Raw genomic sequence first — 72,089 nt, 5'->3', positions numbered from 1 at the left:
TCAAGTTATTGTGAGGAAAAAATGAAATAATGTTATGAAGTGTTTTGCAAATCTTAAACAGCTATAGAAACCTAAGCTGTTATTATTGACTATTATCATCTTTGTGACACTCTCATGGATCTCATGGATCTCTTCTTGGAATAATGTTTTTATGCATTTAAAAACATTATTCCAAGAAGAGATATGCATAGGATTATAAAAGAAACCACTTATATCAAATTAATTATCAAGACATTTTTAAAAAGTAAGTTTACAGGCCTCAGGTTAAGAGCCCCTGATCAGAAGGAATATCGGAAAAGCTCCAGGAGAACACTGGGATATGATATTGTCCCACACAAAGCAATGCCAGATAAATCTGCTAATAGGGCTTTTAGATCACCCATACCAGTGGGGTTTGTTAATGAAGTTGGGAACAAGTCAGCCAGTCAGCAATTTTTCATTGACTGGTTCCAGTGTCTGGAGCTCTGTACTGTAGGAGGCTGTCTATGTCAATATTGAGATCAATACCTTCAAGGGGCCTCCACACTAATTGGACAGCTAGGGAATAAGCAGCTGTTCTGACAAAATGATGATTTCACTGAGGTTTGAAACAAGTACCAAAAAGACCCAGCATTACTCATCAATGACTGGTAGATTGCAGAGTTTTGAGAAGTGATTTGAACTAAAGCAGACTTAAGGAAAACACATGATGGTATTAATCCTACTGAGGAGTCACTACTTGAAGCACCATAGAATGGAATGAGTTTGTCATGGAAGACACAGGTGCCATGATAAGTCATAAGTTAATGTACCTTCGAAACAAGACAAAGGGAAACCCCCTGGGATTTGGAGCAGAGGCAGGAGTGATTCCCAGCTGCATGTTGTTGGGGAAAGACATAAATTAGAATAGACAGGTTGTTCAAGTTTCAACTTGTGCAATCACTGGCAAAAGTCTGAATCACAGAGATACCAGGCTAAACTTCATGAAGCCATTAGAGTTAACCAAGGTCCTGGCTACTGATAAGGCTTATGCTAAAGGAAGCTCTATGAGGGAATTTCTCATCACTTTTTGGCACAGAGGAACATAAGACTCAATTCCTTTCTCTTTGATATAAAGAATGGGCCCTTATATTACTCAACCACAAGTAGAACAGGCTTAATAACATGTTATAAGTATAGAAAGGCTTAAAAATAGAAGATGTTGTTTATATCCACTAATATGGAAATAAAATTTAAATGCTTCAATAGATGACAATTAAACTATTCTTTCTGATCTTTTTTCAGTCCTAGGCTTGTCAGTTTCTTGCATTGAACAGAAACAGGTCGTAAATTTCACCTAGCATGCGGTCTAATAGTACAATACTAAGGGCAAAGTTTATGTCCTATGAGACATATATGTTGATATCAGCCATAGTGCTTTAGAGTAGTGGATATAGAGTTGAGTCAAAAAGACTCAGGTTAAAGTCTTGCTTCTAACACTCTGGGCAAGCTATTTAATCTCTCGATGTCCCAAGTGACTTTTTAGAACTATAAATTTCAGAGTAGGTGCTGACCTGTATTGGTACAGAGAATTTCCTCATTGGGAGCCCCTTACTACAGTGAAGTCAAAGATTTAATTTCTGCTGCCTTTCAATAAAACAAAAAGAGGGAACTTTTTGTTGTCACTGTTACAATCTGGGCTTCTAATTTAATTGGAGTGAGAACACTGAAATTCAGGAACTTCCTCTGCCAAAGTGGGTTAGCAATTAAGCTGTAATTTGCAGTCCTTGAGTTGCCTGGGACATGGAGAGAGGTTGTGCTAGATTCAATCTGAGCAGCTTCCAGGAAAGTTAAGTAAGTTGTCCATAGTCACATAAGTTAGGATGTTTCTGAGGTAGGTATTGAACCCAAATCTTCCTGACTCAGGTATATAAGTATATAGTTTTCCTTCCTGGTAAAGCCTCTATAAGTTTGGAGGCAAAAAAATAAAAATCATACCCTCTTCATTTTAAGGCCTAATTCAGATATAATGACCTTAATTAAGGGAGCTGCCTGCCACCCTTTAAAGATCAAATCCTTTTTAAGTGTATTCACTTGTATTTACAGATTTACTTTCTGCAGCAACAAATTCATTTTAGAATGGACAACTGGAATCCATATACTTCCAGTCTGCCCGTTGGTATGGGACTGTCTCCATATTGTTGGAGATTAGTGCCCTATCCATGTGCGAGGGGCAAGCCGGAGTTGGCAAGAACTTGAGAAAAGAGAGTTCTCATCTCTTCAGTTTAATTTGGGCTCTTCACTGTCTGGAGTCTCTTCAGGCTCTTTGGGTTCTACATTCACTTGGGGTGCCTCTGCTTCCAACTTCAAAGACTTGGTTTACACTTATATTCCTATAATCTGACCCATTAAAAAGTAAGCTCCTTGAGGGCAGGAAATCTTTCACTTTTGGTTGGTTTTTGCTTTTCATTCCCAGACCTTAGCACTTTGCCTGACACATACTAAATATTTAATTAATGCTTGCTTCCTTGATTCCTACATCCAAATCCAAAGCTCTATTCACTTTTCCATGGTGCCTTTCTAATTGCAACCATACGTAAAAATAAATTAGAATAAATGGGCAAAGGAAGAGTCCTGATGGTGACTTATAGGGAGTGGCTAAAAAATGAGGACATCACAGTGCCCTGAAATTCATTTAAAAGTAAATAGTTGCAGAACAAGTTGAGTTGGTTCAATGTTTATTTTATAATGGATAATTTAAAATTTAATGATAAAAATTGGACATATTTTTTCCTTGTTGTCCCCTAACTTCAGGAGGATAATTCCCTGTCCTTATTTGTGCCATACTCAGAGGAGGTAGAATTCTAAGACTACACCTTTGTTTTGCTTTATCATAATAGCAAACAACAATACATGAGCCTATCTTGCAATCAAAACAATCTTAGCAACTGGGCAAAGTCATTTCACCACAGCTTCTGATGTGTTCTTTGATCCAGGATTCATCTGTAAAAACAAGAGTTATTTAGTACTATCCTGGGCAAAAAGCCTTTAAAAAAAGATCCAAATCTATGATTTCATCTGTAAAGGAGACTATGTTTCCAAGGCTCCACCAATGCCTCAATTACTGACAAATTTAATAGATTGTAAAACTGAGATACCAAACAGGGAAATGATGAACCACTGGCACTTGGGATGGAATTCAGCATATCATTGATCATTTAGAGTCTCTGGTGGTATGGTGTCTACTGATGGCTAACTCAGGTCCATTTCTTTTGCCTTCTTACCACCACCACCACCCTCCACCCCAAATAGTACATATGCTTACCTTCTTTGCTTTGCATTGCTGGGTTTTATTCAGTGATAAGGAAAAACACCCTGCTCAGCCAAGCATCTGGAAGGCCAATTTCTTTTTAAAATTTAATATTTTATTTTTCCCCAATTATACACACACACAAAAATTTTTAACATTCATTGTTTTTTTAAAAAGTTAGTTCCAAATTCTTTCCCTCACTCCTTGTCCTCCTGGACATTGAGAAGGCGAACAATTTGATGTAGATTATTTATGTGCGGTCATGGAAAACATATTTCCATGTTAGTCATGTTGTGAAAGAAAAGACAAACAAAAAAAATAAAGAAAAAGTATACTTCAATTTGCATTCAGACTCCATCAGGTCTTTCAGAATCGTCTTGGATCATTGTATTGCTGAGAATAGCCAAGTCTTTCATAGTTGACCATCATACAATATTGCTGTTACTGTATATAGTGTTCTCCCCATTCTGCTCATTTCACTTTGCATCAATTTATATAAATCTTTCCAGGTTTTTCAGAGAACATCCTGCTTGTCATTTCTTGTTTTTGTTTTTGTTTTTGCTTGAGGGGGGAAGGCAGGGCAATTGAGGTTAAGTGACAGCATGTCATTTCTCATAGCCCAATAGTACTCCATCTCAATCATATATACAACTTGTTCAGCCATCCCCTCAGTGGGGATATTCCCTCAATTTCCAATTCTTTGGCACCATTAAAAGAGCTATTATAAATATTTTTGTACATATAAATCCTTTTCCTTTCTTTTTCATCTCTTTAGGACACAGACCTAGTAATGGTATTGCTTGTCAAGGGCTCACAGATAGTTTAATAGCCCTTTTGGCATAGTTCCAAATTGCTCTATAGAATGGTTGAATCAATATACTACTTCACCAACAATGCATTAATTTCCCAATTTTTTCACATCCCCTGACACATTTGTCATTTTCCCTTTTCTGTCTCTTTAGACACTCTGATAGCTGTGGGGTATTATCTCAGAGTTGTTTTAATTTGCATTTCTCTAATTAATAGTGATTTAGAGCATTTTTTTCATATGATTATGGATAGATCTGATTATGCTGTCTGAAAATTGCCTGTTTGTATCCTTTGACTATTTATCAAATGAGAAATGGCTCTTATTATTATAAATTTGACTCAGTGCTCTATATATTTGAGAAATGAAGTTTTAGAGAAACTTGCTGTAAATTTTTTTTTCACAATCATAATTACTATGTATTTCTCTCTATCCTATTTCCCCGTTTCTCTTACTCTCTCTCCTTTCACCCTATCCATTTCTCGAAAGTGTTTTGAGTCTTACTTTCACTGCATCCAATCCATTTTCCCTTCTATAAGCCCCACCCCCTTGCTCTTATTCTATTCCTTTCCTACTTTACTGTATGTTATTCTTCTTTGAGCCAGTTCCTATGAGAGTAAGGTTCACACATTCCCTTCCACATCCTGCATCTTCCCCTTCACTGTAAAAACTCTTTTGCACCTCTTTTATGTCAGATAATTTACCCTATTCTACCTCTCCATTTCCCTTTCTCCCAGTGAATTCCTTTTTCTCACCTTTTAATTTTTTTTTTTTAGATAATCATTCCATCATATTCAACTCACACTTTTGCCCTCTGTCTATATACACTCCTTCTAAATGCCCTAATAATGAGAACATTTTAGGACTTGCCTTTCTATGTAGGAATGTAAACAGTGTAACCTTATCAAATCCCTTATGATTTCTCTTTCCTGTTTGCCTTTTATGCTTCTCTTGACTTTTGTATTTGAAAGTCAAATTTTCTATTCAGCTCTGGTCTTTTCATCAGGAATGTTTGAAATTTCTCTATTTCACTGAATGTCCATTTTTCCCCATGAAAGATTATACTCAGTTTTGTTGGGTAGGTGATTCTTGGTTGTAATCTTAGCTCCTTTGCCCTCTAATATCACATTCCAAGCCCTCTAATGCTTTCATGTAGAAACTGCTAAATATTGTGTTATCCTGACTGTGGCTCCACAACATTTTGACATCTGAAAGCAGGAGGTGATCAGTGGATTCTTTCAATTTCTATTTTGCCCTCTGGTTCTAGGATATCAGGACAGTTTTCCTTGATAATTTCTTGAAATATGATATTTAGGCTCTCTCTCTCTCTCTCTCTCTCTCCCTCCTTCTCTCTCTCATCATGGCTTTCACATATTTCGATAATTCTTAAATTATCTTTCCTTGGTCTGTTTTACAGGCAGTTATTTTTCCAATGAGATATCTCACATTTTTTTATATTTTTTCATCCTTTTGATTTATTTTATTGTTTCTTGATATCTCATAAAGTCATTAGCTTCCACTTGCCCAATTCTATTTTTTAAGGAATTATTTTCTTCATTGAGCTTTTGTACCTACTTTTCCATTTGGCCAACTCTACTTTTTAAGGAATTCTTTTCTTCAGTGAATTTTTTGTACCTCTTTCTCCATTTGGCCAATTCTGCTTTTTAAGAAGTTCTTCTCTTCAGTGAATTTTTCCATATCTTTTTCTATTTTGGCCAATTCTGCTTTTCAAAGTATTCTCCTCTTCATTGGATTTTTGTTCACCTTTTACCATTTGACCTATTCTGTTTTTTAAGATGTTATTTTCTTCAGTATTTTTTTGGTGCCTCCTTTACCAAGCTGTCGACTCTTTTTTCATGATTTTCTTGCATCACTCTCAATTCTTCTCTCAATTTTTTCCTCTGCATCTCTTACTTGATTTATAAAATCCTTTTTGAACTTTTCCATTGCCTGAGACCAATTCATATTTTTCTTTGAGGATTTGGATGTAGGAGTTTTGAGTTTCTTGTCTTTTTTTGAGTTTGTGTTTTGATCTTCCCTGTCACCATAGTAACTTGCTATGGTCAGGATCTTTTTCTGCTGTTTGCTCATTTGTGCAGCCTATTTCCTAACATTTAACTTTATGCTGAAGAGGGACTTTGCTTCCAGAGTAGAAGAGACAGTGTCCCAGGCTTCAGGGTTGTTGTGCAGGTATTTTCAGAGATAATTATGAGGACCTGTAAGTTTTTGCTTCTAGGGAGAGTTGTGATCTAGGCAGAGGTGTGTCTACTACTCTCCTGGCCTGTGCACTGGTCTGTGAGTGACCACAAGCACTCTTTTTCACCCTAGAACTGTGACCAGGGTCCCAGCTCCCATGTAGCTGCAAGCTCTGATGTGCTAGTGCTACTCCTCACCCTGGGACTGTGACCCAGATCCATGTATGGGCAATGTAACAGAGTCCTGCTCTCAGTGCCAGCAAAGGGAACCCTGTAATCTCTTTCTGACCAGTTTTCTACTCCTCCCCCACCATCTGTGGACTGAGAGGTCTGGAAGGTATCACTGTTGCCATTTACTCAGTCACCCCCAAGGCTTGCTTCTGGTTTGCTGGGGTGTAGCCTACTCTGGACTGTGCCCTACACTGGACTGTGTCCCATTCTCACCCTGGTGCAATGAACCTTTCTTGCTGACCATCTAAGTTGTCTTGGGCTGGAAAATTGTTTCTGTGGGTTCTGTAACTCCAGAATTTGTTTTGAGGCATTATTTAAAGTTGTTTGGAGGGGTTTGGGGAGAGCTCAGGCAAGTCCCTGCCTTTTCTCTGCCCTCTTGGCTTCACCCTCCCTACCCCTCCACCCACCCCAGGAAGGGCAGGTTCAAGAACAACTCTCTCCCCCTCCCTCCCCCCTACTACAATCTTCTCCTCACGGGGCCAGAGGTGGTTTTAAGCCCAGAAACCCAGCTTTTGAGTCAAACAGTAAGATGGGGAGAAGCAATGGGCAGAAGGCTGAAGGGTAAGACTTAGTAATAGAAGCATAGAAAGGGTTTTCCCTTATATTGCTTAGCATAAAAGCAAAGTCATCACTTGATTGCCACATACGCCAATTATTATGTAGTGCTGGTCTGGCAATGAAAATGCAAATAAAGCATGAGATGCCCTTGCATATTCATGAGGAGTGGCTCATGGACCCTCTTTTGTGCTAGCTCTGGGGAAGAGACAGCTGCTCATCTGCAGCCCCTCATTCTAAGAGTTCTCACCCCCATCTCTGCACATGGCCTTAATAGTAGAATCTTTATATTGATGAAGGTGTTGAAGTTCTTGCCAGGATGGTTAGGCCTTTCTTGGCTTCATGATCTGTTCATGGTATTTATCACCTAGCTCTTTTTGACTTACTTGGTTCAGGAAGTAGATGTGTGGTCACCCTTTGTTGGAGAAAGAGAGAGCTGTCATAAGGCCAAAAAAAATGAAGAGTAGCAGAAGTAGCAAAGGGTACATACCCTTCAGGAACAATATCACTTCTGCAAACAGAGGTTCCTCCCAAGGGTGGAAAGAGGAAGGACGTACCAAGAATAATACAAGACACCATTCTTAATTTAGGTTTACTGTGAGGTCCTGTACTGACCAAAATACAGTGTAAAAGTCAGGGAGTAGTTTTGTTGTTGCTGGCAGAAAAACTTAATAAAGATTAAAATGTGGACCAGGAGAAGGGAAGGCAATGGATTTGCCCCTATGCTTTTGTCCCATGCTCAACTTCATTTGTATGTCAAAGAGAATCCTGGGAACAATATGGGGCCTTACAACCACAGCCTTCACATAATTCCTGTGGGGTTCTATTCTTTTCTCTACATTTCTTTTCTTGGCAAAGATTCTGAAATGGTTTGGGGGTAGGACCCCCCCATTGCAAAGGCTAACCTCTATTGGGGTTAAACAGGAATTACAAGGAATTTTCAAACCATAATTCATAGAATTGTCTAGTACCATGGACTTTGAATCCTGCCAAGGCAGTCGAAAATATTATTATTGATTTTAGCTAATTGGGGTAGCTCATAGACTAGTCTAAATATGAAACTAAAAGTTGATATCTTGATCTTTCAGGGAAAGACTCTCTATTCACTGTACTTTAGTAAATAAAGACCAAGAGTATAGGAGATCTCAGAAGGTGATAGAAGAGGGAAGCTTGGTGAGCAATGGAAAATAGCAGAGACATGTACCATAAGGGAGCAGAAGTTCAATTCACAGGAGGGAACATTGGCAACCTTATAGTGTTGGAAGTGAGAGTTTCACTGGCCACTGATGCATACCCTCCACACCTGTGCTCTAAACCATACAGGTTTCTGTCATATACCCTTACCTATGCCTTCTAAATGTTGTTCTTTTCTTGGGTGTTCCCTGGTCATTCTTGTTAATCTTTTTATTGCTGTTGGCCATGGAGGAGTGTAGTCATGTGAGTATGGGGGGGATCTTTTCTTGTCATTGTATTTGCCATGGTAATGAAATGTCTTTTGTTTTGAACTGATGCATTCTCTCACTGGCTGGTAAAAGTACAGATATCAGTGAGGATTTAATGTAAGTTATGGTTTTGGGTAGGTGCTAACTCTCTCCTCCTCTCCTCCACCCCCACCCACACCAAGTACCTAAAACCTGGAATAGTTTTTCTAGGGGCACACAACAGTAGAAGATTGTACCCCAGGTCTTACATTAATATGAACTTTAAGAAATGCCCTCCCTTCTCCTAGTCCACATTCCAACCTTTATTATTTTGGTCCAACCAGTTTGTACAAATATAAACCTCTCTTTAATATAAACTATAGGAGTTCCCAGTGAGGAATTTTCTGTCTGCATATAGATTGGCAACTGCTGGGCAACAATCTTAGAATGTTACCAGGGGGCGCCAAAAAATTAAATCGCTTGTCAATGATGTATCTATTACTTCTCAGAAGCAGGAGTTAAACCCAGATCAAGTGTGATAAATTTCTTTTGTATATATAATGAAAGACAGAGGCAAAGAGAAGGAGGAGACAGAGAGAAAGAGAAGGAAGGGAGGAGGAGGAGGAGGAGGAAGAGAGAGAGAGAGAGAGAGAAGAAGAAGAAGAAGAAGGAGGAGGAGGAGGAGGAGGAGGGAGAGAGGGAGGGAGGGGTCCAGTGTTTCTGGATCATTATAGTATGTGAAGGATAGTAAAGTGAAGTAAAAGAAGAAACCACATTGTGAAGGTCTTTAAAAGCCAAACACTCCTGTTAGTTGATAAATTGTCAAAGGACAGTTTTTAGAGGAAACTTATCAATGGGCATATGAAAAGAATGCTCTAAATCATTAATAATTACAGAAATTCAAATTATAATAACTCTGAGGTACCACCTCACATCTGTCAGATTGGCTGACATGACAGGAAAGGAAAATGACAAAACTGGAGGACGTGTGGAAAGATTGGTACACTAATGCACCACTTGGTAAAGCTGCAAACTAGTCCAAATACTTTGGAGAACAATTTAAAACCATGCCCAAAGGACTACACAACTGTGCCTACACTTTGACCTAGCATTGCCACTCCTAGGTCTATACCCCAAGGAGAACACAGGAAGAGGGCCTATATGCATAAAAACATTTACAGCAACACTTTTTTGTCATGGCAAACAATTGGAAACAGAGGGGATGCCCAGTAGGCATGCCCAGATTAGAGAATAATTGCACAAGGTGTGGTATATGAATGTGATAGAATACTATTGTGCTGTAAGAAATAATGAAGGGGATGGTTTCAGAAAAACCTGAACTGATACAAAGTGAAATGAGAAGAACCAGGAGAACAAGGTAAGTAGTAACAGCAATATTGTAAAGATAATCAACTGTAAAAGACTTAATAATTGATCAATACAGTGTTCTACCACAACTCTAAAGGACTCATGATATGAAATGCTATTCACCTCCAGATAGAGAATTGAGTGTAGAAGGAATCATACTTTTCCCTTTATTTCTCTTGCTTTTTTTTTTGAAACATGGTTAATTCAGAAATATTTCGTGTGACTTCATATGTCTAATGGATATCGTATTTCTTGTCTTCTCAATGGTTAGGGAAGGGGGCTGGAGGGAGGGAAAGAATTTGGAACTGAAAGATTTTTTTTAAAAAAATCAGAAGATTTTATATTTGATCCTAGAGGTAATAGGGAACCACTGGATCTTATTGGGTAGGGGGATGAGAGTGGGGGTGGCATGTGTGTCCCATGGTCAGACCTGCACTTTAAGATCATTTTGGCAGCAAAGTAGAAAATAGGAAGAGATTTGAGACAGAGAGAACAAACAACAGCCTATTGCAACAGTCCAGGTGTGAGGTGATAAGGGGCTATACCAGCGTAGCAGCTGGGTGAATGGAGCAATGTTGTAAAGGTAGAAATGACAAAATGTAAGTAGACTATATAGACATAGATATAAATACATACAGAGATACAGATTCAGACAGATATTTCCAACTCAGTGTCTATAGCCATCACCCAAGGAAGCAGCTACCAAGAAGCAGCCTACTATCCCTGCCACCACCAACAGCAACTGCTAACCAATTGCCAGGAATAGGCAGGCTCACTAAGCAAGCAAGGTGAGGGAGAGTCAGGAGGCAATGCATACTAGGTGGATCCACACACTAGCTACTACCTTAACCACCAGCTCCCCTGAGACTCAGGTAGAGGTAGCCCAGCACCCTGGGCCCAAAAGCCCTTTGAAGATCAATGTCTCCCCAGTCCAAGGCAACTTTTTTTTGACAACAATATGTGTCTAAAATAAAGATTACAGTAATTCTTTCCACATCATGACTTTCCCCATCATGGTTTTAATACATTGCAGATTGGCATAAGAAATTAAATGGGAATTTTTTGGCAGGTTTGCAGAAGCCACAGATGATATGTGAAGGCCAGCAGACAACACAGAAAAAGTTTAGAAACTCAGAAATGCATAAAGTATATGTGTAGTATTGTATAATATTTACATATTTTATCTTTTAATACCATAATAATTCAGACTTCTTCTCTGGTATGAAGGGTGATAAGATTGGATAAGTGCCTCTGTAGGTACTGTAACCCCTGCCTCTTTTGCAACCACAACCAAGAAGAATCAGAAAACAAAGTTCTCATGAGCAAAGTCCTTGGCACCATCAGATGGTTCAACAGTTGTGGTTTTAGGAATGGAAATGCCACTAATGAAGACACATTACCATCTGTTTTCCCTAAGGACCACTGAGCTCTTCTGTTTGACTTGAAAATGAAACCTCCTACATGTTATTTCCACCATTGGAAAGTGAGGGTCTTCTCTTCCAGAGCAGGATCTCTCTTGCTTTTGTACTTGTTTCCTCAGGGTTTAGCAGAGTACTTAATATAATATATTTAGTATGTTTATTTATTTTATATTTAATTTATACTTAAATATATTATATATAATTTAGTTAGTATTTAGTATATTTATTATTTAATATTGTACATAATATTTAGTATATTTAGTATGCTTTTGAAAAATTCATTCATATGACATAGATATATAGTAATATAAAATACATAAATACGTAAAAACAAAATATATAATATAAAATACATAAATATAAAATACATAAGTAAATATATAGTAACATAAAATACACAAATATCTATATAGAATGCATTGAAAAATAATGTCTCTGACACATTCTAACTTTGTGATCTCAATCTAGTCACTTGCCTTCCCTGGGACTCAGTTTCTTCACCTATAAAATAAAGAGGCTAGACTCCATTGCCTCTGAAATCCCTTCTGGCTCTGCATTTGGGATCCTATGATTCTGTGGTTCTAGACTGCATGCAGTTTTTATACATCATATTTGGTGACAGGGATGGCAAGTGAATAGTGCAACCTATACTTTGAAAATATTTCTTTTTTTTTTGTTTTATTTTTGCTTGGAAATAATTTATTACTCTGTGCCTATAGAGAACAGGACAGCTAGGTGGTACAGTGGATAGAACAAGGGCCTCGAGTCAGGAGGGCCTGAGTTATAATCTGGCCTCAGACAGTTGCTAGCTGTGTGACCCTGGGCAAGTCACTTAGTCCTGTTTTTGCCTTAGTTTCCTCATCTGTAAAATGAGCTGGAGAAGGAAATGGCAAACCCCTCCAGTATCGTTGTGAAGGAAACCCCAAATGGGGTCATGAAGAGTCAGATATGACTAAACAATTTTTTTATAGAGCACAAATGGGTTCACTATGGGTCCAAAGTTGCCCATTTTGATATTCCCTTCCCACTTCAGGGATCATTTAACAATCTATCCTCTTTAAATAAGCCTCTCTGAATATGACTCAACTCTTCTGAAGTCTCTCTCATTCTTCAAAGATCCTCACACTTCTACTGGTCTCAGCACCAACCAAACTCCTTTTCTCCAAGTGTCATAGGCTGTGTGATTCCCCTCAGAGAACCCTCCCTGAGTTCCATTTTGTTCTTCAAAGGTCATTTTGATCTTTTCACATCTCCATTATACCTATGACCTGATGGTACATATTCCCACTGTAGAATTCCCTTTTCCTATGTGTGTGTGGGAGGAGCGGGAGTGGTCCTAAAGATTAAGGGGTGATGAACAGGACCAGAGAAAATAAACATGCCTAGAGGAAAATCCATCCAAAAGAGCAGCAGAGAATGGGCTAGGTCCTGGCACCAAGTCCCCAAAAAAGAACTAAAGTTGAAGAAATGAATAAATCAAACATAGACTAATATAAAACAAATTATTGGAAATCTAGAGATTCCCCAAAAGAAGGAGTAACTGTAACAACTGCAAGCAGAGACTTGAAAAGGATAAACAGATTTTTTTTTTCCACAAAGGTGACATGACTATCTAGAAGAAATGATACAAGAGATAAAATGAAACAAAAACTCTGAAAGAAAGAATTTCAAGAATAGTTTAGAAAGTAGGAAGCATTAACAAAGAAATGAACACCCTGAAAACTAGAATAGATCAAATAGACTAAAGAGAAATTTAAAAAACAAAGACACTCTCTGGCACAGCAAGAACTATTAGAATAAAATTTTTAAAATTGGGGGGAAAAATAGAAGAAAAATCTAAGCTATATGATACCAAAAACAACTAGCCCAGAAAACAGTTCAAGGAGAGATAATTTAAGAATGTTAGACTCTTTGAAAACATGATTTAAAAAAAAAAAAGCCCAGGCACTTTTACACAAACATCAAATGCAATGTTCTAGAAACTTTGTTGTTCAAGCACTTAAAATAGGATCCCTTCCTTGAGCACATTCACTATGCAACTTCCTCTTTGAAACTTAGCATTCCTATTTCTCTAAATAAAAAATAAAATGGATACCATTCAAAATCTCTTTAGGAAATGCTAGATAAATATAGGGACCATGTAAGGCTGAGTGGAGGTATAAATTCCAGAAGAGAGGGAAAAGTGTAGAATGACTGCTATAAAATAGCTCTTGTAGGGAGGGTGATTGTTAACAAGATGGGTAAAAGGTTGCTATGTAGAAGTGAAGGTCGAATTAAGGTCAGAGAACATGAAATGTAGTAGGCTTGGCTTTCTTTGTTTTTCAACTTCCTCCTACAGCATTCTGTGGAAAGTGGAAGGAAGGGGAGAGGCAGGTGGTGGGAGGTGACTCCAGGTTGTGGAATAGAGGGACTTCCAACGCTGGAAGACTAAGGTTCAAGGGTGGAGAACTTTGTTTTGTTGGTTAACTACCAAACCCAGATGGTTGGAAGGAAACCAAGTGAGATAAGAATGGCTGGAGAAAGTGAGAGAATAGAGAGGGATTTAGGGACTGGGGATAATAGTGAGGACAATGAGCAGGTTTAACAGAAGCAAGACCATGGGGAGGTAGCAGGAAAGGAATTAGGGATCAGAAAGCAGATTTCAGAGTTCAGGATCTTGAAACTGGAAGAGTTTGGGGATGGTGGTGAAGTACACCCTGTGGTGGCTGATAGATCCAACTATGGAGGTTGAGGAAGGTTTTGAACTGGGAGTTGGGGGTGTTGGTAGGATCACTGACATCCTGGATGAAATCACCCCAGATGAATTAAGAGGTTGGGATGAAGAGGAAGAAGCTATGGGAGTCAAAGAGAGTGCTAAAGATATGGATGATGTGAGAAAAGTTGGTTGGCGTAAACTTTAGCAGAGAGCTTGTTGAGGAATGGCCATAGAAAGGTGGCCTGGAAGTGGGAGGAAAGAGCAAAGACTATGCCAACTCCTCCTGTGGGCTCCTCAGGGGGCATGAGAGATGAGGACATACTTGGAGAGGGTGACAAGAGGTAAGGTACCTTCAAAAGAAAGTCAGGTTTCCATCAACACAAAAGGATAGAAGGCATATGGGATGAAGAAATTATAGATGAGGGGCAATTTAATGGCAAAGTAGGGCCTCTAGATAACACAATAGAAGGGAAGACAAAGGGCTATGGAGAGGTAGATATGAGCTGGGTAGGGATAGAATGAGGAAAGAGATAGCAGGCAAAAGGAGAAAGGGGATCATACTATTCCTCATACCTGTAATATAGCTCTAATCTCCACCTGTTGAGGTCCGTCACCTCAGGACCTAATTCAGATGCCATATCTTACAGGAAGCCTTCTCTGACATTCCTTTCCCTCAATCCTAATCCCACCAAATGATCTCCCCTTCAAATTACCATGGTACTTTACAGGTTTGGTTCTTCCTCCTGAGATTGTCTCTATCCTATCTATCTATCTATCTACCTACCTATCTATCATATCATATCATATCATATCACATCGTATCGTATCATATCATATCATATCATATCATATCATATCATATCATATCATATCATATCATATCATATCATATCATATCTATCATATCTATTTATCTATCTACACACATATATACATATGTACGATATTTTAAAAGCCCGGATACACACACATATATAATATATATGTATGTATGTGTGTGTGTCTGGGCTTTTTTTTGGGGGGGGGGTCTCTTTTGGGGTCTCCCAGGTTTCTGCATTGTTACTCTGTCCAGTCCCCTCCTACCTTCACTCCATCCCTCTTCCATCTTTGAGTTTCAGGGTGTTGGATCTTCAGGGCCCCCTTTAGTGTCTCAGGACAGAGTGTTTAGTACCTCAAAAGGCCCTGGGCTTGGGATGTTCCAGTCAGAGTGATGGAGCACTGTGGTAGTCTTTATCTGCTGTCACTTCTTCCAAGGTCTCCACTCTGGGGTTCTTCCAGGATAGTCCGCTGCTCTTGCTGCTTACAGTCATAGAGCCTTGCAGGTTTGCAATGTCTCTGGTTCATCTCTGCTTGTGATAAGAAACTACTCTGCCTTGGTACTGGCTCTGCTGGTTGCTCCCTTTCTTATTGCTCTCAGGCTTCAGGCTGATCTTTCTTTCATTTTAAGGGTGGAAGATGTCACTTACTGTAGCTTCTCTTTGTATTTCTTGATCATTATTTGGTCCAGAAGAAACTTTAGGATTTTGCTGGAAAAGGTACGTGAGATCTGTGTAGCCTGCCTTCTGTTCAAACAGTTCTCTTGTCTAGAAGTTGAAAGAATGGATTGTTGATTCTTTTCCAATGAGTGTCAAAAGTGTAGGCATTGTACGCTCTTTATAAAGACATGTTTTAGTCAGAGCATAAAAGGCCACTTGATTGAAGAAGCCATAACTTCAGTCCTTTATTATAGCTGGCTTCATTTCCCATAAACAATAGTGTTTTAAAAGACCTGATACGTAAGTTTTATGTTGACCCTTCCCTACAATTTAGGAACCAAGATCCGCCAAATCCTAAGAACACATCTAGGTACATGGTATGTAGAGGCAGCAGTAATAATAATAGTTAACACATAGCAGTCTAAGGTTGGCAAAGCACTGTACGTATACATACATATGTAGGTGTATATATATGCATGTTTATTTGTTGTTTGGTAATTTTTCTGCCACATCTGACTTTTTGTGGCCTTTTTTGGGGGTGTTCTTGGCAAAGATACTGGAGTGGTTTTCCATTTCCTTCTCCAGTTCATTTTACAGATAGTGAAACTGAGGCAAACAGGCTTAAGTGACTTGCCCAGGGATACACAGCTAGTTAGTATCTAAGTCCATATTTAAACTCAGAAAGATGAATCTTGCTGACTCCAGGCCTGGCTCTCTATCTACTGTGCCACCTAGTGCCCCTCCCCCATATATATATATATATATATATACACACACACACGCACACACACACACACACACACACACACACACATATACACATACGTGTATGTATATATATGCATATCTAGGTATACACACACACACAATCTCATTTTCCCATTTGATATAACAATCTTACAAGTGTAGGTGCTATCATTATCCCCATTTTATAGATCATGAAATGGAGATTGAAAAGAAGTTAAAGAATTTATCCAGCATCACACAGCTCCTAAATGTCAGAGACAAAATTTAAAGTTAGAGGCAACTAGGCCTCAGGCACTTACTTGCTATGTAACTCTGGGCAAGTCAGTTAACTCTGTTTGCCTCAGCTTCCTCATGTGTAAAAGGAGCTGGAGAAGGAAATGGCAAATCATTCCAGCATCTTTGCCAAGAAAAGCCCAGATGGGGTCATAAAGAATCGAATATGACTGAACAACAAAAACAACTTGCTGACTTCAAGTTCAGTGCTATATCTACTTCACCATTTCACTATTATAAAACCTGACTTTCATCATAGGTAAAAAAAAAGAAGAACCACTCACTACTGCTAGGTCAGCTACGCTATTTTGATATTCATTTGCTCTTCAATTTCTTTTTGAAGTTCTCTTAATTTTGCCCTTTAAAGAAATACAAAGATGCATTGTAACAACATTTCAAGTATCTTTTTCCAAAGAATTTTATCAGTACTTTTCATTTTTACTTTTTTCATTTTCATTTTTACTTTATTCATTTTCATTTTTACTTTATATTCATTTTTAACATATCTCTCTATCTTCCTCTATCCAACAAGTCATTTGTTGTTTAAAAGATTATTTTAAAGAGGAAAAAATAAAAGCAGTTTAGCAAAACCAACTAATACATGACTGTGTTTGGTAGTATAGTCAATATTCACATATCCATAGTCCCCCACCTCTGTAATAAAGGATGAAGGCATATTTACTCATTTTTACACCAACACTTATAATTTCATCAAGTATTCCTTAAATATTTAGGAATATACTATTTTAATTTGAAAGGTGATTGGAAGGAAAATTTTTTGTCATTCAGTGCTCCATTTTCTTTTGATGTTGAAAGAGCAAAAGTAACATTCAAATGGAACTTATTGAAATTTGTTGTAATAGTGCTACAAGTATAACAAAGCTAGTGTTCCATATTTTTATTCTTGTCATTTTATTGAAATGTGCATATTTGTAGCAAGAATCTTAGCAATGTTCGCTAGTACATAACTTTATGAGTAATTATTTTCCCTCTTGAAGTCTATTAAAACTTTGCATAGGGCAAGATTAACAAGTGAGCATTTATCATCTGTGCTAAAAACCGCATTATCACAAAACTTTATACCTGATATTAACAAAAAATTTTGGCAAAATATGCCAAATTTCTAACAAACAGTGTTAAATTAATTTTGAATCTTCTTGTAGTGATTTGTGTCATAATTATTTTTAATCTATTCAATATTAAAACACAATATTGTACGTTTCTTTTCATCTTAGGTGGTGCTGTGGATAGAATGCCAGGCCTAGAATCAGGAAGACTTGGGTTCAAATACAGCCTCAGATACTTACTAGCTGTGTGACCCTGGGCAAGTCACTTAACCCTGTTTACCTCAGTTTCCTCATCTGTAAAATAAGCTGGAGGAGGAAATGGCAAAAATGCCCAAAAAAGGGTCACAAAAAGTCATAACTGAATGACTATTTATACTTGATTTGTATGTATGTATGCAATAAATATTTGTAAATACACATAAATATTGAAAATAAATTGTCAAATTCATAATGTCTATTTTTATATATTAATTGTATCTAATTACTTTCTGATTTTAATATATTGGTGTGTTAATAGAAAAAGAAATATGCAAACATGGGTGATTTTCTAAGTCAATATGTGACCCACAGGGTTCCTTATATATGGTTTAGTGGCCCCTTGCATTATACACTATCTCTGCATTCTTAGGATGGCATTTGTCTACAGGAATCTTCAAAGATTAATCACTAGTGGGAAGATGTTCTATTGACAAACTAAGATTCAGAAATCAATTTTGGAGTAGAGGTAATACTAAACTCTAGCATCCAATAAGGACTTATGACTGAGCTGATTAATGGTTTGTGCCAAAATAGAACCAGAATACTGACACTTGAAATCATTCATTTCATAAACCATACATAGTTGGTTACCAAAATTGTTAACAACCTAGAGAAGCCAACAGAACTGAGAAGTCTGCAGGAAAGAAGCAGAGTGGAAACAGAAGCTAATAATAGCTGTTTTGATGTGAGTCAAGCTGAGACCAGACAAGAGAGAAGGGCCTTGCTGCTTATGCAAGGAGCTGATCGGACTGACGGAAGCTGTGATATCTGCTTGGAGAAAGCAGAAACCTGTTGTTTGAAGAGCTGAGTAGGGAAAAGCTACCTTGCTCTCTGTTTCCATCTACTGTTTTGAGAGGGGAAGACCTCTCAAAGCAAGGGAAAAGAGTACTTGACAGATCTCAGGCTTAAGGTTGTTTGTCTTTCATTCTTGAAGAGAACCATGTCATCAGGGAGGTGATGCCACAACATGCAAGTGAATCGGAATTAAGTGAGTGAGGGCTGTGCAAAGTCACTAGCTTCACTTTCTCCTCCAGAGCCATACGGGTCCAGTGGCTAGATATAGATCGAGACAACTGGAGATGGCCCAGGATGCAGCAGGGGACTTTAGCCTTTTCAAAGATCTTAAGCTTAAGGAAATTGCTTTTCGATGAAGAATAGGACAAACTAGCTAAGGTTCTCAGAGACTAGAATTGACAGGGTCTCTCCCACTATCTAGGCAGCCTTGAAAGAGGTTGCCTACTTCAGACACTTGAGCAAATGGGTGTTTACTTGGGTTGTCCGTACTACAGTGTCTGTCAATGTTCAAAAGGTTTAATCTGTGAAAAGATTTTTGTCTCCTGGGATCTGCAGGTAGGGAAAAGATTTGTTTCTGTTAATTTTTTAGATACCCTTAGCTATTTGTCACCAAGGCAATATACTTCATGTCCCTCAAGCCAACTGGTGCATTTGGGCAGCCCAAGAACTTCAGGGCCAAGGTCCAGTTCAGATTTAGGACAAACGGCCCCAGTTAGAATTAGTCATGAGGAAGCATTTGGGGAAGTTTAAAGAAGTGTTGTAAGTTCATTTATTTGTTTGGTTTTGTTTGTAATGACTGTGGTTTTCTAATGGTTTTCTAAGACTCTGAGTGAAGACTGAGAGGGTCTTTTAACCTAGGTTGTCTTCCTTCTGTTTGGCCTGACATACATCATTTGAATCTTCCCTGGTATAGGCAAGACAAACCCAACTGGCAGACATTTTAATGATAAGGTGGATTTAGAGTTATTTTAGCCCTTCCCAATTACTTCCTCTGGAGCAAGAAAGTAGTCTGGTTGGCCCTCAAGTGTGGCTGATCTTGCCAGCCTCTAACAATTAAGGAATGTAAATTGCTTTATTGGCCTCAGCTGCCTCTAGTAATCTTGGCCAGAAAATCAGAACCATTCTAATCAGGATCCCCCGCCCCTTAGCCTTCCCCTTGGAAACCAAATCACCTCTAACTTTAAGCAAGTAGAAACAAGGGGAGGGGCCCAGTCCAAGCTGTTTTTTTCTTCATCTGTAAACAAAGCAAGGGTCCTACTTTAGACTGGTTAGCTAGTGAATAACCTGTGGGCTAGGAGCAATCACATTATTCAGTCATGTCTTTAGTTCAGACTGGGAGAGACTCTTTTGAGCTATACTGAGAAATGGAATTTGACAAAATGGGATATAGGATGGATTACATAGTAATACTGATTATTCAATAATACAACATAATATTAATTTCCCTTAATTCCTTATGATTAGGTATTGTTTCATTCATTGTATTTTTACTTGCAACACCTGGTACAATGCTTGGCACATAGTAAACATAATAAGTATGTCTTGATTGATGGATTAAAATAAATATAGAATATAAAGAGAATATTGTTCCCACTGAGGTAATAGCCAATTTGTAAAGATTGACCTCAGCTATGCTGTATGACAAGTTTACAACTTGCCAATTCTACATTCCTAAAAATGAGGACTTCTGATATAACTGGAACCGGCTAATGAGAACCCAGACCTTATGAGAACATGCAATCCCCCTCATGGATTTCAGAGTCTATGCAGATATTCTGTGATTATTTCCTTTACTTACTGAATAATGAAGAAAGAGCTAATTTGATTGGCTGCTGAATTGGAGCTGAACATGACTATAAAAGACACTGAGGAAGGCAATCCAGACATCACTTTTCTTGTACTATTCAAGGGGAGGTGTATTGTAAGCCTCTGGATGTTGAGACAGGCCTCAGGAGGCCCTCCCTCTCAAACCAACATGTAGTCCATGAATACATGGCACTTCTGTTCTTTGCTTTTTGTATTTGTTAATTCCTTCTTTTAGGTTAAGGAGTACTGAAGATGACTGTGACCTTGTGAGCTTCAAAGGGCTAGAGGAGCAGATGTACAGTGACAGGAAGGAGTCCATTCCAGAATTTGCCACCAGATTAAGCTAAGCAAAGCACAAGTGTAGATAGGCCACAACTAATGTGTGTAAATGTCTGTAGCCATCATTTTAAAAGTGTAAGTTTAGTCTACCCAAGGACCAAGGTGGTAGAGGGGAAGAGTACATCCCCAATGAAGAGAAATACTTTATAATCCATTTTCTTGCTCTATTTTCTTATAAAAGGTAATTGGTGGAAATCAGTTAAATGATCCCAAAGAGATAATTTCTGGGTCAATCAGTGCTCTAAAGGAGATGCTAACTGCTAGTGACGACTGACTGATGTGGAGGATAACACACCTGAAAATGACTGTGAACCAAGGTACCCATAGATTCCTGAGGAGGGGATGTAGCAATCTTGTTTCCATTCATCAGTGAATGGAATTTGGGATAAGGATCCCAAGAAACTATGTGGGTTACATAGAAAATCATCAATCATAAAGGCACTGAGCTACAAACCCAGTTTACTCCTCCTTTACTCCTCACTCTGCGCTTGAGAGGACCCTAAGTTCCCCTTAGGTGGACCAGTGGATGGAGTGCTGAGCCTGGAGTCAGAAGACTTGAGTTCAAATCTGGCCTCAGATATTTACTAGCTGTGTGATCCTGAGTAAATCACTTAACCTCTGTCTGCCTTAGTTTCCTCAACTGTAACAATGAGAATAATAATAGCACCTACCACATATGTATCAATCGGGACATAGGTTTATGAGGATCAAGCGAGATAATAATTATAAAGCATTTAACACAATGCCTGACACATAGTAGGTGCTATATAAATGTTTATTCCCCTCTCTTCCTCCTATCTTACTCCCTATCCTTAATACTTCCTATTCCTACCCCTAAACTCTTTCTGGGTTATGCTGTACTGCTGCTTCCCCACACTTACTCATAACTACATACAACTCTTGGGGAGAAATAGGAGAACAAAGCACAGTTCTGGAATTAGGAACTCTGATTTTAATGAAACATGTACCTGAGAGAAAGAAGTGGGGCAGGATGGATTTTGTGGACTGGGCTGGACTAGTCTAAGCTGAAATGTATGAGGGTAGTCTAGATTAGGCTGAGTTATGGTGGAACTGAGTAGGGATTGTTGGCTGCTCTTTATCTGCAGAGTTAATGTAATTTTCTGTAGTGCAGGGCATGCTGAAGAATTCAGGAAAAGGAAAGATAAAGGCTGGATTTTGGAGCCAGAGTGGAAGTGGGCAGATGATGCTCTGAAGGGACAAGGGACAAAAGGTAAAAGAGTATTCACATGGTAGGACTGTCCCAGCCAGTACAGCCCAATGTCTTCTAGTGGGTATCCTCCAGAGCAGCTTTCTAGGACCATCACAGCTCACCAGAGATCCTAATAAAAACCTCTGGAGCCATTGCTTCAATGACTTGTCAAGTTTCTATTTGAAATTCTCATGCAACCTGCCCAGTGTCTTGGTGGTAAAGAGATTACCCTCCTCTGGGGGGCAGTAATAAGATGTCTGAGTAATTTTTTTTGTCCCTGATGGGAGTTCCCAAGTCTTCATCACTTCCACTCATTCTCCTGTCTCATAGTTCCAGTCTCAGTAGGATGCAGTAGAACCGGAAGTTCTGGGCCAGGGACTATGTGGTGGGTTCTGCCCCAACAAGGAAAGACCCCTTTGCTGTTGTAATCACCAGCTCCATTAGTTGCCCTCCACCCTTCATTATTCAGTTCTTAAAATCTAAGAGCTCCATCTCTGTTTGATGAATGCACTGGGCTAATTCACTTTCAGTGTGTTACTATGTTGGCAATATATCTTCTACAGGATAATCAACAATGACCAAATGATGGACCAGAACTTGGTAGCTTTCTTTATCCTCTTGGGCAACCTCCTATACATCTACTGAGTGATTCACTCAGGGTGAGCAGGAGCCTACTCCAGAGGACTCCTCATGCTCCATCGGGAGGGCTCATGCCACTGTACCTTATCTAGCCATCCTTCAATCACTCCAGCCTCCAGATTTGAATCACTCTCCCCATACTTCAACCACAAAGTGAGCCATAAGGCTATCTTATCTTGTGCCAATTACTATGCCAAATGTTAGGAATGGGTCTGACATTAGCCCCTAGTTAGTTCAGGTTTGATATTGAAATGAAATGAGGAACTTGTAAGTCATTGAACAGTTTACAAAATAAGGTTTATTTAGCCATAGCAGAGCACTGACATGCAATAAGGACACAGTGGAAACTTAACTTCTATAGATTCATCTCCCCTGTCTCTATATGGAAATGTGTCTTGTCATCAGGGCAAGGTGTGGTGATCCATGTGGTCTTTAGACATCTATAAAATCAGAGATTTGTGTCTTATGAAATTTTATGTCCCTAGGTGACCAGGAAATGAAATCAGCCCAGCCAGAGGTCACTGGGAAATTGTTTTGAAGGAGACACATTTGAATCTTTTCCCAACCCTAGTGCCAGTCAAATCTTGGCTTTGTCACCTTTTTTGTAACACATGCTGAAGGGATGGGGGGAAGAGGAAGTAAAGGAACACTGGCAGACATTGATCCTATTACAGAGATTATAAAAGAGTATTGAGCAGACAATCTTCTTGCCAGAGGTCTTCATCAGACTTGTCTGATGTTATCTGCCTCCTCAGGGCTCTACACTTTACCTTGGAATGTCAATATTCCTCATCCTTACCTACACTGATATGTAGACCGTTAAGGATGAGATCACCACTAGGGGCACCTCAATCTCCATTCTTCCCCCAACCCCTTCCCTAGACTATGGGTATCTTAGAAGCCAACTGCAATAACTTAAGGGAAGTACATCTCCACCAGATGATACCTTCCTCCTTTTTTCTCCCTTGCTTGGGATACTTAAGTATTGACAGGTTTGAACAAAATGGAAATCCACAACTCCATTCCTTCTGATGAGATAAAGGTTCATCAGGTCTTACTATTCACCCTACTCTGATCCAGTACTGTGGTCTTAATTACTTAAATAATATAAGGACCTCTAAGCCTTGTCATCTGCCTCACTGCTTAGGTGACCCTTAGGACTTCCAGGCTTTTCTTTCTGGCCCGCAGCTGAATTTTAGTATTTATGTTGTCTTTTACAATTAGAGTGTAAACTCCTTGAGATAAGAACTATCTACCTTTTAAAATTTATAACTTAACATAGTTTTTGGAATATAGTAAGTACTTAATGTTTGTCATTCATTCATGCTAGGATACCTTTTTTGCAGTCTCTCCAATGATGAAGCTCTGTGCGTGGACACTTATCACAAGGTCAATTTCATAATCAAAATGCCAATGTAGCAAAGCGGTGTGAGCTTCCCTTGAGTAAAATATATCTGTGTATGCCTGATACATAGAGCTAAGGAGCTCTGAACTGGATCTGATTACAAGGTAGGGGTAGTGTTGGCTGTAGTCTTCCTACTGGACCCTGAGCCTTCCAATACAACAAATTCTGTGTGGCACATGCAGTTTCAATCATCTATACCCCAAGAACCACAGGCAATGTAAGGAGATAGTAAAAATCAGAATCACAGTTTTTTGATGTTGCTTCAGATGTATTTGCATTGGGTTTTACAGATCAGTAGTCTAGAATAAAGGGAAGGTCCATCTATTACCTCAATAACAATGAGAAAGACAATGAGAACAATAATAATACAGCTGACATTTACATAAGAATTTAACATTGTGTGTAATGTGCTTTATATACATTATCTCAACTGAACTTCCCAATAATATAATCACTGCAGGCATTATCCCTTTGAGAGATGAGGAAACCAAAGTTCAGAGAAGTTAAGCATGCATGATTTAGACATAAAGGGTGATATAAGCAAATTAGAGGAGTGTGGGGGGAAAATTACTTGTTAGATCTATGGAGAGGGGAATAGTTCATGATGAAAGAAGAGACAGAGAGGATCATGGGAAGTGAAATGGGTAATTTTGATTACATGAAATTAAAAAGGTTTTACACAAAACCAATGCAGCCAAAATTAGAAGGAAAGCAGGAAATGGGGGGGGGGGGAATTTACAGCAAGTTTCTCTGTTAAAAGTCTCATTTCTCAGATAAACAAGGAAATGATTCAAATTCATAAAAATAAGAGCCATGTCTCAATTTACAAATGATTAAACAATACAGACAGTTTTCAGAGGAAGAAATCAAAACTATCAATTGTTATATAAAAATGCTTTAAATCACTAATAATTAGAGAAATTCAAATTAACTCTAAAGTACCACCTTACACTCATCAGTTTAGCTAAGATGACAGGAAAAGAAAATGACAAATGCTGTAGGGGATGTAGGAAAATAAGTACACTGATGCACTATTGGCAGAGATCCAACTAATCTGAAGAACTATTTTCAGCTATGCCCAAAAAGCTATAAAACTGAGCATACCCTTTTACTCAACATTACCTCTACTTAGGTCTATACCCCCAAAAAGATAAAAAATAAAAAGGGAAAGGGAAAGGACCCATATGTACAAAAATATTTATAGCAACTTTTTGTGATGGCAAAGAATTGGAAAATGAGAGGAGGCCCCATCAATTAGGTCATAGCTGCACATGTTTTATGGCATGTGATTGTAATGGAATACTATTATGGTATAAGAAATGATGGAGGAGATGGTTTCAAAAAAATCTGGTAAGACTTATATGAACTGAAGTAAAGTGAAGTGAGCTGAACTGGGAGAACAATGTACACAGTAATAGCAAGACTAATGATAATCAATTATGAAAGACTTAACAACTTTGATCAATACAATGATCTAAGACAATTCCAAAGGATTTGTGGCAAAAAAAAAAATTACGTCCACCTCTAGATAAAGAACCGATGGATTTTGAGTGCAAATTGAAGCATATTTTTTTTTTTTACTTTTTTCTTGCTTTTTTTCCCTTAACATGGCTAATGTGAAAATGTTTCCATGACTTCATATGTATGATGAGTATTATGTGGGTCAAAAGACCACTGACTCAAGTTAAAAAAAAAAAGAGGTGTCTTGGTTTCTCAAGGCAGAAAAAAAAACCAGAAGCTTTATTTGATCAAGTCTCGTGAGAATTGGGCATCTCTCACTACCAGGGCAGAGATAGCAGTGAAGAGAGGCTAGAGAGAGAAGGCAAGCATATACCCTTATACAAACAATTCTAAGAAATCCCACCCCAGATGCTGGACCCCCATCCCTATTTGCAGAGACGAGTGGCCTCACAATCTAACCAGGAATAAGTTTTTACCCAATACAAGCACAGAAACTACAGAATTATCTTATAGGGAAACTTCAATGCTGAGACGGCCGTTTGTTAAGTAGGCTAGGGGAAGGGGAGAGGGGAATATCATCTGGTTTCCCCAAAATCATATGATTTACAGAAAAATGAAACTTAGGCCTGGTGAGGTTCACGTCCTAACTAAATTTGTACTATCTCTATTTGAATATTGCCTTGCCTGAGTTATTCACAGGGAAGCTTTCACAATCTTGTATTCCACTCACAGCTGAGGTAACATCTGTAAATGTAAAGAAGGAGGGGGAGAAAGACATTCCTAAAAGCTAAATAATCAGATTCCCACAGACTCAAATTTATCCCATTTCCCTTTTCTCTAAATATTGATTCTCAAACATTTTAGATATAAATACAAATATATACATATTCCCTGTGAAGCCTTCACACTTTATTCTCTCACAACCTCACACAGTATCATATTTCATGTTTTCTCAGTGGGTGGGTAGGGAGTAGAAGGAGAGGGAATTTAGAAACTGGAAATTCAAAGTTAAAATTTTTTAAAAGGGGGAGAGGATTCTGTGAAGATGGCAGAGTAAGTCAGAAAATTTTCAACTCTCCAAATTTTCTCCACAAAAAAAGACCTCAGAGCAGCAGAAATAAACATGGAGGAAAGAATTGTCCTTCTAAGACAATTTGGGAAGACCTCAGGAAAGACTCAACCTCCAGGGGAGGAGATTTGGCCTGAATGAAGTGCAAACACCTCCAGGTCGACTCTGCAGAATTAACAAACAACAAGCCCTGGGGGCAACTGGGTTGAGAGGCAGCCTCAGTCTTAGAAACTTTCATCTCACAGATGGGGGTAGGGGGTCCTGATGGATGGCTAAGAGAAGATTGAAAGACCTTCCACTATGCCAAGCACAGCTTTCTGACCAGATGCATCCCAGGCTATGGCTGCAGGAATAAAAAGCTAGCACATACCTGGTAAGTGCAGTAGTGAGAGGCAGGGACCCTGTTGGCTGTGGGCACTTACAGGAGAACAGAGTCCCTAGTTTCAGTTCGGGGGCAGAGGGGACAGCTGTAGTTTACAGCCACTGGAGGAACTCCAGGCAGCAAGATCATTTGTGGGACAGTGTGGCTGGGGGCACTAGCTGTGGCTTAGGATTGTAAAGGAGAGCCCAAAGTTGGGCCTCAAGACAGACCTCAGAAAATAACATCAAGAAGGAGCACCTGAGGCTTGGAGTATCATTCCACATACTTCAGGACTACAACTTGATTAAACTAATAGCTGCTAAAAAAAAATAAATAAAACAATAAATACATGAATGGATAAATAAATAAAAATGAATAAGCAAAGGAGAAACTACACAACCATAGATGGTTACCATGGAGTTAGAGAAGAACTGGGTTCATATTCAGAGGAAGATAATGGAACTAAAAAAAAAGCTGCTCCTTTTTTAATGAGAAACATCAAATGGTCCCAAGCACAAAAGGAGTTCTTGGAAGAAGGTAAGAAGAACTTTAAAAATCAAATAAGAGAGATCAAGGAAAAATTTGAAAAACAAATAAGAGCAATCCAAGAAAATCAAGAAAACTATGAAAAGAAAGTCAACAAACCTTAAATAGAAAATCAAAAACTTGAGGAAGAAAATATTTCCTTAAAAATAAGAATTGGGCAAAGGGAAGCTAATGACATTTTGAGACACCAAAAAATCACAAAACAAAATCAAAAGAATGAAAAAATAGAAGAGGAAGTGAAACATCTTATCAGAAAAATAACCATTGTGGAGAACAAATTGAAGAGAAATAATATAAAAATAGTCTAACTACCTGAAAATTATGATTAAAAAAGAATTTTGATATAATATCACAAGAAATTACCAGGGAAAGTTGCCCTGAAGTTCTAGAACAAGAAGATAAAGTAGAAATAGAAAAAAATCCACTATCACCACCTGAAAGATGTCTCAGGAGGAAGACTTACAGGAATTTCATAGCGAAATTTCCAAGCTCTCAGATTAAGGAGAAAATATTGGGAGCGACAAGAAAAAAATTAATATCATGGAACTACAATAAGGATTACCCAAGACCTAGCAGCTACTATATTGAAGGACTATAGGTCTTGGAATACTATATCCCATAGAGCAAAAGAGCTGGGGTTACATTCAACAGTAAGGTAATTTACCCTGCAAAATTAAGTATGATCCTAAATGAAGAAAATGAACATTTAATAAACTCAAAGACTTTCAGGTTTTTGTGATAAAAACCCCAGAACTTAAGGGAAACTTCAACATATAACATTCAGAAGAAATATAAGATAAACATTAAACACCAATTATAAGGGACTCAAAAAGGTCAGATTGTTTTCTTCATATATGTGAAAATATTAGCAGTAATCATGATTATTATTAATTATTATTATTAATCATGTAATTATCTCAAGCAAATGAGACATAAAAGGAAAAACTGATACAGAAAAAGATAAAAGGGGGGAGGGTGGATAATGCTGGAACCTTACTCTCATCAGGAATGGGTTAAAAAGGAAACAACATTTTATATATACACCCCCACACAGATATGTATGTATATATATGCATATATATATATATATGCATATATATACATATATCTATCTATCTATGTGTGTATGTATAGAACTCTTCTAAATTCAGAAAGAAACAACAGGACAAGTGGGTGGGGGGTAGAGGATAAGGGAGGGATTCTTAGAGGGGTCAGCAGGTTAAGGAATAGGAGGGCAAGCTATCAGGTAGAAGTAAAACAGAGGAGTGAGGAGGGATAGGGTAAATAGGGTGAGAAAGATAGTGAGGAAAAACAGGAAGGAGGAAAATACACAACAACTAATCATAGCTTAGAATGTGAATGGGACAAATTTACTCATAAAACAGAAACAGCAGATTAAAAATTTGAATTCAACAATATGTTGCTTTCAGGAAACAAAAATGAGAGATACACACAAAGATAAAATAAAGGGCAGGAGTAGAATTTAGTATATTAAAAAAAGTAGAGAGAGTAATCATGATTTCACACAAAGTTGAAGTTAAAATAGATTTAATCAAAAATGAAAAATGGAGAAACTATACTATCAACAATATTATTCTGTATTGTTTTATTTAGACTATTTAAAATACCTAGGCACCTGAGTGTATACCTGCCAAAAAAGGCACAGGAACTATATGATCATAAACATAAAAAACTTTTTATAAAAATAAATTCAGATCTAAATAATTGAAGTAATATTTATTGTTCAAGGGTAGGTAAAGTCAATATAGTTTTTTTTTTGAGGGGGGAAGGCAGGGCAGTTGGGGTTAAGTGACTTGCCCAGGTCACACAGCTAGTAAGTGTGTCACGTGTCTGAGGTATGATTTGAACTCAGGTCCTCTACTCACTGCACCACCTAGATGTCCCAATATAATTTTTAAAATGACAGTTTTACCTAACTAATCTATTTATTCAATGTCATCCCAATTAAGTGATTAAAAATTATTTTACAGAGTTAGAAAAAATAATAATAAAGTTCATTTGGAAGAACAAAAGGTCAGGAACTTCAAAGAAACCAAGGGAAAAAAAGATGTAAAGGAAGTAGATTCATCAGTATCAGACCTTAAAGTATATTTTAAGGTGGGGACATTGTTGAAATGTAAAAAGAATAATTTCAATTTCTTTAAATTAAAATTTTCTTGTATAAATGAAACCTACATAGCCAAGAATAGAAGGAATACAGAAAAATGGAAGGAAAACTTTCATAGACAATCTCTCAGATAGGATGTGATTGGGTTGAAATATTGCTGTGGTATAGGAAACGATGAGCTAGGTGGTTTGGAAAAACATGGAAAGACTTGGGCTTATGAAGGAAGATGCTATCGTACCTTCAGAGAAACAGATGATAGGAGGAACTAAGCATGGTACAATCTTACATATATGTGTGTGAGTGTCTATGTGTATATGTGTGTATGTTTGTAGATATCTATATACATACATATAAAGTTTATATACCCACATTTAACGGTAGCCTTCTTTAGGGTAGTGGGGGGAGGGAGGGGAAAAATAAAGTAAAAAAATGTACAACGAAGAACAAAAGAAAACCAACAAGAAAGGAAAGAAAAGCTGAGTGACTTTGAAAACAATGTGTAGTATTTATTATAAAGGTTTTCTTGAAACGGAAATTTATTGTTTTATATTGACTCCCCTCTTAACGTCTGCTGTGTACATAGCAATATTTGTCTTTTTCCTTTCTCACTTTATATTTAAGTTTAAAATTTAAAAATTTACAAAAAAAATTTTTAAAAAGAAGTTGAGCATCACAGGAATCAAGGTAACAGCTAGTTGGAAGGAGGACTTGATCCCAAGTCCTCTTGGTTCTATGAGTGCTAATTTGCAGTGTGTCCCTGTACTAATTAGAATCACCCTCCTGTTGGGCTAACAGAAAGTCAGTGGAAGTGTCCAAGGCCTCAGAATCAATTTGGTCAGTACTGAAAGTGGTCAGGAAATATTAGTTTGACCAAGTAGAGCAGGTGGCCAGTCAGACAGTAAATAGAGTGGGGTTGAGGGGCAAGGATGAACTCTACTTCATGCCACTTCACCATTTCCCTGAAGATCCCAGGCAGTACAGATCATCTAAATAAGCCCTGGTTTCTCATAGTATAGGCTCAGCACTCCATCCTTTCTTCCCTCTCACAACTCCCAAAGTCATCTCTTCCATTCCATGAAGGTTATTTGGAGTTAGGTCTCAATGAGTAGTACTCATTGAGTAGTCAATGAATAGTGCTCATTGAGTACTCAATAAGTAGTGCTCATTGAGTATTCATTGAGTAGTGGACTTAATGAGTCCAACACAAAAAAAAACTCCTAGTAGTTTGAGTTTGTGAAATAAGTAAGCGAGGTTCCTTTGGAGTGGAAGTAAAAGCATCTCTGTACATGTATTAGTGATATGTTAGATAATATGTTGGATAATCCCCTCAAAGGATGTTGTCACTTCTACCCAAACTCACAATTGGTAGGCAGTTTATTTATCAAAATTCAACCTGGAACTTGTTTTTCCCAAGTCACAACCAGCAGCAGAGCCACCATGAGTACAAAGCAAATGGTACTTTATTCTAGAGTGCTAATGTCAAGGAGGTATAGACTTCAGCCCTGGACAGCAACTACCTCACAGCTCTCTGTTGACTATATGGGGTCACAATTCTCATGGTCCCATGGCTAAGATTTCCCTTTCCCAGGGTCCCTTTTCTTCTCTCCCAATTCTCTGATAGTCAAGGATTCGGCTTTTTGAAAACTAAGCTGTCCCTTCTACAAACTTGATAGCAAGGTAGTTAGACAGTGTCTCCATAGCCCTCCTATTTTCCATATCATTTCCTCCTATATCTTCTTCTGGACTCTCTGCTAGTGACCCATGACTATGTTTTAGCCTTTGATTAGACATTCCCCTAAATAGCTTTGAACCATGACCCCTTTTTCATTCCCTCCTCCTACTCAAATGTTTTTGCCCCAAGGTAAAAGATGTTCCAGGGCAGCTAGCTGGCTTAGTGCATAGAGTGTTGGGCGTTGAGTAAGAAAAAACTGAATTCAAATCTGGCTCCAGACACCTATGGACTGTGTGACCCTGGGCAAGTCACTTAACTTCTGTTTGCCTTAACTCACTGAAGAAGGAAATGGCAAAGCACTCCAGTATTTTTGCTAAGAAACAAAAAACAAAAAACCCATGGACAGTATTGGTGTGCTTCCAATTCTTCCACATGGTCACAAAGAGTCACTGAACAACTGAACCACTGAACAACAACAACAAAAAGATGTCTAGTTACAATTCTGTGCATCACATCTAGAGATTGGCATTGTCCTGTGCACCCATTTGCAAAATGGTGATTATAATCATAATTCCTACTTCACAGGGTTATGAAGATTCTATGACTGTGGTAAATTGGAAAGAATGGATTCTAATGGGGTCAGAGGGCCTGGATTCATGTTCTGATTTTCACTATATATGTGAACTTGGGCAAATCGCTAAACCTCTCTAGGCCCCGGTTCTTCACATGTCAAATGAAGGGATTACATTATGTAATATCTCTGAGTATCCTTCTAACTAGACAGATCCAAGATCCATTATCCTGCACATAAAGGTCTCTGTAATGAAACTGTGGTACAAATAACAGCTGTTACTCTCTTCAGACATGTGTAGTAGTGCCCTAAGAAAACATTCAACACCAACTAAGAGGATCACAATTGACGTCAGGATCAGCATAACCCAGCAATGAACACACATCACTAACTATGATATCAGAAAATTCCAAGATGAAAGCCTATTTTTGCGGTTCCAGGGATAATTGCACCTAAGGTAAAAGGCCATCCAGTTCATTTGTGTTGCCTGTAAATTTATTGGGAGCATTTAATGGATTGCTCTAAGGTTTGGGCTCCTGGCCCACATGCTGCCATAGGCAGTGAGCTTTCTTCCTTAACTTCTCTACTTGCAACCAGAGGCTAGCATTCTCTAGCCTAAACTGCTTCATCTGTAGCTGAAATGCAAGAATATAGCTTTATTTGCAGGTCAGAAGTTGGTAGCAAATCCCCTGCAGAGTGCAATTATTCCTTGGTTGTGGCAAGAAAAAGCAGTTCATTGGAAGGGAAGAGGGGGCAGGTGAGTGGGAATGAGTGAATCTTGCTCCCATTGGTTTTGACTTGAGGAAGGAATAACATACACACTCAAATGGGTATCTTACCCCACAGGAAAGAATGAGGAAGGAGATAAAAAAGGGGGGACAATAGAGGGGAGGGCAAATGGGGGAGGAGGTAGCCAAAAGGAAACACTTTCTAAAAGGGACAAGGTCAAGGGAGAAAATTGAATAAAGGGGGACAGGATAGAAGGGAGCAAAATATAGTTAGTCTTTTACAACATGAGTATTGTGGAAGGGTTTTGCATAATGATGCACATGTGGCCTATGTTGAATTGCTTGCCTTCTTAGGGAGGGTGGGTGGGGAGGGGAGAGGGTAGAGAATTTGGAACTCAAAGTTTTAAAAGCAGATGTTCAAAAAAAGAGTTGTTTTTACATGCAACTGGGAAACAAGACATGCAGGCAATGGGGCATAGAAATTTATCTTGCCCTATAAGGAAGTGAGGGAAAAGGGGATGGGGGGAGTGGGGTGACAGAAGAGAGGGCTGACTAGGGTATAGGGAAATCAGAACATATGCCATCTTTGAGTGGGGGGGAGGGTAGAAATGGGGAGAAAATTTGTAATTCAAAACCTTGTGGAAATCAATGCTGAATACTAAAAATATTAAATAAAATAAAAAACTTTAAAAAATCTGTTAAAGACACTTATTTAGGGCCTATGATGTTCAGGATTCTGGGAGCTGCACTATGAGATGTACAAAATAAATAAGACAGAATTCCTGCCTTTATGGAGCCTAAAATTTAATAAGGAGACACATATAAATGACTATTATACACAACAGAACATGATAATTCATTAAAGAAATGCTCCCTCCACCCCCAAATGCTACATTAGATCTCCAGAGGGAATGAACATTTCTGACTAGGGGGATAAGGGGAGGCTTTAGGGAAGATGTGACATTTGTGATAGTTCTTAAAAGAATGTGTAGGCAAGGGGGAGACATTCTAGGCACAGAAAATGGGATGGAAAGTAGATGACGTGTTGGTAGAGGGCAAGGAGTTTAGTTTCACTTAGGCCTTAATATACCTTAAATCCAAACTCCACAACATATTACCTATTTAAACTACATTTAGTAAGTAATAAGATATCAAACAAAATAGTTTGAGGGGCCAAAAGATTTTGAGCAAAGGATGGATAAAATAAAATCTTTGAATAAGGAAAATTAATTTATAGTTTGCTCAAAAGATATCAAACTCTGAATAATTAAAAAAACTAATAATGATCCCAGAGAAGAGATGATGAAATATGTTCTTGCTAGGCAAAAAGGCCAGTTACTACAAGAGCAGGACACTGCATACATTGTCAGATGTGAATACGCTGTCAGGAATAGAAAGAAGAAGAAGAATGTGAAAGAGGTTATGTTGATAGACTCCCCGGGACTTGGCAACTAACACATTGGCAGTGATGTCAAAGATAACTCCAATGTTTTGAATGTGAGCAACCAGGTTGAAGAGGGTGCCACTGATTGAAACAGACAAGTCAGAAAAAATTATTTGGGTAGGGGTGGGAGGTGAGTACAATAACATTGTTTTGGCTTATGTAAAGTTTGAACTACCAATGAGACACCTAGATACAAATGTGTGGGCAAGTTTGTGGAGCAGAACACACATACAAACCCGTACGCACACACAGGGGCACATATGTACACATGCAGATATTCTGAGTAGGCACAGTAGCTCGAGATCATCCATGTTTATTTATCCCATGTCCCATACTTGGAAAGGACCCAACAGGCAGAGAACCTGGGGGTGCTGGCAAGTGTAGTCTTGAAAAGTTTGGAAATATTACTTGAGTGACTCAAGGGTAAGATCTTACTTGTTCTTGTGGTGAGCTGGGGTGAGGAAGAAAGGAAAGAAGGAAAGAAGGAAAGAAAGAAGAGAGAGAGTGAGACAGAGAGAGAGAGAAACATAGAGAGACAGAGACAGAAAGACAGAGAGAGAGACAGATAGAGAGAGACACAGAGAGAAACAATGCTACTGCTATTGACCTCACAAGGTTGTGGTGAGTTTGTTTCTAGTAAAATAATACACATGAAAGTGCTTTGGAAAGTAAGGGATTATTATTATTAAGTAGTAACTGAAGCTGGAGCTGGGAATCAGAAGGGTACTCAAGGACCATTCTCAGGGTCCAGAATACGCAAGGCAGGGTCCTGCAGGGTGAAGCTATGGATCTAAGTATATAGGAACCTTGGGGTTGCCTGCACAGGCCAAGGAGATCTTCTTGAACTTGGGGAAGCCCACATATTTACAACTGGGGAAATAACCAAACCCTTGGAGGATGCATAGGGTCTGTCTGAAGGAATGATCACTCACGTGACATGTTTTTGTCTTTACACGGCAGGGCTTCGTTCTTGGGGCTTTGCACACGTCCAAAATGGCTCCTGCCACAGCATGGATGAAAGTGTTCTCCTGTTTGCATTTGCCCCTATCTGAGATCTGGCGCCTCTGAATCATAGCTGTGCAATAGTGCCTCATCCCATCGTGCATGAAGCTCTTTGGATTGTCCACATGAAGCCTCCAGAACTTCTGCACTCTGGTCTCCCTACTACAGGTACCAACCTGGCAAACTCCCAGCTGCAACAGCAAAGACAGCAGCAGCAGCAACAGGGACAGTTTCAGATGAATCCTCTCAAGAGTCATGGCTAGGTCCCTAACCGGAAAGAATCAAAAGAAGAGAGGGTCAAAGCTGGGATGTATTAATGAGACGAGTATTCCAGGGAGAACTTCGATATCTTCTGTTGTGTGTCTCACACTGACCTTTTGCCCAACTCCTAACCCCTCCCCCCATTAGCACCTACCACAAACCCACTCGGTATGCCTTCTCCCCACAACCTCCTACCCACCCATCCATTTTCTACCAGGGCCTCCTTGTTAACCCTTTGGGAGCTGTTCTCCCTTCTCATTGAACCTCTTCCTCTTCTGCCTTCCCTGTTTAGAAGAGCACCATGCCAGACTTCTTGCCGTTGCTGTCACCCATACCCCTACCCACACCGTCCTTCCTGTTATCAAGTCAGAAAGACAGCACATCCCACCTAGGGTCCAGACTGAATATATGTAATTGCAAAGTAATTGACTATATATGTGTGTGTGTGTGTGTGTATGTGTGTGTGTTTGTATGTATATATATGTATATACATAAGTAATTCCACATATATGAAAACATACTATATTATACTTCTAAAACATTATAATCATAATATATTATACTGTCATATTATATACCTATTATATTTATAATTTATATGTATTCATATATGTATACATATCTATCCATATTTGTTTTTTTACATACACATATGCTCCAGAATAATAACCATAACCTCTCTGGAAGTTTTTATATGTGCATATACATATGCACATGTGTTATATAGTATATGTGTATGACGCATACAAAATATGCATGTGTGTATTATGTGAACGTATATGTATATGCATATATGTATGTATTATGGCAGAAGCCAATGCATCCATTTTTATTTGTCCAGATTAGGAGACAAGTTTTAGATTCTTTTGTCCGGACTGCTCTGTCTAGCTATCTGAATTCAATCACCTCTTGGTCTCCAGAATTCTTCTCGTGCTGATTCTCTGAGAAATCTTTATTCTCTGTTTCCAATCTGTTTCTTCTCCTGGTCTGAGCTTATTTAATTCTCTTCCAATGTTACCAGGAAGCCCTATATCTTTTTTTTCCAGATTTTACTGAAATACCGACCATTTTCCTTTCTTGTACTATCCTACTCCCCACATTCAGCATTAATCCATTCTTTTCCTAAATGTGTTATTTCTCCTGGAGGAGCAAGAGAGGAATCTCTTCTTTACTCATTAGCAATCCTCAATAATTAGTTATGATTGTTTCATGTTCATTGGCGTGATAGTCCACAGACATTGGCGTGATAGTCCACACTCAGCTATATGCTATGGAGTGTGTACATGGGTATATATGTACATGGGTATGTGTGTGCATTTGTGTGTGTGTGTGTATGTGTGTGTGTGTGTGTGTGTGTGTGTGTGTGTGTGTGTTTCTGTATCTGTGTAGATTGGGAGGGGACAGGATTGTCACAATTCATCCACCACCACTGACTGGTAGAGAACATGAGACAGGTAGTCAAGAGTCACGGTTGTGAATCTGACTCTAACACTTGCTGCTGTGTGACATTAGGAAAGTTGATTAACCTCCCGATGCCTTAGTTTCCAGATTTGTAAAATGACAGGGTTTGACTAGGTGATTTCTAAGGTCCTTTCTAGCTGTAGGATTTTGTGATTTTAAATGCATCTTTTGCCCAAAGCCACACACTCTTCATAGTTCAAGACCTGACCCCTGTACTCCCCTCCAAGGAATAAGAACTGGGATTTATAGAATCAATTCTACATAAAAATCTTTTAGATTTTCTCAGAGTAAAACTTATTTTGAGGGTGAAGTTTTTTATTTGCCCTTTTGTCTTGTCAATTTTACTATGAAGGGGCATTTATCCAGCTTGAAACTCTTCCTTAACCCATCTAAGGAGGAAGATGGGGCTCTCTCCTATCCTAGAGAATTAAGACCTATTACAATCCTTCTTTCCTTTGGATCAGACTACCCTTTATCAGGACAGTCTTTCTTATGCTGAACCTAAATCTCCCTCTATCAAATTGAATCAGTTCTCTCAATTGTGAGTATCCTCCAAAGTTCTGACTTTTGCTCATCTGTCACCATTTTTTTGGGGGGGAGGGGGCGATCCCAACCACTCCTGAGCCTTCAGTTGCTACCTCTGTTAATTCTTAAATCACTATTCCAGCTTGGATCTCTTTTCCAGGTTGCAGTCCCATATCTTCAGTCTAAAGGACATCTTCACCTGGATACTCAGCAATACTCTAAATCCAATATTCCCCAGTGTGAACTTCCCATTTGCCTTGCCACAACCCTGAGCTCCCCACTCTAACTTCCTTATTTCTGTTATGGCATTTGCAATGGAGGCTCAAAACCTTGGAGGCATCTTTGCATCTTCCCTCTCCCTCACTTTCCCTCATTCTCCTATTCCAGTTATTAAGCCTGGCAGTTCTACTTCTAAATTAACACTTGCATCTACCCATTACTATGGACTCCTCTGCAACACTCAGTTTAGGCTCTCATGACTTTTGAAATAGACTATTGAAATAGCCTCTTAGCTGGACCTCCTATCTTGAGTCATTCCCTTCCCCAATCTGTTCTTCACACTCAGGCCCAAGAAACCTTAATGTACCGTTCCCACTAGTTCCACTTCTCCAAAACCTCTGCTTTCCATTGTCTCCCAAATAAAATATAAACATTTGATCCCGGTGTAATAGGTGTTTAAGGACCCCACCCACCCATTCCACCGGGCTATTAGGGCTGTGCTGAGGATTTTTTTGGACAGTTGTTCTGATTTTCACTAAGCTTTACAGAGTTTGTAGTTTTGGCTCATCTTATTAGCTCTGGGAAGAGAAGCCCCATCTCAGACCACTGGTTCTATTAATGGTTCATTCCCCTTCCCCAGTAGCTACCTTCATACTACCTCTTCCACCCCAGTGCAGGATTGGCACCATCCTTATCTCTCTCAGTTTAACTCTATTACACTCTGGATTTCTTGGCTAGCAAAATGAAACAAAACTACAAATTGCTTAATGAAGGTCTCATCTACTTTTCCTATGAGATCCTCAACACAGACCCATCCTCATATTGGAGCCAGTCAAACAGGTGTTACATTCACATTCAAAACCCTTCACAATCAAATGCTTTAAAGTCCTAACTCATGCTGCTGTCTCCTCCCCCCTCCCCCGACATGTTCTACATTGCAACCAAACTGGAGCTGGAATTCTAATTCTTTAGCCTATTCCTACATAGCATCTAATCAACTTCCTTTTGCTTGCACAATTCCTCTTGCCTGGAATAGGATTGCTGTACCCCATTTCTGCCTGTTGAAATCATTCTTGTCCTCAATTCAGGTTCAACCTGCTCCAAGAAACCCCAGCTAACCTTGCTACCCCACCCCCCACTACTAAAAATTTTCATTGTACTTTTTGTGAACATTTGCTTTGCACATATCACATTCTCCCTTTTTATTAAAATGAGATCAAACGACATATTTGTAAAGCACTTAGCACAGTGCCTGACATGTAGTAGATGCTTAATAGAGGCTCATTCCTTCCTCTCCTTCCCCCCACCTTCTCTTTATCATATTTGTGTACATGCCTTCTCTTCTTCATCCCCTATTTGATTATAAATTCCCTGATATCAACATCTGTGTCAGTTCGTCTTTATATCCCCAGTACAGAGCGCACTGCTGTGCCCATGGTAGGTGCTTAATAAATGTTTAACTGAATTGAATTTGACCTATCTGTGATGGAAATGAGTGGTCATCATCTCTTGTTCAGCATCCTTTCGTTGACTTGAAGGTGAATTATCAAGTGCCCCCTCATCTTCCGCTGCTCTAACCTACATAATCCACGTTCCTTTATCCAATTGTTCCATCATCGCCAACTTAGCCAGTTCCTTGTGCTCTGTGGTTCATTGTGAGGCTGACTAGCTACCAGGCTGGTTGTCATTCTCTGTCTCCAGCATCACATTCTCATATGTATTACATATGTATCTCATGTGTATTTCGTGGTGTAACTTTCACTGGAATGAGAAGTAGGATTTAAAACCCTTCCTTTGCTGAAACTTCAGCTGTGGAGGGAGGGAGGGGTATTAACTGGGGTATGTTATTTACCATCTGGCCTTCTTCTGGCACTTGAGAACTTATAGTTTCCTAATGAAGCATGATGTCTTCTTCCTTCCTACTCCTAATCTGCTACCAATGCCTCCTGCAGCTCTCTAAAGGTCTTTGGTTCTTCTGTTCTCCCCAAGAGACAGGTTATTATGTGGCAAAAGAGGATTAGACATTATGCTTGACCCCAGCAGACAGAAATAGGAGTAATGACTGGAAATTGCAGAATAACAGATTTAGATGTGGTGTCAGGAAAAACTTCCAAACAATTCGTACTATCCAAAAGTGAAATGGACTTTTGTCAGGAGGTAGTGGGCTCTCCTTCATTAGCAAAGGTTTGATGACTGTTGGATGGGGATGTTGTCATGGTCAGATACAATTTGGACAAAATAACTTATGAAGTCCTTGTGAATCCTGAGATTTTGTCATTTTCTTCCCTCACCAGAACCATAAAAGAAAAATATTATAAAATTATCTCACTGAGAAAATTAAGGCCATTTGCTATGTCTTCTCTCTTCCCTCCTACTCTTCATTTCATATCCCTTAGATACCTTCTATGACATCTCCTCCTTCACCTCTAACTTGCATGAAGAGGTGGCCTTTGTCCTTGCCAAAGCAAATCTCTACGTGTCTGGGTGATCTCATTCCATCCTGTCTTCTCCAGCATATTTCCCCCTATATTATCCTCACTCTCTTGCCCATCTTCAGTCTTTTCCTGTCTATTGACTGCGTCCCTACTGCCTATGAGCATGCTGTGTCTCCCCCATGTGAGGTCTAAAAATTGTCCAATAAACAGTAAAAGGCACTGAAGCAGAGTTTCAAGCCAATAACCATTTATTAAAGGGACCAGACGCCTACCAATGAATGGTACCTCAGATCTTCCTCAAGATCTGAGATGCCCTCTGTCTCCAGAGCCTTAGTTTTAATAGTGCTTTATACCCAGATGATACAGAAGATGCAAAGTAAAATACAGAATCTCCTTGGTTAATAGACCTATACCTTGATTCTCCAGACCCATACCTTGATTCTCTAAAAGGACTGAAAATAACACATCTACGTAGGTGGTCACAGGATGGACAAGGCAAGGGTCATCTCTGCTGACTAAGTGGTCATAGGATGGGTGTCTCCTTGTGTTGGGTGATAGAGGGTGATCCAAATGTACAAAAATAAGTTGGAGGACTTTCTGTATCATTGGGTCATCTTTGCCTGCAGAGATGGTCATGATAATTAGGCAAAAGCGGGTGGAGGTCAAGAGGTCATCCCACTTACACAAGCCTTGATCACTCACTTATCAGACCAAAAGGGTGGATGAAAGTCCTCTAGTCAGCATTCTGTGGTGAGGCAAGTGAACTTTAAGACAAGCAAGTGAACTTATGCCTTGTAATGTAAAGTTTTGGGGCCTAATATGAGAATCAGTCTAACCTCATCTAATTATCCCTAAATATAAGATATATCTATCTAATCCTATCTAATTATAAGATATACATGTATTAATATTAGTTGATCAAACTAAGCATATGTTATTAGATAAGTCTAAGAGAAATAATCATTACCCCTATGGAATAGCACTAAAGTGAATAATACTGATTTAATGGAATAAAATAGGAGTCTAAAACTCATTCAGCACACCTATCCTCAAAAAAACTTCACTCAGATTCTTCCATTGCTACTAGCTACTATGTCATTTTCCTCTCTCTGATGATTGAACTCTTATGGACACCATCTGTAATTGGTTCCTGCACTTGCTTTCCTCTCACTCTCTTCTAAATTCTCTGTAGTCTGGCTTCCAACTTCATCATACTGAATCTTCATCCTTCTTGACCTCTCTGCAGCCTTTGACACTGCCACTTACTCTTTTCTCCTTTTTATTCTCTTTTTGGATTTTTGTGACACTCCTCTCTCCTGGTTCTCCTCTATTTATCTGACCACCCTTTTGTCTCCTTTGTTATATTTTCATCTAGATGATGCCCTCTAATTGTGGGTGTCCCACAAGGCTCTGTCCTGGGGGACACCCACGACTCTTCTCCCTCTATACTATTTTACTTGGTGATCTCATCAACTCCCATGGATTCAATTATCATCTCTATGTAGATGATTCTCATATCTATTTGTCCAGTCCTAACTTCTTCTGACCTCCAGTCTTGAATCTCCAACTGCTTATTAGACATTGTAAACTGGATATCTCACAGACATCTTCAACCCAACATGTACAAAACTGAACTCAGGAAGGAGCAAAATATAGTTAGTCTTTCACAACATGAGTATTTTGGAAGTTTTTTACATAATGATACACATGTGGCCTATGTTGAATTGCTTGCCTTCTTAGAGAGGGTGGGTGGGGAGGGGAAAGGGGAGAGAATTTGGAACTCAAAGTTTTAAAAGAAGATGTTCAAAAAAAAGTTTTTGCACGCAACTAGGAAATAAGATATACAGGCAATGGGGCTTTTACCTTGCCCTACAAGAAAGTAAGGGAAAAGGGGATGGGGGGCAGTGGGGTGACAGAAGGGAGGGCTGACTGGGGAATGAGGCAACCAGAATATATGCCATCTTGGAGTGGGGGGGGGGAGGGTAGAAATGGAGAGAAAATTTGTAATTCAAAGTCTTGTGAAAATCAGTGCTGAAAACTAAAAATATTAAATAAATTAAATAAAAAACATTTAACAAATCAATCCAGAAGCAACTTGTTCCACAACCTATTATGAAAAAGACCTTCAAATACAAAGGAAATGACATTAAAATAATGCAAGACCCACTAAAAGAAGGAGGAAGGAATGGAATAATGAGGTCTGAAGAGCACTTGATGCATCCCTGGGTGATCAAGCCTATAAATCTGAGCTTAACCATACAAGACAAAAGATGGGCATTCAATAAGAAGAGTTTGAAATATTTTTAGAAAGAAAACCATAACTGAAAAAATTATTTGCTTCTCAAATACCTCAAAAAACTGAAATACAAGAGTGAAAAAGTTACAGAGAGCAACAGAGAGACAACAGGAAGACCAGTAAGAGACTTCTTCCTAAAGGTACACAATGAGACAAGAGTGAATGCATAAATCTGGTAGAGGTAACTGTGAAGAGGTTGATGGAGGCATTATGGATAGAACCTGCCTGCAGGTGAGTGCATCTTTTGTGAGACTACATCGCAGCATGGGAAGGAAATGAAAGAAGGTGAGGGGAACAGGGCATAGAGAGGAATGAGAGATACACCAGGGTCAAATCAAGCGCTAGCAATGAGGGGAGGCTGGCCTCTTCAGTTTCAGAATGGGAAGAGCCTACAGGGGAATGAGTAAAGAGGCAGGGGAAAAGATTGAAAAGAGAAGGAAAGGAAGGAAACTTTACTTTGGTTCCATTGATGAATGCTTCTACAGGTGAAAAGAGATAAGAATCTTACAGTAAATGAGGTATGGGGGATCTGATGCCTGAAAAGTCTGTTTGTCCTGTGAGTGGGGGAAGTTGGAATCTCTGGTGACAACTGGTCCCTGGAGGAGTGGGAGAGCATGAACAAGGAGAGATTTCAAGCAAATAAATAAAAAAGTCAACAAAAGAGGATATAGATCTGTCGGGGAAGGGGGTTGGATTGTTGGCTCCCTACCATGGAGCAATATCTTCTCTGATGCCTACAGTAATAGGCATTGCTCTCAGAGTGAGGTCCAATAGAAAAGGAGAATCCATGGAGCAAGCCCTATAAGGCAATGGCAGAAAATTCCTAGAGGGCAAAAACTAGAATGGATACTGTGGATGCTTTAGATACATGAGAATACAGAGAAAAGTGAGAGACTAGATGATTATAGGCATCATGAGTCAGAGAATGAGAAAAAGAAGATGGACAATGAAGAGAGTGAAAGAAATCCTTTTTTGAAAGAGACACAAAAAATGAAATAAAAACTATGAACAGGACAAGTTGAAAGAGAGGAGAGGAAGGGGGAATCTACCTGAATGAGAGGGGAAAAAGAGGGGGAAGAAATACATATAATACATAATACATAGAAATACATACGGATAAAAGCAACAGAGAGGAACTAATAGCAAAACCCTAAAGGAAAAACAAACAAACAGAAGGGAATTGGGGGAAGAGGAAGAGAGGCCATGGAAACCAGGCCCACCTCAAAAAAAAAGATTAAAGAAACTGAAGGAACATGATGTTGTATTTACAGCAGAAGGGGGGTGGGTTATGATCTGAAAAAAAATTATAGAGGTTGAGGGGTAGAGGAAAACATAAACCTAACTGATAACTTTAATGAGAATGGTTAAACAATCCAATAAAATGAAAAATGGTAACAGATTGGATAAAGAAAAAAACCCTATAATGTGTTGCTTATAAGAAACACATTTGAAAAACATACGTGAAATAAAATTGAGGCAATGGGAAAAAAATTTACCATACACCAAATGAATCCAAAGTAAGTGCTGCTATAATGGTATCTATCAGACAAAGCAAAAACAAACATTCAAAGAATAAAAATGGATAAAGAAGGAAGTATATTATGCTTAAAGGAACCATAGACAATAAACCAATATCAGTAATAAGTTTATATACTCCAAAAGCCTTAACATCCTAATTCATAAAGGAAACATTACCTGAGCTTCAAGAAGAGATAGACTGTAACACAATAGTGACAGGAGACAGTTTTGAATAAGTCTAACAGAAAGATGAACAAAAAGAAAATATGGATCTGAACAAATTTCTGGAGAAACTAGAATTAAAAGACTCATAGAATCTTCTAAATAGGAGAGGAAAAGAATATACATGTTTCTTTATACTACATGGGATTTTTACAAAACTTGACCATATGCTAGGGCACAGAGATAGTGAAAACAAATGTAAAAAGGCAGAAAATTAATACATCCCTCCCAGACCATATGCAATAAGAATAGAAATTGTTTTAGGGACCACAAATAAATGACACAGGCTCAAATACAGACTTAAAAATGAAATCTTAATGAGTTGGTGAAAGAATAAATCATAAAATAATTAATAACTATGTAAAAGAAAATTATAATGATGAAACAATATACAATTTCTAGGATGCAGCTAAATAGTCTTCAGAAGGAAAAGCACATCCTTACAAACATACATTAACAAAATAGAAAAAGGAAAAAAATTGATAAACTGAATGTACATTTTTGAATTAGAAAATCAACAAATAAACTTAAAATAAGCACAAAAGAGATATTAAAAATCAGAGAGGAAATAGTTAAACTGAAAAACTCCATAGAAATGATAAATAAAACTAAAAACTGGCTCTTTGAAAAGAATAATAAAATTATAAACCCTTAGCTAATCTGACTAAAAAGAAAAGAGCAAAAAATCAAATCACTAAAACAGCAAATGAACAAGATGAAATCACAGCAAAACCAGAAAAATTAAAAAGAATAATCAGCACATACTATACCTAGTTACATGCTATCAAAAACTGAGAACACAAAAGAAATAGTATGCCTTAAAAAATATAAAATAGCTAAACTATCAGAAGGCCACATTAAGTTCTCAAATAACCTGATCTCAGAAAAAGAAGATCTAACTGTAAAGAACCAAAGGAAATAAATCCTGGTTCTGATAGAGTTATAGGAGAATTCTATGAAATTTTAAAACAACAGTTAGTATCCATGCTTCACAAACTATTTTCAAAAACTAAAAAAGAAAGAACCCTACTAGAACGCTTTTATGGGACAAATATAGTTCTAATATCTAACCCAGGGAAAGTAAACACAGAAAGAAAGCTATAGGCCAATATCATTAATGAACTCAAAAATTTAACAAAATCTTATCAAACAGGCTACAAAGATTTATCCAAGAAATGATTTATTATGATCAAGTAGGATTTATACCAGACATGCAATTATGGTCCAACAATAGGAAAACAATCAACATAATTAATTCTATTAAAAACCAAAACATCTAAAACCACCTGATTATCTCAATAGATACAAATTTTTTTTTGACAAAGTGCAACACATTTCTATGCTAAAAACCCTAAAAGGTATAGGTACAGAGAGAGCTTTTTTAATATCACAAAAAGCATCTATCTAAAACCAAAAGCAAGCATTGTAGCAATGGGGATACACTATAACATTTTCTAATAATAACAGGAGCAATGCAAGACAGCCTGGTCTCTCCACTCTTATTTGATATAATTCTGGAAATTCTAGCAATACCAATAAGATGAGAGAAAGGAATAAATAAATTAATAGGTAAGGGGATGCTAAAACTATCCCTGTTCATTGATGATATGATAGTTTGCTTGGAAAACCCCAGGGAATCAGTAAAAATACTAATTGTGACAATTAATAGCTTCAGCAAAGTTGTAGACTACAAAATAAATCCTCAAAAATCAACATTTCTACATAATAATAACAAAACACAAGAAGCAATAATAGGAAAGAAAATCCTCTTCCAAATTACTACAAAATGCATAAAATATCTGGGAATTAACCTTACAAAACACATAAAAGACTCACATAGATTGAATTACAAAGTGATCCTTTAAGAAATGAAGAATGTAAATAACTGTAATCATATTCAGTGTCCATTGTCTAGATTGTGCCAATACAGTAAAAATGACAATATGGTCAAAGTTAATTTACACTATTTATACTATACAAATTATATAAATAAAGGGATGCTTTGTAGAACTTGATATAATAATAACAAAACTCATTTGAAAAAAATAAAATATCTATAATAGCAAGAGAAATTATAAAAAAGAAGTAGGGATGAAAGGGAAATAACAGTTCCAGGTCTCAAACTGTATCATAAAGTAGAAGTCAACAAAACTGTTTGGTGTTGGTTAAGAATAGAAAGATAATTGATCAATGGAACAGACTACACAAGGGAGATTCAGAAACAGTAAGACTTGATAGCCCAGTGTTTGATAAAGTAGAACACATAAATCAGCTAGGGAAAAACTCCCCATTTGATTTTTTAAAAAGGGGGGAAACTGAAATTGGGCATTTCATTGGTTCAAAAACTGGGACAAGGGTAGCTTCAGTCAACTGCAGTTCCACAATATTAAGGTCACATATCCATTTACAATATATTGTATAATGTGGTATGAGTTGTTAGTTTAAGCCTAATTTCTGCCAAATTGCTTTTCAGTTTCCCTTACTTGCTCCTGTCTTTGGTTAAAATGGTGAAAAATGTTTTTCAGTGTTAGGTATATAAGGGAGACACAATTTTGATACAGATGATGAGGCTCAGGGTGCTCCCTGCCCATGGCAGGTTTTGCCCTATAAAAATCCCTAGCCTCTCCTGGTTAGTGGGTGTCTTCCTTAATTGCAGTGTGTCTTCCTTAAGGGGCATCTCCCTTAGTGGGCATCTCCCTTAAGGACCCATCTCCCTTAAGTGGACTCCCTTAATCAGCTGTCTCCCTTAGGGGACTGCCACCTCTCTCTTGGTGGGGCTGCCTTCTCTCCCTTAGGAGAGCTAGGGTCTCCCTTTAGCTTTGTCTACCTTCAGAGGTAAAGAGCCTGCCTGGTGTGTTGTGTTATACCAAATATTCTAAGGACACTCTGGAGTGAGGATTCTTAAACTACACGAATAGTCTTTGCAGAGCCTGAACTTGGAAGGAAAAAAATCACATCTTCATTTGCACTCATCTTCAGCTGAAATTTAACATTTCCTTTAATTACTTAAAAACATTTTTTCTAAGGAAGGATCCATAACTTTGCCAGACTACCAAAGGGTTCCATTACGCACAAAATATTAAGGATATTGGCTCTCCAGGAAGGGCTGGCCCTCTCCCAACGTGGCTTTAGCTGGGCGGATTGTCTGTTGCATTCCACTCCCCCAAAGGAAGTTCCCCAGGATTCGGGAATTCTTAATTATGGCTCTAAAAATCCTGATTTATTTTAAGTACCTATTATTATCCTGTCTGTCAGCTTTTTCCAGAGATATATAAATAAATAATGTTGAAGCTTTAATAAGCCTCAAGGAATAACTTCAAAACACAAAAGGAGACAAACTGGAGCTAGAAGTCTTTGCCTTGTATTTCTGCCACTGAAGCAAAGTTCCTGTCCCCTTTACATACACAAACATATCCAAACATTTTTTTTACCAGTTTCACTGTTAATTCAGTCATTCAGTAAATATTTACTAAGTGTCTACTATGTGCCAGGCTACTGTAGGGATGCTAAAAAGAGGCAAAAGACAGTCTCTGCCATCAAAGAACTTATAATATAATGGGAGAAGACAACATGAAAATAAATATATACAAAGTAAACTATATACAGGATAAATAGGAAATAATTAAAAAGAAGGAGAGTACTGGAATTAAGAGGAGCTAAAGAAGGTTTCTTGTAGAATGTGGGATTTTAGTTACAACTTGAAGGAAGTCAGGGACATCAGTAATTGCAGCAGAGGAGGAAAAGCATTCCAGGCATAAGAGACAGCCAGAGAAAATGCATGGATGCAAGAAATAGACTGTCTTGTTCATGAGAAAGCCAAGAGATCAATGTCACTGGATCAGCAGAACTTGTCAAGGATTACGGTATAAGAAGATAAGTAGGAGAGATTTCTCATAGGAAAGGCTGGCTATAAAGGACTTTGAATGTCAAACATAGTCTTTCGTATTTTCTCCTGGAGGCATTAGGAAATTATTGGAGTATTGAGTGCAGGGTGAGAGTCAGGAGTGGGGTGACACAATCAGACCTGCATTTTAGGAAAATAACTTTAGTGGTTGAATGGAAGGTGGATTGGCATAGACTGGAGACAGGAAGACCCACCAAGAGGGTATTGTAATAATTATAGCATGCAGTAATGAAAGTCTGCACTAGCATGTCAGAGGAGAAAAGGGGGCACATTCAAGGGATGTTGTGAAGGTGAAACAAACAAACTTTGGCAACAGCTTGACTATGTAGGATAAAAGATAAGGGGGAATCCAGGATGAATCCTAGACTGCAAGCCTGAGGGACTGAGAAAATGAGAGGGAATGTGAGGATGGAAGGGAAGGGTTTGGGGGGGAGGGGAATAACAAGTTCTGTTTTGGATATGTGGAGTTTAAGATGTTTACTGGAATCCAGTTTGAGATGTCTGGAAAGCAGCTGGAGATGCAAGATTAGAGGTCTGTAGAGATATTGGGGCAAGAAAGGTAGATCTGAAAATCATTAGCCCAAAGATGGTAATTAATTCCATGGGAGCGGAGGAGATCATCAAGGGAAGTAGTATAGAGGGAAAAGAAAAGAAGACCCAGGACAGAACCATGAGGAACATCTATGCTTTGAGGGTATGATCTGAAGGGGAATCCAGCAAAGGAGACAGAGGAGTGGTCAAATAGATAGGAGGAAATCCAGGAGAGAGTGGTATCCCAAAAAACCTAGAGAGAAGAAACTATCAAGGAGGAGAGTGATCAACAGTGTCAAGACTACAGAGAAGTCAAGGAGAATGAGGATTTTAAAAAGTCCATTGGATTTGGCAGCTAGAGATCATTAGTAACTTTGGAGAGAGTTATTTAGGGTGGAATGATAAGATTGAAAGCCAGATTGTAAGGGGTTAAGAGGAGAGTAAGAGGAGAGAAAGTGGAAGCACCTATTTTGCTTTTTTTCAAGGAGTTTAGCTACAAAGGGCAGAAGAAAAATAGGACAATAGCAGTGATGGAAGGATTGAGTGAGGGATTTTTCAAGACAGAGAAGATGTAGGCATGTCTCCAGAGACAAAGGCAAACAAGGAAAGACTGTTCTTGTTCTGCAATAGAGGTAAAAACTCTGCTTGCAAAGCCTTCAATGAATTCTCCTCTGGCATGAGTCCAAACTATCCAGAATTCAATGCAGAATTTATGGGTATGGAACTTTTAAGTTTACTGCTGTAGTGTATGTGCATCTAGGTGAAGTTGTCAGATTCTTTTTCCTGGTCTCTACCATAATGTCTAAATGTGTCAATAATTCAATCACAAAGCATCTACAAAGTATTGGCTACATTTCAACCAATGTTCTAGGTGCCTGGGCCCTCAGGCTTGCAACCTAGGAGTCACAAAGAAAAAAAGAAAAGATTCTTTCCAAAGAAGCTTATAATGGGAGTGAGGTGACTCATGGACATCAGTAAACACAAAAAATGGTTGGGGAAAGATGACACTTTCCACTGTGTGTCCTCCAATCAAACCCATTATATGTGTGATAATTTGTAAACTTCATGTAGTTTGATGTTATAGTTATAATGAAAACACTGCAATATGGGATCATTAGACTAAGTGGACCTAATGCCTATAAAGCATATGGGCAAAGACTGGTAGAGTTGTACATTTCTACTGTCCTGACGTATACTAACCCTGTGTCAGGCAGTCAGGCACTTCATACTCAAAGCTTCTGATTGAATAAAGCTCTCAACCAGCTTCATTGGTCTCTGAGTCATTCTCCTGCTGCCTTAGATAGCTAACCTATGTCCCCTCCCACTTTCTGCATCCAATAAAGAAACTCTTTATTCAAGCCTCACTGAAATTTGATCAATGAGTGACAATTAGAGCTTTTCCACCACATCTGGATCTGGTTAGGAATGACCCCTCCCATATCTGACACCAGTTACTTGTCCTCCACCAAGCCCTTTTCTAAGCTATGTAATTTGACCTCTTGAACCTCAACTTTGAGTATGTTTCCTCCCCAAAATGTCTCCCTCCCCTTTAGTGCTGAGTGTCTTTCATTCATGGGTACAAACCTCTATCTATTTATGTGGCCATAAAATTTTTTATGGATATGTTTGAGGGTTTTTTTGCCTGCTTGCTACACCTCATAATAATAATGCTCTTGTTTGTATCAACATGCCCAGCATCAATTTCCTACAGATTCCCAAATTCAGGTCTTTGCTGTAACCTGAGCCGAGGAGGCTAAATAAAGCAAAAGGCAAAGTAAATTTGGAGGGAAGGACACTACCTGTAAATCAGTCATTCAGTCAATAAGCATTCATTCAATCAATAAGCATGTCCACTATATGCCAGGCACTATGATAAGTGTTGGGGATACAAAGAAAGACAACAGTGAATCAAGAAAGGTCTCAATATTTATGATGTAAAGACATCTAGTAATCCCAAGAGGTGGAGCTGAGGAAGTAATATATTCTCAGCATGAGGAATATTCTGTGCTATGGAAGAGAGATGAGAGATAGAATATAGCCTAAAAGCATCAAAGAATAGGTCATTTGGGATAGATATCTGATTATAAGAAGGGGAGTAATATGCAAGGGAAAGGTAAGCTGGAGTGAAGGGCAATATATGCCAAGCATGAGACCATCATTTATCGTAAAGGCAATAGGGAGCTCTTGAAGATTTGAGAGAAAGGGTGAGACCTGTCATGGTCAGTCCTTCACTTTAGGGGTATCTCTTCAGTAACTGAGGGGAGGAGTGGGGGATTTTTTTGTTTATTTGTTTCTTCTTAATAAAGAAATCCATCTGTCCAAGTCTATAGTAAAACAGAAAAGACAGTATACACAGGAGGATATATACCAGACAACAGCAAGTGAAAGAGCCCTCCCTTTGGGCATGAGGTATCATTGTCTTCTGATCTCTATTTCTCTTGCTCTGGATCAGAACAGAACTCTTTGTCTCTCAATTTGACCTCAAGACTCCATGATCTTGAGATAAACATTTTCATTCAGTTGCTCTTCTTGCCTGGCTACACACACCCAATAGAAAAAGCAGACCTGTTGGCAATGTCCCCTTACAACTGAATGGAAGCAATCTGAAATCCAAGGTTTGGTGGAGAGATGTCACTTCCCCCATTCTTACTTTAGGAACATCTAAGAGAGAGTTTCCCATCTGTGGAATGGCAGATGTAATTTGATCACAGAGTACCTGGAGTGAGGGGATATAAGGGATCAGAAGACTCAAAAGGGGTGAGGAGAAAGGGGAGGTTATGAAAAGCTTTTGACATCAAAAATAGGATTTTATTATGGTACTAGAAATGTTAGCATTAGCAGTAAGAGAAGAAAAAGAAATTGAAGGAATTAGGATAGGCAAAGAAGGAACTAAGTTATCATTCTTCGCAGATCATATGATGATATATTTAGAGAATTCTAGAGAATCAAGTAAAAAATACTTGAAATAATAAATAACTTTAGCAAATTTGCAAGATATAAAATAAATCCACATAAATCCTCGGCATTCCTATATATCACTAACAAAGCACAACAGCAAGAGATAGAAAGAGAAATTCCATTCAAAGTTACTGTAGACACTATAAAATATTTGGGAGTCTACCTGTTAAGACAAACCCAGCCCCTATATGAACACAATTGCAAAACGCTTTTCACACAAATAAAGTCAGAGCTAAATAAAAGGAATATGTTAGTTGCTCGTGGTTAAGCTGAGCTAATATTATAAAAATGACAATTTTACCTAAATTAATTTACTTATTCAGTGCCATACCAATCAAACTACCAAAAAATATTTTACAAGACTGGATAAAACAATAACTAAATTCATCTGGAAGAACAAAAGGTCCAGAATATCAAGGGAATTGATGAAATGCTAGGGAAGGTGGCCTAGTCATACCAGATATTAAACTATATTATAAACCAGCAGTCATCAAAACTACTTGGTACTGGCTAAGAAACAGAGTAGTGGATCAGTGGAACAGGTTAGGTATACAAGGCACAGTAGTCAATGACTGTAGCAATCCACTCTTTGATAAACCCAAAGAATCCAGCTTCTGCATTAAGAATTCACTATTTCACAAAAACTGCTAGGAAAACTGGAAAATAGTATGGCAGATACTGGGCATAGATCAATATCTTACACCATATATCAAAATAAAGTCTAAATGGGTTCATGATTTAGAAATAAAGACTGATATTATAAGCAACTTTGGAGGACAAGGAATAGTTTACCTGTTAGATTTATGGGAAAGAGAAGAATTCATGGCCCAACAAGAGGTAGAGAGTATTACAAAATGCAAAATGGATAATTTTGATTACATTAAATACAAGTCATTACCTAATTTAGAAATGGTCAAAGGATATGAACTGGCAGTTTTCAGAGGAAGAAATTAAAGATATCTATGGTCATATGAAAAAATGCTCTAAATTGCTATTGATTAGAGAAATGCAAATCAAAACCACTCTCAGATACCACATCTCTCCTGTCAGATTGGCTAACATGACAAAACAGAAAATCACAAATGCTGGAGAGGATGTGGGAAAATTAGAACATTGTTACATTGTTGGTGGAGTTGTGAACTGATCCAGCCAATTCTGGAGAGCAATTTGGAACCATGCCCAAAGGGCTACAAAAATGTGCATACCCTTTGACCAAGCAATACCACTTCTAGGGCTGTATCCGAAAGAGATCACACAAGTGGGAAGTGAACCAGTATGTACAAAAATATTTACAGCAGCTCTTTTTGTGGGGGCAAAGAATTGGAAATCAAGGGGATGCCCATCAATTTGGGAATGGCTAAACAAACTGTGGTATAAGAATATGATGGAATACTATTGTGCTATAAGAAGTGAGGAGCAGACAGACTTCATTATAACCTGGAAAGACTTGTATGAACTGATGCTGAGTGAGGAGAGCAGAACCAGGAGATCATTATACACGATTACAGATGCACGGTATCTGTGAGGACTAACTTTGATAGACTTGACTCCTCTCATCAATGCAAGGTTCAAAGACAGCCCCAAAAGATTCATGATGGAAAAAGCTATGCATATCCAGAGAAAGAATTATGGAGCCTGAATGCAGATTGAGGCAAACTATTTACTCTCTTTTTTCTTCTTTTTTGGTCTTGTTTCTTCTTTCTCATGATTCATTCCACTGGTTATAATTCTTCCTTACAACTGGACTATTATGTAAATAAGTTCAATGTGAAGGTATATGTAGAACCTACATTGGATTACATGCAGTCTTAGGGGGGAGGGGGAGGAGAGGAAGGGAGAGAAAATTTGGAACCCCAAAACTTGTGAAACTGAGTGTTATAAACTAAAAATAAAAAATAAATTTATATAATTTTTTAAAAAGGGAAAAAAGAGAAATTCTTTTTAAAATTGCTATAGACATTATAAAATATTTGGGAGTCTACCTGCCAAAACAAACCCAGGAAGTATATGAACACAGTTACAAAACACTTCACACAAATAAAGTCAGATCTAAATAATTGGAAAAAAATCAATTGCTCCTAGTTGGTCTGAGCTAATATAATAAAAGTGACAATCTTACTTAAATTAACTTACTTGTTCAGTGCCATACCAATTAAACTACCAAAAAATTATTTTATAGAGCTAGAAAAAATCATAACAAAATTGATCCGGAACAACAAAAGGTCCAGAATATCAAAGGAATTGATGAAAAGAAATGCTAGGGAAGGGGGCGTAGTCTTACCAGATCTTAAACTGTATTATAAAGCAGCAGTCTGTTTCCACGATCTGGCTAGCAGCTTCTGTGGGGGTGTAAGATCCACCCCTACAAGCACCCAGAAAGCTACCAGCACGCTGGGAGAGCACAGGTTCTTTTGATCTGCTTTAATAAGGAATGCAAGGTTAAAGGGGTTGACAAGTTTACTATGATCCAGCATACAGACAGCATTAGTTCAGGGGAAAAAGCCAGCACCCTGAACTCCAGAATAAAATACAAACAAATTACAAATATCAACAGACAGACCCAATACAGATTCATAGTTACCAACATCTAGGTTCAGCCCGGGAGCTCAGAACAAGGGCTGGCCCAGAGTCACGCGTGCCACCACTGCTGTGAGTAAGAGAGCTCCAAAAAACAGACAGCCAACCCCTGGTTTTTATATCTTTTTCAGCATTAGGGGTGAGTCACACATGCGACTCACCCACATGACCTAGAATCGTCACAGAGAGGCGGACTTAAACCCACATGGTCGAAAAGCCTCTGCTCTCCCAGACATGTAAACTAGGCCCTCTCTGGAGTTAGGCCCACCTTGGGCCCCACCTTAGTTGCCAATCCACACCCACTAAGATTTTACACCTAATAGGGGTTTGGGCCTGGGGCTTAGCACCTAGTAAGACTCAATCAAAGACACTGAATTAATCAAAGGAAACAAAGGCCAAACTCTTCAAGGGCAGTTGTTGAACTAAGTGCTAAGGAGCCCATTTTGATTACCAATACACAGTCATTAAAACTACTTGGTACTGGCTAAGAAATAGAGTGGTGGATCAGTGGAATAGGTTAGGTACACAAGACAAAGCAGTCAATGATTATAGTAATCTACTGTTGATAAACCGAAAGACTCCAGCTTCTGGGATAAAAACTCACTATTTGACAAAAACTACTGGGAAAACAGGAAAATCGTATGGCAAAAAGTGGGCATAGACCAATATCTCACACCATACACCAAAATAAAGTCAAAATGGGTTCATGATTTAGATATAAAGGCTGATACTATAAGCAATCTGAGAGAGCAAGGAATAGTTTACCTTTTAGATTAATGGAGAAAAGATAGAGAGCATTATGAAATCCAAAATGGATAGTTTTGATTGCATTAAATTGAAAACTTTTTTTAACAAACAAAGCCAATGCAAACAAGATTAGCAGGGAAGCAGAAAACTGGGAAAGAATTTTTACAGCCAGTGTCTCTGATAAAGGCCTCATTTCTAAAATATACAGGGAACTAAGTCAAATTGATAAGAATACAAGTCATTCCCCAGTTAGTAAATGGTCAAAGGATATAAACAGGCAATTGTCAGAAGAAGAAATTAAAGATATCTATAGTCATATGAGAAATTCTCTAAATCACTACTGATTAGAGAAATGCAAATCAAAACAACTCTTAGGTACCACATCTCACCTGTCAAAGCGGCTAACATGACAAAACAGGAAATCATAAATGCTGGAGAGGATGTGGGAAAATTGGAACACTAATGCATTGCTGGTAGAGTTGTGAACTGATCCAACCTTTCTGGAGAGCAATTTGGAACCATGCCCAAAAGGCTATAAAAATGTGCATGTCCTTTGACCCAGCAGTACCACTTCTAGGGCTGTATCCTAAAGAAATCATACAAGTGGGAAAAGGACCTGTATATTCAAAAATACTTATAGCACCTCTTTCTGTGGGGGCAAAGAACTGGAAATCAAGGGGATGCCCATCAATTGCGGAATGGCTAAATATGTTGTGGTATATGAATGTAATGGAATACTATTGTGCTGTAAGAACAAGCTGCAACACAGCAGACAAACTTCACAATCACCTGGAAAGACTTATATAACCTGATGCTGAATGAGGGGAGCAGAGCCAGGAGAACATTATACATGATTATAGACACATGGTATCTCTGATGATTAACTTTGATAGACTTGGCTCTTCTCAGTAATGCAAGGTTCTAAGATAACTCCAAAGATTCATGATGTAAAAAGCGATCCACATCCAGAGAAAGAATTATGGAGTCTTAATGCAGCAAAGTATTTGCTCTCTTTTTTTGTTTGTTTTTGGTTTTGTTTTGTTTCTTCTTTCTTGTGGTTCATTCCATTGGTTATAGTTCTTCTTTACAACTTGACTATTGTGAAAATATGTTTAGTGTGAAGGTATATGTAGAACCTATATCAGATTGCATGCAGTCTTGGGTGGGGAGGGAGTGGGAGAGGGAGAAAATTTGAAACTCAAAAACTTGAGGAACTGAATGCTGTAAACTACAACTAAAAATTAATTAATTAATTAATAAAAATGTTGAGAAAAAATAGAATTTTATGTTTAATCCTGGAGGTGGTATGAAACAACTGGGGTTTATTAAGTGAAGCAATGAAAAAGCAGATATGGGCTTCATTTAGACTACTTTGAGAGGCGGGGGAAAGATCAAGTGAAGTAATGAGAGACTTTAGCCAGGGAAGCCTTCAATAGTTCAGTTTTGAAGAACTAAGGTCCTGCTCTAGAGTCCTAGCATTATCTTTTTGTATCCCCAGTACTTAACACAGTGTTAGCACATAGGAGAAGCTTAGTAAATGTTTATTGACTGACGTTAAGATAAACAAGAGAGTGTGGATAATAGAGAGAATCATCTTCTGGAGAGGTTGAGATAGAATGAGATCCCTTCTGTATTTCAAAGGTATTGCCTTCAAAAGGAGAAAGGTCAACTTATTCTATGGGGCTGGAGTAAAGGTAGAGAGAATTTCTGAAGGCATCTGGAAGATATGAGTTGAGAGAAGGGGAGATGAGGAAGCTCTCAGCAAAGGTCCTCAATTTTTTCAGTGAAATAAGAGGCAAAGTTCTCAGGGGAGAGGAAGAGGTTTGAGAAACAATTGAAAAATATTGGAAAAGGTGCTATGATGAATGGGAGAGTGAATCAGTTAGGAAAGTATAAATGATGTTGCTGTTGCAGTGAGAGTCCAGTTGAGAGATGGTGTGCTGCAATTATTTAGTGGACCCAGTCAGCAGGATTTCATAAGTTTCTCCAACTTCTTTTTTTTAATGAAAAAACATTTATTGAATTCCTATTCCTACTAAGTTCCAAGAGCTATGCTTAGTACTGGGATGGATGACAACTACAGAAAGACAGTCTATGGTCAAGTTCACACTTTGGTGAGGGAGAGGGGGAGACAACATATATTAGAGAGTTCAGTTGCTAGGTAAATGAAAAGACTGTTAAAAGTTCTTTTTTTGAGGAGAGAAGGCAGGGCAATTGGGGTTAAATGACTTGCCCAAGAGTCACACAGCTAGTAAGTGTGTCAAGTTTCTGAGGCCTGATTTGAACTCAGGTCCTCCTGCCTCCAGGGCCAGTGCTCTACTCAATGCACCACCTAGCTGCCCCACTTTTAAAAGTTCTAAGTCCTAAAAGTCATAAGACTGCACCAGAGGGACAGATTGCATGGCCCAGACAGGCATCTTAAGATAGCAGTCTGGTTTAGTTTATAGGTAGTTTGAGTTAAGCAAGTAAGAGTTAATCAAGTTGGAGTTGAGTTGGATCTGACAGAGATAAGGAAGCTACCTTTCTCTTATTAGTAGTACATGTGAATAATTCCTACAGTTGTTTATAGTATATTCATAGTATGGAATATAGTATTTTGTTCATATTATTGAAGGAAAATTAAAACAGCACATAGAAAAACAAAGATAGACATGGAAGACAGCTACAACAGAGGGCAGGAGAAGGGTAAAGAGACTGATTTGAAGATTATATTGCAGGATTAAAAAGAGTGACACTTTAAATTTCACCATCTGCAAAGTATTGATTGAGTCTTCTCACTTCTTTCTAGTTAAAAAAAAATATTGCTCTAAAGAGAGAACCATAGGTTATAAAGATAAGATCTATTTCCCAATTGATAAATGGTCAAAAGATACGAACAGTTTTCACAAGAAGTACTCAAATATAGCCATATGAAAAATGCTGTAAATCGCAATTGATTAGAGAAATGCAAATTAAAACAATTCTGAGATACTACCTCATGCCTATAATATTGACTAATAAGACAGAAAGGGAAAATGACAAGTGTTGGAGGGGATGTTGGAAAATTGAGACACTAATGCACTGTTGGGGGAGCTGTGAATTGATTCAGCCATTATGTAGAGCAATTTGGAACTGTTCTCAAAGGGCTATAAAACCATGCATAGCCTTTGACTTAGCAATACCACTCCTAGGTCTGTATCCCAAAGAACATAAGGAAATCATAAGGAAAAAAGAGAAAATTTTTGAAAAACCATTCACACATGTTTCATTTGTTGTGTAATAAAGTTGTAGTGATTACATTATTTTCCAAATAAACACACAAAATGCAAATTATAACCAATCAATGGTTAAGTCCAATGACAGGTCTCAACAAACAAGTGTTGGCAGGCAAGCATGTCATGCATTGTTGGGAAATCCCAGCATGCATTGGCAGGAATATATGGGTGTAATGATTTGTTTACAATATAATACTATATGGTTACACAATGCAATATTGCATTACCAAAATTTCAATGCAGGAAAAACCCACAAATTTACAATAAAATATTAAATTTAAGATGTGCTATTTAAAAAATCTTTTATATTTTTTAAATGATGCAAATTTCAAAAACAATATTAAAGGGTTAAAGAAAGTAGATTTCCAGGGTGTTGCTAAGTAATTTTTTTAAAAGGAGGCAGTAGGCCAAACAAAATTGGGAACCTCTGGTCTAGAGATTATTTTTTTAATTCAGCTTTTCTTCTTGCATGGCTACTACCTATACTGTAACAGTTAAAAATAAGGTAAACTGAGGCACAAAGTTACCAAAATGATCAATATATTGCTAAAGCATGAATCTACCAATAAATAGGATTTCATCTTCCTCAGTAAGCTAAGACTCCAGAGGAGGATAATTTTCTTTCATAGGTTTTGGGGAAGAAAGAACAGAACTTGTCAGGTGACATCATGGCATAACTGAGGCACAGGGAACATGATTGACTGGAAGTTTTGTAATGGAAGCTAGTAAGGACTGCCTCCTTCCTTCCCAGTGACTAAGACATGTTTATTGATAGGGTCCATCTAAACCAGACATCCTTGAAGGATAGCTTGGTGGTATAAAGATATTAGGCCCAACTCCATTATGTTAACACACATTCCCCAAGGTCAGCTAATTCCTCAAGGCAAGAATAGATCAATGATTACAAAAAAAATTAATTTCTAAACTTAACCCATGTATCAATAAGGCAGTAATAACAATGTAGATGACAACTGTCAAAATGCCTATGTGGTTCTGTATCACAAAGTCTATGAGACTCTCCACATAGAAGGTAGAAGTAAACCATTTATCCAGACACCAGGTAACCATATCTCACAAACATTCAATATACAATATCACAACATGGAGCCTCACCATCCTAAAACCTCTCTGAACCCCTGCTGGGGTCTTCCCCAAAACAAACTCACAGTAGAGCTAAGTCAGCCTGTTCAGTTCTATCACAAGGGCAATCATTAGCAGCCACAACTGCTCTCTCTCTTTCAGCATTTCCTGTTACATACCTTCCTTTTCCTGTCAGGAAGCTCCTCCCACCACATGTGATTTAGCCTTCCTGTGACAAAAGCAGGTCACATGGCCTATTAATGGGTGGGAAAGATCTTCAAATCTAAATTGCTACTACAACCCATTATAGGCCATTACGGAATTTTGAACTAAGAACAGAGACAGAGAGCCATGACTTAAGCAATTACAGAGCAAAATAAATTAATTGTAAATGGGATCAATAAGAAAATGATACAGAATCAATGTTGATCATTTCAATACCCTGCTTTGATCAATGAGAGACAAATGTGTTTCTCATAGTGCATCACTTATCTATAAGCCAATTCTATAGAACTTTAACACAATCATTATATCATAATCTTTTCTGGTAAAAGCTTAGAACAGATTTTAACACAGCATCTAATACTAGGTGTAAAAAAAGATTATAAGGAAGAGGTCAATAAGTTCCAAATTATCAAGGATGGCTAATAGATTGTTTCCCTGCAGCCAATTGAACCAAGATGATTTCCACCAGGGTTCACCAGAAGTAGGCAGTTGGGTACAATTTTCCCAAATGATAAATGTAGGAATAACTAGATAGATTAAACAGCACAAGCCATAGTAAGAATTATAAAACCATGAACTAATTTTAGAAGGAGATTTATATGTCTCAGGTGGCTAAGGAAACAGCAAACAGATACAGTATGACAAAAGCCAAAATAATACAATGGTGTTCATCAACAGTAACTAGCATCAAGTCTCCTACTATCCTAGTAATCCACTCCCAATGTTCATTTAATCAATACATTTCATCTCATATCCCAGTTGTCCTATGTAGTCATCTGTTCTTCTAAAATCACCTTCTCTTGAACATTCTGGAAAAGGTCTTGTTTTCATGGCAAGTATAAAAAGGGCTTCTCTTCAGTAGATTTGCTTCTCTGGTTCCATATTGCTTGTAGAAATTCTTAGATATTCCTGCTAAAATCTTTTACAAAACAGATCTTTAGGACACTTTAGTAAAACTTTTAAAATTTTATTTTTCCAATACCCAGTTCACATGGTGAAAACCAGCTCAAACTTTCTGGTTGTCATCTTAATAATAGAGCTGTAAGAAGAATATCAAATATCAATAGTTCACTTGAAACTGGAGAATTTCAATTTTTAAATACCTCTTGCTGTGTCTATATCTAATCTCTCTATCTAATACAAATACTGCTATCAATAGGCTGAAGGATCTTCTCTTAAAGAAATTTATGAGGATGTGACTTGTAAAATGAGCCCTTCTGGTTAAAGATTTAATGTTTACCAGAGCAGACATGTAAGCTAGGATTAAGAGTGCTTGCCCAACTTGGTATTGATTCTATTATCATCTAACTTCCTGTGACATAAGTTAGCAAATTGCCATGTTGATATGTTTAAGAAATTAAAATACCACAGGAAAAATCAAACACTAAATATTTTACAATGTTATGGAAGGCCAAACTTAAAATCTTTTAAATTACATATATAATTATCTGGCTTTATTGCTTTCTCAAAAATTTTACTCAATTTTTTACTTTATAAGTTTTGAATTTTAATTAATTCCAGATTATTTTAGAACTCCAATTAATTCTAATTTCCCCCATAAGAGGATTGTAGACTGATGAGGCTCTAATCCTTACCTTTTGCATCATTGTCCAAATATTCCCACATGACTGAGAAATTTAAGGATCTTATTTTATACGTAAATGCATAACCAAAAACAGGCAGATCTCAAGCACATATACTCATCTACTTAATTGTTCAGGATAAGGTATTGCACCAATAGGGTTCATAATAAAAACCATAGCTTAACTTGGCCTGGTTAGAGAGATTTGTTATGAAAGGAAGAAGCAGGGACATGATCATAGCAATACCAATATTGATCCTCTAGGGCTTAAGCCCAAGGCCACAGAACGACTCAACTCATTTATAACAGGATAAAGCATCCTTCATTCTGTCTGATTTCATGTAAGAGTCACAGTCAAGTTTGAGGGACAGCCAATTCATGCAGCAAAATTCTACAGGGTATCATAGCCAGGTTTGGGAAAAACCAGGTGGGAAACATTTCTGTTCAAAAAGGAAGTGTCACAATGGGGAAATCAAATCAAGAGGATTCTACCTTTGACAATGCCAAGGCTGCCCCTCACTATTTTCCTGAGAGATAGACATTTATCTGTAGCAGTTCAGGATCACATTCCCTCAGTGGTGGGTTACTAACTTCAGAAAATGATACCTGAAATCAAAAACTCAGAATAATACCAGATTACAGTCCCATTAGATTTTACCTCACATAGCCAGTTTTGTTAATCATGCTTACCGCTGGATATAGTTATTATCAAATTGCCCTCACTTTGCTGCAATAAATTTGTTTAGCAATAAAAATTTATCAGTCCTTAAAACAAAATCACACCACAGATTTTACTTACCATTATTTTCCTCCAGTATTTCCCTTTCTCAAAAACAGCTTAGAACTCATCCTGATGTTGTTATGCCCTGCCCACTCGCTTTTTTTGGCACAACAATGTAAAACGTGATTATTAGTTTTTTTTAACATATTGTATACTAACCCTTTAAAAGTATAAAATAGGTCATCCAGACTGGAATCCATTAATACTAAGTTGATTCAAGATGAAATGTCAGTATAGACTATTCCAAGTATAACTTCATAACTATCATTACCACAAATCATCACATAAAACATTTCTGTACTATAAACATACTTTCAAAAATTTTCCAAAACTTTTCCCCCTGTTCAAAGAGTGTCTATAATGGCGGAGTGAGGGTCTTGTTCCCTAAATAATTCAATACATAAATTCTTTCACAGGGCTGATAAGATTTTGTCACCCATGGTCCCAAGAAACTTGACAAGCTAACAAAGGAGATTTTTATGTCTTTCTCCCACTTCACTTCTTCTATTCCATAAAGTAAGCAATCATTATTCTTCTTTTTAAAAATATCCCCAATTAAATGCTTGTTTAGTTTTAACATTATGACATTAACAACATAATTGATAATTTCACAGCATCCAATTAAAAGGAGCTAAAATTTTCCAGCAATATAACATTTAGCATACCATTAACAGCATACATAGCGGTTTTCCAGAATTTACAATACAAGAAAACTTAGAAACACAATAATAGCACCCACAATATCATGAATTTAAAGCAGAATATTTATTACTAATCAGATAGTATTAATTTAGTCAAATTCATTTCCAAATTATTTTTCACAGAAAAGAATTCATCCTATCATAAGTGGCATTTTTAGTACAAGTGGAACCCTTCACTTTATTATTTAAAAATATTTTATTTTTTCCCCAATTACATATCAAGAAAATTTTTAGCATTCATTTTTACAAGATTTTGAGTTCCAAATTTTTCTCCCTCCCTCCTTCAACTCCCCTCTTCTGAAAATGGTAAGCAGTTTGATGTAGTTTATAAATGTGCTATCAGATAAAATACATTTCCATATTCATCACAGTTGTGGCAGAAGAAACATATCAAAAGGAAATAAAACCATGTGAAAGAAAAGAGTAAGTGAAAAAATATGCCTTCATCTACATTCTGTGTCTATCATTTCTTTATCTGAATATGGATAGCATTTTCCTTTGTGAGTTCTTTGTACTTGTCTTGGATCATTATGTTTCTGAGAAGAGCTGAATCATTTGTAGTTGATTATTATGCGATGCTGACGACACTGTGTACAATGTTTTTCTGGTTCTGCTCATTTCATTTTGCATCAGTTTGTAAAGTCTTTTCAGGTTTTTCTGAAATCTGTTCATCATTTCTTATTGCACAATAGTATTCCATTACATTCATTTAGCACAGCTTGTTCAGCCATTCCCCAGCTGATGGGCATCCCTTCAATTGCCAATATTTTGCCACCATAAAAGGGTTACTATAAATATTTTTTCACATGTAGATCCTTTTCCCTTTTTTATGATCTCTTTGGGATACAGAACTAGTAGTGGTATTGTTGGGTCAAATGATATACACAGTTTGGTTGCCCTTTGGGCATAGTTCCAAATTGCTCTTCAGAGTAGTTGGATCAGTTCACATCTCCACCAACAGTGTATTAGTGTCCCAATATTCCCACTCCAACATTTAGCCAGTAAATCCAAAGTTAAGTGAGAAGTTTCTGGCCATCAAAATTAACCATCATTTGGAGAGGAGAAGGAGAGGGAGAGGGAGAGGAAGAGCTGAATTACCCATCTAGCCAGGTCCCCTTTCAGGCAGCTTGGTCTACTCACAGGTTGTGTTTGTCCTTCATTTTTGAAGAGGACCATGACATCAGGAAAATGATGACATGACTTGCAGTTGACTTGGATCTGTGCAAGGTCACCAGCCTCACTTTCTCCTCCACAGCCATCTGGATCCAGTGACCTGATATTCAACAGGATGACTGGAGATGACCCAGGATGCAATGGGAGACCCTGGCCCTTCTAGGCTTAGCAATTATAAAAATCTTCAACATTTTATAAAAGTTTGGTCCATTCAAATAACAATTAAGTTCATCATTTTGTTCACAGTAGTAACACAAGCCTTTTTCCAAATAAATTTCATTTACATGTCAAATTGCCTTCTTAAATAACGTTCTCTTTTTGCTAAAAGCAAAACGGTTCTCAAAAATTCAAATAAATAATCTATTATAAAAATGGGGTGTAGTCTCATATAACTTACAGCAAATTTTCCAATTTCAAAAGACATCAATTCAAAAGTTATTTCTAAATTGATTTCTTATTGTTCAATCATTTTTTCAATTGTGTCTAACTCTCCATGGATTTCTTTGGAAATTTTCTTTGAAACTTCGTTATTACTCCTTAGAAGCTTCTCTCTAATAAGAAAAATGGTCTTCCTTTCTTGGAAGTAAAACAATAAATTTGACATGGGGGACAGGGGCAGGGGTAGGGTGCTTTTATTTCCCTTAAATGATCTCCAAAGAATGTTAACCCAAAACTTGCTAGAACATTTTAGCATTTATAAAAATCTTCATACCACATTTTGGAAATTCACAGTAGAGAACTTACAGTTTAGTCACAAACTCAGTTTCTGATTATTTTAAAACATACAACATTATTTGGTCTGAGGAAATAGATTTCCTTGTTTCTTATCTGTGTTTTTGAAGACTTGGAGAACTTCAAGAAAAACTTAGTTCACAAGAGATGTAGAGATTTTCCAGCAAAGTTTTTGCTAGACACAGAAACAAATGAACAGGAACAAGGTTGATAGAGTTATGTGAGGTGTTCCTCATGTGTTCTAGCCAAGGCAACAAATTTAAGGACTCTTTATTGATTATAGCCTAACAATATTAGGCAAAAATGTTTACTCCTCTTCTCAAGCAATGAATCTTTTCAATTTGCTAACAAAGATCTTCAGCAATGTACTTTAAAAGAGACACAGTCTCCAGAATTTCTCTGTTAAGGTATTACTGATTCCCCAGAAATCTCTGCCAAGGGATAGTGTGGTTCAGCTGAGGAGCTTAGTCACAGACCTGGCCTTTGGTTCGTAGATCTAATAAATCCATGAGTCCTTAACAGGAAGTCCCTCCTGATTGTCCACAGGGTCTCAACTAGCAGCCATTGCTATTGAGGTAACTATCATAGCAAAATGCTCCAGAAAGCCTTGGGTTGGCAGCTACCCATCTTTATGTCAGAACTACAGTCAGTTTGCGTTTAAGGAAGGTTCTGTGAGTTATCTAGTGGCACAGGTGCCTGTGGTACAAAGAATACTCTCCGGGGAGGACATAGGGTCCCCTGTTGACCCTTGCTTCTTATCACTGGGTTCACAGTGTCATTACTGCCTAGGGTAAGTGCAGCTATCACCAGGTTAGGTCCTTGTTTGGGTACCTATGTGATTACAAAAAGATAGCATAAGAGCAGAACATAGAGACTGCTTTTCACTCTCCACAAGATTGACACATGTAACATTAAACACCAGTGACAAGATGAGTACAAAAAGATATGTGTGCACAGATGGAAGTCCCTTCTTAGGTCAAATTTTGGGACATATGTATGTATACATATGTATATACATACATATGTGTGTATGTATATGTACATATATATCCCCCAATTAATGACTGAGAAGAGCTTCCTGTTCTGTCCAACCTCTTACTGGGCCCCCTTCACTTCTGGGATGGACCAGGAGTCCCTTGTGAAGGAGAAAAAAAATATTCCTACAAGAGGTACAATAATCCTTTCAATATAGACTCATTAAGGTAAGGATACCCTTGGGTGATGGCTAGAGAAATTTCCCTTAAAGCTTTACTTAAACTTGGAACCCCCTTTTGTAGAAATAAAGTTCTACAAGACAAACACAGATGCACCTTCCCCAATATTGTGGAAGCTTACCTTAGCTTGGAAAGGCTGGGATTGAGGGGGGGAAATCCGATCTGGCACAGTTCTCAGCAGAGAAAGACCTTATTGTTGAAAATCTCATCTGACACTCTTAAAGGGGAAATTCCCCCCAAGATGCTGTCTGATCGATTACACTCCCCTAATTCCTTCATGATTGTCAGGTAAACTGAGACACAAAGTTCTGAGCATGATCAATATATTTGAAAAGCATGAGTCAACCAATGAATAGGATTTCATCTTCCTCAGTAAATTGAGACTCCAAATGAGAGGGGCAGTTTTCTTTTATAGGTTTTGGGGAACAAAGAATAGAACATGAGACATATGATTGGTTACAGAGCTGAGGTACAGGGAATGACATGATTGGTTGGAAGTTTAGTAATGGTGGTTAACAAAGACCCCTTCAATCCTTCCTAATGGCTAAGAAGTGTTCTTTGGTTGAGTCCACCTACCAGATCTTGGTCCAGACATCTTGGACAGCAAACCAGACATCCTTGAAGGATAGGTTAGTGTTGTAAAGATATTAGGCCCAACTCCCTTGTGTTCACATGCCTCCCACAAGGTCAGCTAATTCCTTGAGACAAGAATAAATCAATGATTAAAAAGGGAATTGAATTTCTAAACCTAACCCATTACAAACCCTTACAGATTTTTGAACTAAGAACAGAGATAGCCATGACTTAAGCAATTACAGGACAAAATCAATTGGCTGTAAGTGGGATCAATAAGAAAATGATACAGAATCAATATTTATCATTCCAACACCCAATAGAAAAAGTATACCGTGCTGGCATTGTCCCCTAATATTGATGGCAAACTATCAGAAGTCAAAGAAGGTGCATTCAGACTTTGATTGAGAAATGTCACCTCCAAGTTCTCACTTCAGGAACAATTTATCTGTTTGATTTAGAGCCAAAGAAAATCACAGTGGCCTGAGAAAAAAAAGAAGATGAAAGGAAACCAAGAAACAGTCACAGCCACTCAATTAGAACAACTAAAAATTTATTAAAAGTAAAATTTGAGGGGAAAAATTCAACAAACTTTGAGTACATGGCTTCCCTGTAAAATCCTGTTAGATTGCCATACCAGAAGCACTTCCCAACACCCTTTCTTTCCTTTACTTTATCACCTAATCCCCTAGTGAAATTTAAAAAAAATAGAAAATAAGGGCAGAAATGCAATGCAGAGTCCTTGCAAAAGTCTTTCCCTCTGCTTATACAAAGGGTGGGATAGAGAGACCCACAAGAAAAATTTGAAAGGTAGTAGGAGTCAGTCTGCTTCTAAGCTTTTAATTGTAACAGCTCCACACTAACATCAAGGTCTTCATAAAAATTAGCTAAATGAAGAATTAATTTATTGATCAAAAAGTAATTATGAGGCTCTGCCTATGAATCAAGCCTGTGATAGTCACTGGAAATATGGAAACACAAATGAAGAAGTCCCTATCCTCAAGAAGCTTGCATTCTTCTCAAATTAGGACAAAAATAAGAAATTGGCTTAAGTAATAGAAGCTAAGGGGTACCAGAGAATTGGAGAAAAGTAAAAGTTAGATAAAAGTTGTCATGGATTGGTGTAGTACTCAGATGGGACCCAAAATTTGGCCCAGAAGGGGGGAAGAATAAATCTGTGTAATCATTTCTTCTGGTTTTCCATTCACACATACTACCCCAATTCTTGTAAAATGGACCATTTGCACATATCTACAGTTAAAGAAACAGGAATGGCACTTAGCAAAACAATCTGTCACCAGAACTGGGTAGTGGCTTATATAATAGTTTAGTCCATTGGAATTTGCATAAGGGATGACAGGATCAGCACAGATATTGAGGATGGTATCATTTGTCTCATGGATGAAGGTGTTGAAAAGCGTGCAGTAACTACTGTTAGCCAGTCCCCTATGCATCATCATCAAATCACAGTACAGGGATGGGTTTCCTAAGGCATGGGTCTTGGGGTAGTCCACATGGTGAGTCCAGAAGTCTTGAGCATGGGAGAAGTGAGTCAGATCCAGAAAGTTGAGCAAGAAAACAATCCATATCACAGATTGAGACATTTGGCCTTGGGGACAGAAGAAACAATAGGAGAAGGAGAAGATGAAAATCTGTAACTTCACCTAACATACCAGCTACTCATCCTTTCATAGCTCAAACCTTCTCTCCACTCTAGCTTCATTTCCAATTGCTCTCACTACGTGCTTATCTCATATGTACTAGATTATATTTTTTGTCCCACTTATATATTTTCCATGTCTTCTTTCTAGTCTTCATCCCTGTTCCATCATCCCACTGTCCTGGACTATAAATTATTTAACCAAGTCAAATCTGGTTTTGCTTTGAAAATTTGGGATGGTTAGAGGATAGAAGCAAAGTTGCTCAAGAAAGGAGTCATCAATTATCCTCTCTCTCTCTCTCTCTTCATTTCCTCTCCTGAGAGATCAAGACCATATTGACACTAGCCCATAAAACCAAGGCTGGAATGCAGAGTAGATAAATTAACCTGTTGCCCAGGCTGCAGCATTCAGGGCAACACATCAAAGAAAATGTTTTAATTCCATTCTTTAGAAATCCACATGCTTAGCCCTCAAATTCTACTCTTCATGACACATAGCTATCAATTTTGTAAAAAGTCAAGGCACGCTGGAAATTTATAAGATAGGTTGATAGGATGAATGAGTACATTTCAAATTTTGCCTGGAGTATAAACATGTCATACACCAGATCTGTTCAAAAAATCTGAGGCTAGGAAGGAAAAATTTTGCGCCTATTCTAATGTGCATGTAAAACTATCTATTTCTAACATCTTCAGGTTGAGAGATAATAATGAAAATATTTAATAGGGAGTTGAGGAGATCCTCAAGCCCCCTATCATAAAAACATTAGCAGATCCTTCTTTTCCCTTCCTCCTTTCTTTATTCCTTTAATATAATTATTATACTTATTTTCTTGCCTACTCTAGTTTCCTAACTCCTCACCACTTGATCAAAAAGGGATCCCCACCACTGCCCCCCCTCCCAGGGGATAATCCCAAATGCCCAGTCTCATTCTTGGGCTTTTCCCTCTCACCTACTGCTGTGCTCTGCCTTGAAGATTTTGGATTCAGTTGGCCCCAGAGATGAAAAGAAGAGCTTTGGTCTCTCTTCCTTCTGAGTGTCCTCCTCTTATATGCTCTCACTGAGTGGGTGGGGCTAAATGGAGGTGTGGCCATGGCTTAGCTAAGAAGTGATGTAAGACTCATCATTCTCTGGGACTGTGACATGCAGAGGCTTTCTGAATTGAGCAGAAAATTCATGGCCATTCTCCGTCATCCCAAATCTTACTACCTACCCCTCCTCCATCCACACTCATCCTGCCACCAAACCCCTGGGAAAACAACAGGTCAGAAGCTAGCTTTTTTCTGGGGAATCTAAACTTTCCCCATAACTGGGTCACAGTTATATGATAAGAAATAATAAACTGGATATCAGGGCTCCATGTTTACTCAAGTAGCTTTGCCCCTTTCATCTCTTACTCTTTTGCATTCAGCCCATGAAGAGAAAGCCAACTTCAGCCCAAACACCAGAGGAAATAATGAGAAAAACTTTCATCTAGACATGTTAGATATTCCTTGCTCTAACAAGGACCAACACAGCCATCAATCCAACCCTTCAATTCTTCCTGCTGTCTTTGAGCTGACTTCCTGCTGACTTTGGAGATCTCTGCATAATGCTCTCTCTGAACAGGTTTCCCCATCTGTGAAAAAGTAATACTTGCCCTATTTCCCTCATAATTTTACTATAAAGAAATTATATACCTTTATATACCTTCAAACACCATATTCACATGAGCTATATATTCTTTTCCAACAGATCTGAACTCCTATTGCCTTTGTCTCTTCTTTCTGGGAATTTTTCTGTACTTTAAGCTCTAATCTTCTGGTCTTGCATTAATTCCAACCTTGCATAGGCCTATGTCTACCTTAATCCCTGCTCTCCAGATAAAGTATAGGCTAAGATTGATGACTGCCTTGTGCTGACCCAGGAAAATAAGGGACGGCTTAGGTGCCTGACCCAAAACTCAGCCCAACAGTGGGACTGAGACTAGATAGAAAGGCTAAATTAAGTATAATATTTTCCAGAGATGGCCAAAAGCAGATGAATTTGGTGATCCTTTGATGTCTTTTTCAGGTTCCTAATTCTGTGGTAAGATTGAGTGGAATTTTAAAATTCTAATGATTCTGATGGTTCAGGAGAAGTACTTTTTTTCTATACAGATCTATTCAGACACCATCCTGAATTATATTTTCTGGTGATAAAAACTAGGAAGTCTTGGATTTTTAAAAGTTTCAGGCATCCTTACTGATAAAACTTTGTTAACTCACAATGCTCACAGTAGTAGAAATGTTCCATCCATATCCCATCCTCTTACCTTTGTTCTGGCTGCACTCATTCCTCAGTTTCTCTCCCTTCTCCTTTTTAATTCTGTGCCCACCTGATGGTCCTTCTATAATGTCTGTCCAAGATGATGACTTGTCTGTCATTATTGGTAAACTGACTCAATGGGAAAATGCCTCAGTCAAGAGAGTATGCAGTCTCTAAACACTGTGTTTGTTTTGTGGGGAATGAAAGACACACTGTGAAGTCATGATGGAGAGCTGCACCTAGGTGTCAGGAAAATGTGGGTTCAAATCTTGCTTCAAGTTTTTCACTAGCTATACCATCCCAGACAAATAATGTAACCACCCCATGCCTCTATAGTCTCCTCTGTAAAATAATGTAGATGTATCTAAAGGCCTTAGACTCTTAGTCTAAAGGTCTTTTGTCTTTGCTCCTATGATCATACATTGGGCCAATATTTTCAGACTGACTATGGATCTCATTGAGAAACAACTGGAATCATCTTCCCAGCAGAGAGAAAGCCAGTACAATGTCCTCCACAAACAGGAGCTTCTGGCTGGCCTCATCCATCTTCCCTCTCAAAGCTGGAAGACAAAAGCACCAGAAGCAACTTGAAGAGAGCTTGAAGGAAACTCCAAGTATGAAGAAAACTTAGAGACGACAACCCAAAGAAGACTGAAGAGACTTGAGTTGGCCTGTTCTTGTCAATTCTGCCCTGGCCCTTACAAAGGGCAAGGACATTGATCTCCACCAATTAAATGAGAGTCCAACACAAACAGGCTTTGTTACTGGGTTTACATAGAGAAAGAGTGAGGTTCAACTGGTGCCCACTTCTCCAACTCTTCTTCCATGTATCTATGTTCTGGGGAACCTTGCTATCTATAGGAAACTGCCCCCACTTGTTTCCTTGATATACTGGATATCTTTCACCATCAACCTATTTTATGTGTGTTTAACTTCCTTTAGTCCATTTTATATGTTTTGAGGGCTGTCCCCGACATGTGACATAAAGGTATCCTTATATGACACAAACTGATGTAGAATAGACATGTATAGTCTCTTCTCCCTCCAACTTTCTCCAAAGGAGAATTTAACTCCTGCTAGGATGGAAGCAGGAAGTTGAGGCCAAAGGCCATTCTGATCTCCTTGGTAAGAGTGGGCACCAAGCTAGAATTATATCTAACTGATCTATGTTCTTCTGAATCAACCCAATTATGAGGAAGTTCTACCTACTTCTTCCTCTTTTTATACTTGGAGTTTCATCTACAATGACTGAAATTATCTTGGGAGATGGGCAATTATTTTTGGAGGGTTAACATCCTCAATCTTATTTGTGTCATGGTAATCTTTAATAGTCTAGTAAATTTATGGATTCTTTGTTTGAAAAATGTTTTTAAATAATTGAAGGCAATTGAAGACTATGCTCACCAAACAATGAACTAAGATATTCAGTGCCATCTAGATGCCTTTTTGCTTGATCTCTGCCTCAATGTTTGTATCAATCAGTAATTCAATTAATCATTTTTTAAAGCACCTACTATGTTCCAGGCACTACTCCGGGTACTGAAGACACAATAAGAACAACGGGGGGGAGGGGGGGAGGACTCTCTGTCCTAAAGAAACTTATGTTGTGGGAGGGACAACACATAACAACATCAGTAAATATACAAACTAGATAGGCTAAAAAGTCCAAGAGGTGTCCTCCAATGTAAACCTATTGTATGTATAATTTGGAAAGAAGGACAGTAGCACCTGAAGGGAGTCAGGCAAGTCCTTTAGAACTTGAAAAAGACCATAGAACTAAAGATTTAAAGGAAATTAGGGACTCTAAGAGATGAAGAGGAGGAGAGTATATATTCCTAGCATGAAGGATAGTCTGTGTAAAGGCATGAAAAGGGAATATAATCAATAAAACAAGAGCAAACGGGCTGGTTTGGGTGGAACTGAGATTAGGAGAAGATGAATAATATGTAAGAAAAAAATTACGTTGAGATCAGAGAGTAAAGAGATGATGTGTCAGACGTGAATTCATGTCTTATCGCAGAGACAATAAAGAGCTCTTGAACCTTTTGCAAAAGTCATTAGAGCAAGAATGGACAGAATATAATTTCAATGCCTGGATGGAGCCTCGAGTGTCTTATCTCTGTGACTTTTACTCTCTGTCATCAGAGTACTCTTTGTCTCTGATTTCTGCTTCTAGGTCTCCACAGTCTTGAGATTAATTTTTTTCACTGAGTTG

The 72,089-nt window shown here is 38.1% G+C and overlaps 1 protein-coding gene across 1 annotated transcript; it reads right to left on the bottom strand.

Moving 5' to 3' along the window:
- Positions 1–34,614: 34,614 nt before the first annotated feature.
- On the bottom strand, positions 34,615–39,023 carry LOC118828004 (ribonuclease-like). The gene is made up of 2 exons (XM_036734367.1): positions 38,901–39,023; positions 34,615–35,225 (listed from the first exon to the last, which is right to left on the bottom strand). The coding sequence occupies exon 2, from the start codon at positions 35,213–35,215 to the stop codon at positions 34,739–34,741; it is 477 nt and encodes a 158-aa protein (XP_036590262.1). The 5' UTR covers positions 35,216–35,225; positions 38,901–39,023; the 3' UTR covers positions 34,615–34,738.
- Positions 39,024–72,089: the final 33,066 nt, after the last annotated feature.

The sequence above is a fragment of the Trichosurus vulpecula genome, chromosome 8, assembly GCF_011100635.1.
Source record: "Trichosurus vulpecula isolate mTriVul1 chromosome 8, mTriVul1.pri, whole genome shotgun sequence".
NCBI lineage: Eukaryota > Metazoa > Chordata > Mammalia > Diprotodontia > Phalangeridae > Trichosurus > Trichosurus vulpecula.
The sequence above is the reverse complement of the archived record's forward strand: the minus strand, read 5'-3'. Positions and strand labels throughout refer to the sequence as shown.

Bases quoted from the DNA above. Each gene is read 5' to 3' on its own strand.
- LOC118828004 (XM_036734367.1), bottom strand. From the start codon at position 35,215: ATGACTCTTGAGAGGATTCATCTGAAACTGTCCCTGTTGCTGCTGCTG.